Source organism: Rhineura floridana, chromosome 11 (assembly GCF_030035675.1).
Source record: "Rhineura floridana isolate rRhiFlo1 chromosome 11, rRhiFlo1.hap2, whole genome shotgun sequence".
NCBI lineage: Eukaryota > Metazoa > Chordata > Lepidosauria > Squamata > Rhineuridae > Rhineura > Rhineura floridana.
Window position 1 is genome coordinate 35,441,153 of NC_084490.1, and position 72,089 is coordinate 35,513,241.

Consider the following 72,089-nt stretch of genomic DNA (forward strand, 5'->3'; position numbering starts at 1 on the left):
TGGGGTGAGCAGTGAATAGTGAAACACTGGATGGATCTTCATGGTGGTGAGCAAGAGTAAGAGGAATGCAACTGGGTTATATGTGCCTCTTCTTCAAAGGGCACCACCCTCTGAGAATCTAACTTGTGGCAAGGAACTCTCTTTGGCAAATAACGTGTGGAGAGCCATGCTTTATCTCCCACGTGTATCTTAGGGCCAGGGTGGCAGTGTTGGTCAGCAACTCTGTTGTAGGCTGCCTTAGCTCTGGCTAATTGCTCTTGTAACAGTTGTTGCATCACCTGCAATTCTTGCACAAACTTCACCACTACAGGAATGGCCAGGGTAGAGTTGGGAGTGGGGAAAGTGTGAGGGTGATAGCCAAAATTGGCAAAAAAGGGTGTCTGCTGTGTAGACACATGTACAGAGTTATTGTAGGTGAACTCAGCCAGGGGCAATAAAGACACTTAACTATCCTGCTGGTAGTTGATGTAACAGTGGAGATATTGCTGAATTCAGACATTCACTTTCTTTATTTGGTCTGTCTGGAGGTGGTGTGAGGAGAACAGCCATTATTGAATCTATAACAGATGCAACAGGGCATGCCAAACCGGGCAGTGAACTGAGGCCCCAATCTGAGACTAGACTGGTTGGGAGCCCATGCAGCCAGAAAATGTGCTGAACTGATAACTGTGCAATCTCTCTGACTGTTGGTACACTGACACGGGATGAAATGAGCCATTTTACTGAAGGCATCCAGAACAACCAGAACAGTAGTTTTCCCCAGAGCATAGGGCAGGATTGGACATATTTGTTGACATCATGCTTTATCCTCGATCGACAGAGGTCATGCATGAGTGCTTGTAAGGTTTTAAACACTCCAAAATGCCCCACAGTCAGGGAGTCATGACATTGTGGAAGAACTTTGGCTCAGATCTCCCCAAGAATCACCTACAGGGCTACAAAATGGTTGAACATCCCCCCTCTCTGGGAGAATCCCAGAGGGCAGTCCTGCTTCAGCTCCAGCACCTACTCTTGAGTGAACGGGTCCTGCTATTGAATATGGCACACTTCCTTGAAACATGAGTGGGGAGAGGCCACTGCCGCCAGCTTTTCCGGGGCTATGATGTGAAGTAGTGGGAAATGAGGCTGGGCTTCATTATACTCTGGCTTGCAGAACAAGGCATTGGCCCAGCGGTTTTTCCAATGGGGAATGTACTTAATGTGGAAGTGGAACCTAGCAAAGAACTGAGCCCAATACACTTGCCGTTGATTCAACTTGCAGGCTGTCTGGAGAGTCTCAAGGTTCTGATGGTCAGTGTGGACCACCACATCATGTCGAGCCCCTTTCAGGCAGTGCTGCCAGCATTCAAATGCATTGCAGATGGCTAGCAGCACCTCCCAAACAGTGTAGTTTCTCTCCACTGTAGTCAGCTACAGCAAGAAGTACCCCCTCTTTTTTGCTGGCTGTAACAACACTGCTCTGATGGCTACATCTGAGGCATCTTTCTCCACCACAAAAGGCCAGTGGGGGCTCTACATGCTGAAGTATTGGTTCTGAGGAGAACAGCTTTAGTTGCTCAGAAGACTGTTGGACCACATCGGTCCAATGACAGGGGCCAGGTCCTTTTAGGCAGTCTGTTAGTGGGACCGTCATGTTGGAGAAGATGACAATGAAACATTTGCAGCTGTTGGAAAACCCCTGAAATCACTTTATGTCTTTTTTTGGTTTTGAGGGGGGTGCCAAGAGAGCACACAACACACCTGCCCCAGGTCCATCTCTACACCTGTGGGGATAATTCAGTTTCCCAGGAAGTCCAGGGTGGTCAAATCGAATCCACACTTCTCCAGCTTGGCATACAGGTGATGTCTGGTCAGTCTTTGCAGCACAGCTCACACATGCACCTCATGCTGTTTTGGGGAGTTGGAGTAAATAAGGATGTCATCTAAATAGACTATCATGAAGTGATCCAGGTAGTCCCAAAAGATGTCATTCATAGAAGACAGCTGTGGCATTTGAAAGCCCAAATGGCATGACCAGATACTCCAAGTGTCCAAACCAGGTCTTGAAGGCAGTTTTCCACTCATCTCCCTCCCTGATCCTGACAAAGTTGTGGGCTCCATGCAGGTCAAGCTTGGTGTAGATCTTGGTGATTCACAGTCACTCCAGCATATCATTGATGAGGGGTAAGGGGTAGCTGTTGGGGATGGTGATCTTATTCAACTCTCAGTAGTCACAACCGGGGTGTAGCTTCACACTTTTCTTCTTGACAAACAGTAACAGAGCCCCAGCAGGAGACTTGAAAGGTCAGATAAATCCCTGCTGCAGGATAGCGTCCAGGAACTCCCTGAATGCTGCCAACTCTGGCTCGGACAAAGAATATATGCACCCCTAGGGTATACTGGTCCCCGGGAGGAAGTCTATAGCACAATGGTAGGGACGGTGGGGTGGCAACTGGTCAGTGTTTTTCTTATCAAAGACATCCCAATAGTCTTGGTACTTTGAAGGTGGGGGACCTCCTTGGGTGGGAGCACGCCTGCCAGCATTGCTGGGGTGGCTGTGGCTGTGGCTGTGGGCTGCCCGTGCTGCTCACAATAGTCTGATTTTAATGTCACTGATGCTTTTCCCCAGAATATCATAGGATTGTGTTGACCAAGTCATCCCCAGTATCACCCGGCATTGGGATAGGGTGGCTAGATGGAAAGATTTTCTTTCCTCATGCTCCAGTAGCTTCATTCTCCATCCACTCATGGCCTGGTGATGACACCTAACGTCAGGGGCCTCCCACCTATGGTTTCCATGGAGAGGGGAGTCTTGATCTCAGTTATTGGAATGCCATGTCATTTGGCAAATCCAAAGTCATAAAGTTGTTGGATGCCCCGAATCAACCATAGCAGACACCTAAACATCTTGGCCCAATGTCAAGCCTAGACAGACTGGCAAATTTAAGGCAGACTTCAGCAGGAGAGGGCTAACTTGAGATCACTGACTCACAGTGGATCCCAGCTCGTGGACATCTACAAGAGGTGGAGTTTGTAGCTTTCCTGCACCAAAGCCTTTTCTGACTTGGAGGAAATGCCTTTGCATTAGAGGCACAGCCCTGCTTTCCAGTGCTTCTCTTTCTCCACCTCTATCAGGTGGGACCATGCCCCCTATCTGCATGCCCCCCCAGAGTCAAGGTTCACACACTAGGTATGAAGCACATGCGAGGGAGAGGAATGGGTGGCACGGTTCGGGCCATCTCATCTTTGCATTCTAGGCAACAACCTTCCTGTCAGCTGTCTATCAGCAAACACAGCTGGATGAGTTCTGATGAGGTGTCTCGTGGCTGGGTTCACATAAATTCTTCTAGGATCTCGCTGCTGAGGCCATTATGGTAGTGGTACATCAGGGCAGACTCATTCCAGTCCATCTCTTGGGCAAGGAGCTGTAAGGTTTTGGTATAAGTTCCCACAGAGTTTTTGCGCTGCTGCAGAGTTCCCAACTGATAGGCCTAGTGAATGCACCAGGGGATCAGGAGACCTGACCTCCTCTCTGAGATATTGTAGTGCCCTACGAATTTGTCAAAATGCAAACACAATTCGAGTTGGTCTTTCACAGTCCAATCCACTTCCTGTGTAGCTTGGAAGAATTTGGTAATATGTACCTCTGAGCATATGGTGAGTGATGGCAACACCTGCAATTAGGACTACATCTCCAAAGATATCCTACCAAGCTCTTTACTGAGGTTTCTGTCAGGGCTTGGAAAAGTTACTTTTTTGAACTACAACTCCCATCAGCCCAATCCAGTGGCCGTGCTGGCTGGGGCTGATGGGAGTTGTAGTTTAAAAAAGTAACTTTTCCAAGCTCTGGTTTCTGTATAGCCCTCATAGTACCAGATGCATTGGCAACCTTGCCAATAGGGGTTGGAACATAGATACCTCCCAGGACATATGACATTTTCTGCTTAGAGACACATGAAAGGGGCCTTTTTGCCATAGCTGTACTTTTGGATTTGGATTGGTTGAGTGGTGCAGAGACTGATTGGCTAGAGAAGAGGAGATTAACAGAAATGCTTTCCCTGGTCTCTAGAAGTCCATAGAAGCATATAATGTCTGTAGAACAGCAAAGAGTGTGTGGATTTGAGATTACTTTTGTTTTGTTTTGGGGGGGATTCTTTTTTTTAATACTTCACATTATCCTTGGGAAGGCAATATTCCAGTAGCCCTGGTGGGCCAGCCTCTGCTACACATCTTCTCCAACTGTAGTTTCATATGTTATTCCTGATCCAGAGCTTTAACCTTTAAACTACTTTTCCCATCATGCATTTGTATCACCAAGTTGTCAGGCTCACAGCATCCACTGCTGTCCAAAAAGAATGACTGTGAAGTGTGAACAGGAATTGTGGGACACACAGTAAAGAATGGAACCAGAAATTGAGAAACAGCAAGAGAGAAAGGTGGTTTTAAACAACAGCAGAGGTATGAGTGAAACAGGAGATGAGAAATACTGAAAGAAAAATAGTAGCAGGGATTGAGCAACACTCAAAAAATGGTAGTTTTAAATAGTGGCAGAAGTTAGAGAAAAGCAGGAACTGAGAAACACGGAGAAAAAATGGCAGTTTTAAACAATATCAGAAGATTGAGTAGAGTGGGCAGTGGTTTGCGACAAGGGAGTTGGGAAAGGCTCTGTTGTGCTAGCTTTCGTGTTGTATCCATTTCTGCTGTTTCCCTTTTAAAAACTTTTCTTTTTTTTTTTTTTTTTTTTCAATAATTTTTATTCAGATTTTCATAAAACATACAAGACAAAATCATAAAACATTCAAAGACAAAAAACAAAATCAAAAATAGTTAAACAAAAAGAAAAAAAGAAAAAAAAAACAAAAATAAAAAATAAAGAGTAAAATATTGACTTCCCATTTGTCAAAGATCAAATCAGTTATAAGTCTATAATATATAACAATCCTGTCTCTTAAGTCATATTATAAAATCACTTTCCTCCAGTAGTTATCTTACTTAATCATCAAATCTCATAAACATTACTTTATTCTTTCCACAAAAAGTCAAAGAGAGGTTTCAATTCTTTAAGAAATATATCTATCAATTTTTTTTTCCAGATAAGCATATCGATTAATCCATCTCATTACTAATTATGATAATCTTATTGTCATAACCATAGTCAAAATAAACATTTCAATTAATCCATCACATCAGAATCTGTTAGGTTCAATAATTTCAGTAGCCATTGTTCTATTATCTCTATTAGTTCCATTTTCCATCTTCCATCTTCAGTAGTCTTGTTAAGTCCAGTAATTTCAATATCCAATCTTCCATTATCAGTATTCCATAATAATCTTGCTGTCAAAGCCATAGTCATATAGTAAGAGTCTGATGGGGATTACCTCTATCCCAAATATTTTCTTGCCATCCATTCTGAATAGGTTGCTGAAATACTGCTGTAAAATCATATCTCTGTTCTTTTTTTCAAAATACACTGGGTCATCTCTTAAAAGTTTTTCCATTGTCACATGGCTGCAGTTAATTCCATAGATTTTCTCTATATTGGGCTCCATCACATCATTCCAGTCCAGAAGATTATCCATGCCATTGATAACTTTATCTCTAGAATCTTCATTCATTTCTTCAGAGATAACATTGAGTTCCAAACAATAGATTTTATTTCTAAAGTCCATAGACTCCAAATCTTGTTCCTGTTCCACGTTGGTTCCAATCTCCGGGATCTCCTCTCTCACAGGGACCCCTATTCCAGTCTCCAGGGTCACCTCTCTCACAGGGACCCCTGTTCCAATCTCCGGGGTCTCCTCTCTCACAGGGACCCCTTCCAGGGTCACCTCTCTCACAGGGACCCTTATATCTTTAATCTCCTGCTTCATTTTACTCAATTCAATTTTCATTATCTCAATCTCATCCATTATTTTCTGAAACATAGTTATTTCCAGATTTTCAGCCACTTTCTTAATTGCCATTTTAAAAGAAAAATATAGGAAAACCACTTCTTATTTCAGCAACAATTGGGTTAATACTCCAAACTTGGTGATATCACAGTATAAACAGAGCAGACAGCCTTATCTCTCCAATAGTTAAGTAAACAAAATGCAGTTCCCAGGATCGAAACAATTAATGGCAATCGTCAAGAAACAGATTCGTCAAAATAAAATAGACCAAAAAGAGAGTAGTCTCAAAACAGTATAATATTTTTCAAAATAAAAATCTGGAATAGAAATCCCTCTTCTGTGTATATCTTTAGAATGCAAATCCAGGACAGCTTTTTGCAACAAAAACAGAGATAAGCTATTAATTAGTGCGTAGCAGAGAGAAGTTATGGCTCCCCAGTGAGATGTCAAAAACTGATCAATCTGGCAAATCTCTTTTAAACAGCAACAATTTAAGTCAAGTAAAAGAAAAATATAGAAAGAAGGGTGCTTGCCTGTTAGTGCGTTCTCTCTTAGAAGATAAGGTGAACGTTCGCTTTATCAGATAGAGCTTGCTGTTAAAAATCCGTCCCACCTTCGTCGGCTGGACCTCGTCCCATAAATTAATGAGATCTGGTCGTCCCAACAAAAATAGGCTTTGAGGTTAATCTCTTCGTTTCTCCCTACCCGGGAGAAGTTTAATCAGTCAAAAAAAAAAGAAAAAACTGACTGATATATCTGAATAAGCTTCTTTTGAGGCAGGAGCCCGTCTCAAAAGCAGGCACAGGCTAAGTCACCCTTCCCGGAAGTCACGGAGAAAAAATGGCAGTTTTAAACAATGTCAGAAGATTGAGTAGAGTGGGCAGTGGTTTGCAACAAGGGAGTTGGGAAAGGCTCTGTTGTGCTAGCTTTCGTGTTGTATCCATTTCTGCTGTTTTCCCTTTTAAAAACTTTTCTTTTTAAAAAAAATCTCAGTGTTCCTTCCAATCTATTCAGACCTCTCTCAGTGTTTTAAACCACCACTTTTATTCTGTCAGTGTCCCTCCCTTCTCACCACATACTCATCCACACAGCGATTTGGTGTGTGCTTAGTGCTACTTGCACCCCCTTTTAATTTGCATTGTTCACATGAGGTTGCAGGCAAGCAGAAGCTATCACACAGTTTCCCCCTTTAAATCCGTATTAACACAATCCACTTGTAAAGGGAAGGAAAAACTGTCTCAGCTGAGCCTCGCTCTTCTTGTATAGGCAATTTGCTTCAATGTTTTTTAGTGGGTGGGTGAATTGTCACTCTCAGCTGTTCCCCTTTCTCCAACCACTTTAACTTTCCTATTAATTCCATTGAACCAGTGATGGGCTCTGTTTTCACAGTATTTAATCCCCTTTACTTCCCCAGCCTTTTCCCCGGGATGCTTTCATTACAAGAAGGGAAGGGGTCTTGTCAGTTTCATTGTTTCTTGTCAATTACACACTGAGGAACTCTCCCAGCTTCAGCCTTGAAACCCAAACAACTGGAGGGTGTAAACATGTGAAATTAGAGGGTGGGGCCACAAGGAAACAGAGACACTAATTCTTCCCAGAGGATCCTACTTGTGTGAATGGAAGTCAGGGCTTTGGAAGCTACCATTGAGCAAGAAGTGTGGACCTTCAAAAAATCTATTACAATAGTAAAACCATTGTCTTTAGTAGTAAGTTAGGCTCCTGTGTGGATAAGCCCTCCCATGCCAAAAACTCTGCTGTTGTGCAACCTGCCTTCTCTTTTGTTCTCTTACCCTACCTTGACTACATGCAAATCTAGGATTGTGATGAGGGAAAACAATCAAAAATAGTTAATCAAACAATGTTCTACAGTTCCATTCTGATTAATGTGAAGAGATGAATAAGATAATATTTTCATGCAATACTTTGAAAGGTAGATCAGTTTTGAACCATGCAATGCATGTATATGATATATTGTGACTTACAAAGTGCTGCTGTATTAATTAAATATAAGTGATAATGTTCAGAATGCATGAAATAGAAAATGTACCCTTCCACTTCATCTCTGGTAGGCATTTAGAAGAGAAAACCATACAGTTTTAAATACTCAAGACACTGCACAAAATGGGATATCTCAGAACGTTAGTAAGGCAATTCCATTGAAAACATATAATACTGGGTGATATTGATGATTTCTTTAGCATTGTACTAAATAAATCATTGATGTACATAGAGCTTTTTAAAAAGAGAAAAAACTATAAGACAGATATGAATCTTTAAAAGTTTATGATTAGAAATGGACTGCCTTTAAGTCGATCCCAACTTATGGCGACCCTATGAATAGGGTTTTCATGGCATTGGTAATCAGTATTCAGAGGTGGTTTTACCATTGCCTTCCTCTGAGGCTGAGAGGCAGTGACTGGCCCAAGGTCACTCAGTGAGCTTCATAGCTGTGTGGGGATTCAAACTCTGGTCTCCCAGGTCAGAGACTAACACTCTAACCAGTACACCACACTGGCTGCCACTTAAGAGCTTATAGTCCAATAAAATTACACAAGAAAGAGACTGTAGGAAGGTGAGAAAACTGTAGGTACGATCAAAGAGACGAAGACTGTGTTTCAGTTTGAGGTAGTTAGCAACAGAGAACAGCACTGGATTGTTTTTGGGTTTTTAATATTCTAGAGGGATTTGCAGAAAGGTGTGTTTGAAGAAGAATTTGAAGATGTTCTTGGAGTTAGTTCCAAGCCTAAGAGATCACAAAGGAGAAAAAAGCAGAGCAGTTTGATGGAGCAGATCTTCAAATGACTGAAGGTGTTGGAGCTGGAGAAGAAAATGACACATATCCAGATGTGCTGGGATAAAACAGCAGAGCCATAATTTATAGGGCACCATGTTGGCTTCCTTTGCCCTACCCTGGTGCTCAGTAGTGTTTCTCCATACACTCCTTGTGTGTATTTATTTGGCTAGAATGTGCCCTTGAATGGAGAAAATGCATCTTGCTTACCTGGATGAAGGATGGACAGATGTGTATATACTGTATGAGTATGGAAACTTTTGTGTGACTGCAATATAGCCAAGTGTAAAAAAAGATAAGTGTCACTTCTATCGCTCCACCCATGTTTCCCTCTGGTCACTCCCACTCTGCTTCTGGCCATCACTTGAATATGGCCCTTGGAAGTTTGTCTATGAGAGAATTCAGCCTTCAAGCTGTACAAGTTTCCCCATCCTTGTTTTACCCTAATTTTTCTTTTTTTCAATTGGTTTTCTATATTTTGTAAACCACTTAGAAGCCACTGAGAGACGCCTCCTTCCCTACAGACCCTCTTTGAGGTTAAGGTCAAAAAAGGTGACCATCTTTATGGTTCTCCCATCCACTGAATTTGGGGGGGGCAGGAGCAGGCATTCTCTGTGGCAGCCCCTAGGCTGTGAAATTCCCTTCCCACAGAGATGCATCTCACACATTCAAATGACAGCTTTGGCAAATGCTGAAGACTCATCTCTTTACCTTGGCCTTTGTCATATGAAATGTCTTTTGAGACTGTAATTTGTTTGAATGGTTTTTAATACTGATTTGTAAATTATTGTAACCTTGCCCTGAGGCCTGCTTGTGAAGTGTGGGTGGTGGTAGTAGTAGTAGTAGTAAGAAGAAGAAGAAGAAGAAGAAGAAGAAGAAGGGGTGTGTGTGTGTGTATGTGTTGAACAGCATAAACATTGCTTACACATTAACAGATGGTGCTCTTAAAATGGAAATAGAAGTTGGGTATATGAAAATGCACCCAATGTTGAAATAAGCAGTAGAATGAATGCTTATCACCTTCCTGGGGATGTCTCAAAGGTTTTTCTCCCAATAGTCCCATTATTTTATTAAACAGAAAGATTCTAAAAATGCCATGGCTTTATTAAGCAAGTATAAATATCTACAACAGGATAGGAACTAGTTGTCAGCATTGTTCAGACTGATGATCGGCAATTGGCTTTGGAGGTTTCCAGATGCTGAAACAGAAAATAATTCCAGGCTATACAAAGAAAGAAAACAGCTAAGAAAAAAATAAACAGCAGCAGAGAGGAATGAAGGTAAATTGTTAATTTCATCTTATCTGACACAGCTCCAGCAAGATTCTTACACCTGCAAGACAAGGCACCTAGCCTTGTGTTAATGAACTACAATAGAATTGAAATACTGAATTTGAATTATACTTTATTTTAAATTGGGGTGGTGGTGTTGAAAACATGAAGTTCTAAACTCTGTCTCCAAAAAGGATAAATACAAATTGACATTGGAACTTTTTATAGGCTTGTCACTGATGCCAATTAGAAATCAAAATTGCTAGAGATATTTCAGTGATATAATAGATTTTGGGAAGTAACTTAAAAAGCCCGCTAAAATTATCTGTTATAGAAGAAATAATAATGGGTAAGCAGCACCTAACAAGTTAATGGAAAGATGGCATATTTTCATAAATCACTAACATACAAGATAGTTTCAATATTGCAGCACCATTTGTTTCATGACAACTATTTTCACCTATACAATTTCCCCAGCAAATATATGAAACTCACTCAGATGGTATAAATGAAACCTCACTTAGCTTTTTAAAATTATCTTTATCTCTTTCCTTATTGATCTTACTTTTTTCTGTTAGATTTCCCCCCCCCCCCATTTTCTTTGTTTAAATTTATTGTTTGTCTTTAGGGTCATTGCAAGTGATATATGTCAGTTGCAATATCTCTGTGAAAATGTGGATACCAGCTTACGCATTTTTGTTGAAGAATGATATATTATCTGTTTTTTATCATAGTTATGTTTGGATGGCTTGCATATTATGTGCTGACCATTCCTAATCCAGTTATGGAACATAAAATGGCATATTTCAGATTTAATATCAGTAAAAATCCACAGGCCTTGGCTGCCCCTCATGATCAACATAAATTCGATGAACAGATAGGCTAGGATAGTAAGACAGGTTTCTTTCTACTCATCCCGCAGTCACTTGTGTAACCAAAAGGGCTTTCAAGATGGTTGGGCAGCTAAGGGGTAAAATCCAAGTTGTATGTTGAGGGATCCCCCAATCTGCTAGCATCCCCCCTCTCATAGAGTTCAGGAGGATACCTGATACTCCTGGGATGCAGGAGTCTGTAGAGGTCAGACCAATAAAGTTCTCTTCCATGAAGTTCCTTAAATTAACTTGTTTAGGATCCAAGCCATAAAATGTTGGCAGTCAGAAGAAGCATTGATGGTAGATGGGCACATATAGCATTCATCTTTCTACTTTGACTGTGTGTTATTTAGTTTCTAAGGGAGCAGAGAATTATCTATCTATCTATCTATCTATCTATCTATCTATCTATCTATCTATCTATCTATCTATCTATCTATCTATCTATCTATCTATCTATCATCTATCTATCTATCTATCTATCTGAGTGTCTCTTTTTAGTGCTGTGATAGCATTATCCCTGATCCAGTCAGGATTGCTTAATAAATGTTGTGTGTGTATGGGGAGGGGGAGAGAGCAAAGCCTCTTTGATCTGTTTTACTAAAATAGTCTCAATGTTGTGATAGACACTATACCAACATTTAAAGACACCAATTCCTTGGGCTGGATGCAAACTTAAGATAGTTGCATTTACTTCCCATTCAAATCAATGGGACAAATTAGGGATGACTATTTTTCACAATGATTGCAGGGAGACCACCCTTTGCTACCAGCTTATAATATACAAATTATTGCAGCTGTAATGGTTGAAATGACTAAATTGTTGCTGGAGCATCTCCTGGTAAGTTTGTGCATTTTCCAGAGTACAGATTGAAATGCTGCTACAAACACTCACCAAATGTAATCCAAAGCAAGGCTGTACTGGCCAGGGATCTGCTGTATCCCGAGGTTGTCTCAGGGCCAGTGTGTAATGCCATCAACCCCAATCAAGGCCTGACTATTCTGCCTGCACTTCTACTTTGGATGCCAACAATTGCCAAGATGCAGAGGTGGTGGTGTCTCTGCCACACTGTACAGCCCTCCCAAGAGGGGGTGTCCAACTGGATTGTACTCTTGAGGGATTTTTTTTAAAAAAGGAAACAATGATAACCATTTTGTTAACAGTTCCATCTAAACTCTTCTCATTATTATTAATCACTGTATTTTGGAATCAAAAATTCCTAGAATCATGTTGAAAGCTACACATGAAAACAAAACAATAACAAACATGGTGTCTTGGTAGTGTCAGTATTAACCATTATTATTCAGCAGCTCTTTGACTGAAGTGACCCAGTGACCTCAAAGTGCCGATTCAGATTAAGAGTAAATAAAAGTCCCAAGATCAGATGTTGTTGGACCCTTGTCAATGACCACACTAGCTGGAGCAGCTGATGGGACAAGATAATGTCCTTTCATTAAATGAATGAATATGGAAGTTAGAAATAATACAATTAGGGATGTGATATTGCAAATATGGGCTAATATTTAACCATCTCTAGCCACTGAAATCTTTCCATTAATGTCTTTTTTCTTAGAATTTTCAAAAAGCTAGAATATACTAAGTGACTGTAATGTGTGGAAGACAAAGGGTGTAGAAAGAACATATTACGTTTAGCTACTTTTAATGTTATGTTTATGATTGTTGTTACTGCTGGGGGAAATATTAGGGCTCCTACTGGGAGAAAGGACGGGATATAAATCTAATAATTAATTAGATAAATGTTACGATTACCATCATTATTATTCAACTATATCTCCTGCTCTTGAAAGGACATGTTACAAAAAAAATCATTGGAACAGCAGAATAAGTTTAAACAGTATTGCAATCAGAAAAGTCAATATCAGGACACTAGAAACAAGTTGTTAGAAGTAAGATCATATTTTAAAAAAGAATTGTGCTATATTAATTAATTAATTATTTAGATGATGTAGTAACATAACTATGTTGTGTTTCCTTTCTTTTGTTTAAATCACTATTAGAATACATAAATCTAACTGTGATTTGGTTTCAGTCCCTTTGCATTTGATATGAAGATGTTGCTGTTGCTGTGATAATCTATTTCATTAATAAAATGTTAAGAAACTAGTTTAACCAGAAAGCATGGTGAAATTCGCCTGTTTACCGAGAAATGATGTAAGATATCACCTCAAATACTGCAAACCTACACACGTTTTCTTTGAAACAAGTCCCACCATGTTCAATGGAGTTTTCTCCATAGCAAGCTACTGAGAACAAATGATTGTGCACAATGAATTAGCCCTTTAAAGATTTATATCCATATATACATTCAGAGGATCCTTCATCTGATTAGCTTTCCCTGAATAGATTGATATAGCTGCCTATACACATACTGTTTTGTTGGTTTGTTTTAAATACACATATACTATTATTTATTTATTTAATATATTTGTATGCTGCTTTTCATCACCAGGTGACCTCAAAGCGGCTTCCATAGCAAGAACAAAATAATATGATAAAAGCAATAGAAAAACTACAACAGTATCAATAAATAATACCACAAAAATCATAAAACAGGCCGAAATCTCAAATCAATCTAGTCTGCAAAAGAGAGAGAAATAAATTTACAGTAAAGTCCCATCATTGTATAACAGTCCAAAGAATGTATTACATTTTCAGTCAGATGTAGTGAATTAATCAGCTCATACAGAAGCACACAGCGACTTTCTAAAATGGGAAAAAATATCAGTATTTCTCAACAAATGCTCACAAACAACTTCCTACAATAAATATAATATAAACCAGGGTAAACAGTAGATCATTCACTAAAACTATTTGCGATACTCATGCTCATCAAGTAATGGCAATTGTAAGAAAAGATTGATCATAGTGCTCTTTTCATAGGTCCTGGGTCCCTGCTGAAATGGGAACCCCTATGTGGGTTTCCGTGGCCGGGGGAGGGAATCGGCCTGAGTGTCTTGGGCCTGTTTGATGTCAATGGGACTTATTTCTATGGAATTGTATCTCAGTGTCAACATTTTCTAAGATTTCAGCCTGGTTTCCCATAATCTTGTAAATCTTGACTGGGGAAGTCAAACAGATGCCATTTTTTTCCATTGTGCACAGAAATAGAGAAAGGACAAGAAGGAAAGAGAATGAGTGAAAGGTATGAACTATATACAAATTATGATAATTAATTAACTTACAATATAATTTATCTGTTTAGGACATTGGCATCAGATATATTGAAATAAAGAACCAGTCTGCTACGATGGAGTTTACACTGGCTGGTCTCACTAGCTCTGCAAAAGTACAGACACTTCTCTTTGGGATATTCACACTCATCTATGCTACTGCTTTAGCTGCTAACTTCCTCCTCGTCTTTACCATATGTACTTGCAGGAAACTTCACACTCCCATGTACTTCCTCCTCACCAATTTGTCCTTAGTGAATGTGTTTTCCATCTCTGTCACAACTCCAAAATTGCTCCAGACTCTTTGGACCCACAGAAACACCATCTCTTTTTATGGCTGCATTACACAGGTGTATCTCTTCATATGGTGTTTGGGAACAGAACTTTTTCTCCTCTCATTTATGGCTTTTGACCGTTATGCTGCTATTTGCCATCCTTTGCAGTACACATTCATCATGAGGAAGGAAGTGTGTGTTGGCATAGCCAGTGGAGTGTGGGTTACTGGGATAATCGATGGTGCTGTTCATGCTGGACTTATGCTGAAGCTTTCCTTCTGTAACTCTAACATAGTCAACCATTTCTTCTGTGATGTACCACCACTTTTACAGCTTTCATGCTCTGACACCACTTTGAATGAGATGATGGCTTTTGTGGCAGATGTGATCTTTGGGATTTGTAGCTGTGGGTTGACCCTAACATCTTACTTCTTTATCCTGAGAGCTATCTTCAGGATCCGTTCTACTGAAGGGAAGAAGAAAGCTTTCTCCACATGTTCCTCCCATCTCATTATAATCAGTTTTTACTTCTCTTCCGTCATTTACACATATATAAGGCCCAGCTCAAACTACTCTCTAGAGAAAGACAAATTTGTTTCTCTCCTTTATTCAGTGGTAACCCCAGTTGTTAATCCACTCATATATTCTCTGAGAAACAAAGAAGTAAAAGAGGCACTCAAGACAATTATTGGAAGAGGCAAGCTGCTCCGGAGACCTCAAGTCTGAACTGCAAAGACTTTCTATGACAACACTGCTGCCACTGTTGTTAGGGGGAGGAGTTGAACAGGGGAAAAGTTGGCAGAAATAGACTGTTGGATTGTTCATGTGCACGAAAATATGTTCCATATGATTGGGAATCAATTGTGGAACATAAAATCCAGACTTTCTTAGATCTGTATGCATAATACCTTTTCACTGAAAATACATCCAAGTGGATCCTAATATATTCCTCTTCATTACTGGCTGGTATTTTGAAGTGAAAACTGATTGACTCAATAGACCCAGCTGCCAGAGTGGTTTAACAATCAGCACCACTGCTGGAAATTGTAGCTCTGTGAGGGGAATAAGGCATCTCCTAGCAACTCGCAGCACCTTTGACATACACTTCCCAGCATTTTGGGGGGGAAGCCATGACTGTCTAAAGTGAAATAAAGGTCTGGTGTGGATGTGGCCAGTGACTACACTTGTCTGCTGTAGAATAAAAAGGTGGGGAAGACTCTGAAAAACAATGATGTTATTCATAATCTTTTCCTTTTGGAAGGGAAATAGGCTTTCCTTCTGCCAACTGCCAACCCATCTCATCTCTTCCCCTCTCTCTATCCTCCTTCTTCCCTATCCCTACCCTTCCTATCCTTCTCTCTCCCTTCCCCCTCCCTGTCCCTGCCCCAAGTCAGTTTCACCTATCCTAAGCATGACTGCACCGGAGAAAATCCCTTTGAACTCAAAAAGTATGCAAATGATCAAATCTGTATTTCCCTTCTCCCCCTCCCTTCTATACCCTCCCTCTTGCCCCTCCCCTCCCATTTTCCTTGCCCCTCCCCACCCCTCCCCTCCCTCTCCTTCCCTCTTCTCTCCCCTCCCTCACTTTTGCAACTCCCTCATGGTCAGTTTTACCTATCCTTAGTATAATTGCACATGGGTAAATCCCACTGAACTCAATAAGCATGCAAATGATCAAACCTACCCTTCCTTTCACCTATCCCCTCCCTCCTGCTCCTCCCCATCCTTTTTCCCTGCTGCCCCATCAGTTCCTCCCTTTTCATTCCTCTGCCCTCTCCCCTTGCTTCCTGCTTCCCTCTCTTCTTCCCTCCCCCCTTCCCTGGTCAGTTTTACCTATCCTAAGCATGATTACATGGATGTAAATCATATTGAACTTAATAAGCATGCAAATGATCAGTCCTGCCTTTACCCTCCCCCTCTTTCATCTCGTTCCCCTTCTCTTATTCTCTCTCATTCCACTACCCTCTCCTCCCACTCCACTCCTTTCCCTTTCCTGTCCTCTGCTCCTCCCCTCTTCCTCACATTTCCTCTTCCTTCTTCCTCCTCACCTGCCCACTCCAACTGTCCCTGCTTCCCTCGTCTCATCCTCCCATGCTCAGTTTCACCTATGCTAAGCATGATTGCAGAAGAGTAAATCTCATTGAACTCTATAAGCATGCAAATGATCAATCCAGTTGCAGAACACTTGCACATGATCCCATTTTTCTTACCTTCCAGATTAAAAAGCAGAGAAATTCACTAACGGCTTATCCAAATGGGAGCATTTCTATGTAGCTAATACACAGCTTTTACTGTCCTTATAGCTTGCAAGGTCCACACCTCATGTTCAATGGTAGCTTCAGATCCATTGTTCATTCACACAAGTAGGTGTTCTTCTGGGAAGGATTTGTGTTGCTGTTTCCTTGTGGTCCTGCCCTCTGATTTTACATTTTTACTCCCTCCTGTTGCTCATATACTGGGCATGTGCAAATATTTTTGACCTGAGCAATATTTCCACTCCCTCCTGCCCCCCGGCTTCCTGACATTTGGCAGTTGAAAAGTGGGGTCGTCTACCCCCTTTCTCTGATGCCCCTTGCTTCTTCTGAGTTAATTTTTTCCCACTGGAAAAACAAGTCAACATAACATTGATATAAACATTTAAACATCAATATCAATATTTTCCATAAAATATCAATACCAATATTGAAATATTCTTTAAAAATTGATATCAATATTTTTGAGGAGATTTATTTTTTTTTATTTATTTTAGATTTTTGGGGATGAAAGAAAGGAGGGCTTCAGCAAACTGTGAAGGATGGAGAACATAGCAGTCCAAAGTTGCTAGATAAAACACTGGAAACAACATGGAATTCATGGAAGAGTTAGTGTGCAGAGAAGGGGGAATAGCTGAAAGTGATGATTCACCTGCCCACTAAAAACCATTGAAGCAACCATTTTCAACGATGTGTGGCGCAGAGTGGAGCCATATTCTAAACTTTTTGTATTATCAGCGGATTGGGTTATTATGGATTTACAGGGGGAAAACTGCATGATAGCTTCTGTTTTCCAGTAATGTCATGTGAACCATGCAAATTAAAAGGGGATGCAAGTAGCATCAAACACACACTGAACTGCTGTGTAGATAAGCCCTAATAGGCACAAAACCCTTGTGGTTTAAGTACATGCCTATAATGAACTGGTATTTCTATCGAACTTTAAAAAGCAGGGGAATTGGGAAGCTATAGCAAATGAACTAGGGCAGCAGGAGACCTGACCTCCTCTCTGAGATATTGCACTACAAAATGAGAACACAATTTGGGTTGGTCTTTCGCAGTTCAATCCACTTCCTGTGTAGCTTTGAAGAATTCAGTTCATAGAAGTATAAAAGGTACACTGTGTAGAACAGCAAAGAGTGTGTGGCTTTGAGATTACTTTTGTTTTGTTTCATTTGGAGGCATTCTTTTTTTAATGCTTCACATTCTCCTTGGGAAGGATGTATCCTAGTAGCCGTGGTGGCCAGTCTCTCCTACACATCTTCTCCAACTGTATTTTCATATGTTATTCCTGATCCAGAGCTTTAGCTCTTGAACTACTTTTCCCATCATGCATATGTATAACCAAGTTGCAAGTTCACAACATACTTTGCTGCCCCAAAAGAAATATTTGTCCCAGCATGACTATGAAGAGTGAAAAAGGGGTTCGGGGGCATGTCATGAACCACTCCCTGGTTCAGTCCCAGGACTCAAATTCCCAAACTCAGGGCACTTGATCCTGGCAAGGCACAGCTCATGCCTTCCTTACCAGGGCTGAGTAAATGAACAACAACCCTGCAAGGTATGTAGACTGCCACCAACCCTTAATCTGGTCTCCCGCTCTGGGCCAAGGGAAAACGCAAAGTGCCAGAATACACGCGCCAAGGATTCTAACAGCCAAACTACACTCCTTGGTCTTGTAGCCTTAGGCAATATATCCAAATATACTGTAGTCCATGGTTATTCGGCCTAGGTACTGGATTCAAAGCCAAGCTCCTCCTGCAATGAATATACACTGGTAAATAAGAAGTGCCTTTATTTAAAAAATAAATAAGTGCACAATTACAGCAGCAAAATGGTTCCTTAAGACCCACACCCCTGAGCGCTAATTAAAACATGGAGAATTAAGTCACAAAACAAAATTACAAAACTGGCAATCCTAGTCTATACTTATAAAGCGGTAAGCCACAAAACAGCTTCATGGTTCCACATCTCCCCAGAGATGTATAGCCAGGATAATGGATGGAAGATGGAACCCCACCAACGTGGCATCAGCAACCATAGGGAACAGAGGGGAACAAAGACCTGAGGTCTACATCCTATACTTATGTGAAAATGCCTAGCAACAGCCAGGAATTAATTATCCAATCAGGGCTTTTTGATTATGAAATATTTCTGAAGTTTTCATGCCTAACGGTCATGAACTCTCCAACCTTCCCAGGCCTGTGGCCTTGAATACAAGTCTCCACTGATCAGGTGTGCTTGCTTGCAGCCTAATTACCAAGATTGTGAAAACTGCAAACTCTTGCCTCTCAGAGGCTCCATCTCAGACAAGATGTCTTCCCCCATAACCCTTTGCCTCAAAAAATTTAAAAAAAGGGTTTCTTGATGGGACACACACAGAAAAATGGGAGCAGGAACTGAGAAACAGTGAAAGAAAAATAGTAGCATGGATTGAGAAACACAGAAGGAAAAATGGCACTTTTTATAAATGTTATCTCATACGTGATTGAGTTCATAGCTCACACTCTATTCAATCTTCTGACATTGTTTAAGAGTGCAAGCTATGAACTCAATCGCATATAAGAGATAACATTCAGAATGCATAAAATAGAACATGTACCCTTCCTCTTCATCACTGGCAGGCAGTTTGAAGAGAAAACCATACAGTTTAACACATTCAAGAATCTTTCGTAATAAGTGCTATAAAATCTCCTAGATATTATTGCCATGCCTTCTCCCGCCAACATTCCTTCAAATTTCCACTCAGCCCACTTCCTGCTTTGCCTGCCACTGGGCAACATATTAATCTTTCTGATGACATCAGCCAGTGACAGATTTCATCAGTGGGACATCTCAGAACATTAGTGTTTCAATTCCATTGAAAACATATCATAATCCTGGGTGATATTGATGATTTCTTTACTATTGTACTAAATAAATCATTGATGTACACAGAGCTTTTTAAAAAAGAGAGAGAGAAACTATAGGACAGGTCTGTATCTTAAAGGGTTTATAGTCCAATAAAATTACACAAGAAAGAGACTGTAGGAAGGTGAGAAAAGTGTAGGTACGATCAGGCAGACAAAGAGTGTATTTCAGCTTGAGGTAGTTAGGAACAGAGTAGAGCACTGGATTGTTTTTGGGTTTTTTTAATATTCTAGAGGGATTTGCAGAAAGGTGTGTTTGAAGAAGAATTTGAAGATGTTCTTGGAGTTAGTTCCAAGCCTAGGAGATCATAAAGGAGGAAAAAGCAGAGCAGTTTGATGGAGCAGATCTTCAAATGATTGAGGGTGTTGGAGCTGGAAAAAATGACACATATCCAGATGTGCTGGGATAAAACAGCAGAGCCATAATGTATAGGGCACCATGTTGGCTTCCTTTGCCCTACCCTGATGCTCAGTAGTGTTTCTCCATACACTCCCTGAGTGTATTTATTTGGCTAGAATGTGCCCTTGAATAGTGAAAATGCATCTTGATTACCTGGATGAAGGATGGACCGATGTGTATGTACTGTATGAGTATGGAAACTTTTGTGTGGCTGCAACATAGCCAAGTGTAGAAAAAGGTAAGAGTCACTTCTATTGCTCCACCCATGTTTCCCTCTGGTCACTCCCACTCTGCTTCTGGCCATCACTTGAATATGGCCCTTGGAACTTTGTCTATGAGGGCATTCAGCCTTCAAGCTGTACAAGTTTCCCTATCCTTGTTTTACCCTAATTTTTCTTTTTTTCAATTGGTTTTCTATATTTTGTAAACCACTTAGAAGCCACTGAGAGACGCCTCCTTCCCTACAGACCCTCTCTGGGGTTAAGGTCAAAAAAGATGACCATCATTATGGTTCTCCCACTCACAGACATTTGGGAGGGCAGAAGCAGGCATCCTCTGTGGCAGCCCCTAGGTTGTGAAATTCCCTTCCCACAGACATGCATCTTGCACATTCAATTGACAGTATTGGCAAATGCTGAAGACTCATCTCTTTACCTTGGCGTTTGACACCTGAGTTGTGTTTTGAGACTGTAATCTATTTGAGTTGTTCTTTATACTGAATTGTAAATTATTGTAACTCTGCCCTGAGGCCTGCTTGTGAAGTGTGGGTAGCAGTAGTAGTAGGAAGAAGAAGTGTGTGTGTGTGTGTGTGTGTTTGTGTGTGTGTGTGTGTGTGTGTTGAACAGCATAAATATTTCTTACACATTAACATATGGTCCTCTTAATATGGAAACAGAAGTTGGGTATTTGAAAATGCACCCAATGTTGAAATAAGATGTCTCAAAGGTCTTTCTCCCAATAGTCCCATTGTTTTATTAAACAGAAAGATTCCCGAAATGCCATGGCTTTATTAAGCAAGTATAAATATCTACAACAGGATAGGAACTAGTTGTCAGCATTGTTCAGACTGATGATAGGCAAGTGGCTTTGGAGGTTTCCAGATGCTGAAACAGAAAATAATTCAAGGCTATACAAAGAAAGAAAACAGCTAAGAAAAAAAATAAACAGCAGCAGAGAGGAATGAAGGTAAATTGTTAATTTCATCTTATCTGACACAGCTCCAGCAAGATTCTTACAGCAGCAAGACAAGGCACCTAGCCTTGTGTTAATGAACTACAATAGAATTGAAATACTGAATTTGAATTATACTTTATTTTAAATTGGGGTGGTGGCATTGAAACCATGAAGTTCTAAACTCTGTCTCCAAAAAGGATAAATACAAATTGTCATTGGAACTTTTTATAGGCTTGTCACTGATGCCAATTAGAAATCAAAATTGCTAGAGATATTTCAGTGATATAATAGATTTTGGGAAGTAACTTAAAAAATCTGCTAAAATTACCTGTTATAGAAGAAATAATAATGGGTAAGCAGCACCTAACAAGTTAATGGAAAGATGGCATATTTTCATAAATCACTAGCATACAAGATAGTTTCAATATTGCAGCACCATTTGTTTCATGACAACTATTTTCACCTATACAATTTCCCCAGCAAATATATGAAACTCACTCAGATGGTATAAATGAAACCTCACTTAGCTTTTTAAAATTATCTTTATCTCTTTCCTGATTGATCTTACTTTTTTCTGTTAGATTCCCCCCCCCATTTTCTTTGATTAAATTTATTGTTTGTCTTTAGGGTCATTACAAGTAAGATATGTCAGTTGCAATATCTCTGTGAAAATGTAGATACCAGTTTATGCATTTTTGTTGAAGAATGATATATTATCTGTTTTTTATCATAGTTATGTTTGGATGGCTTGCATATTATGTGCTGACCATTCCTAATGCAGTTATGGAACGTAAAATGGTTTGCAGTTGAGGGGCGAAATAAAACACAGAGACATCAGCTTGGGTTGAACAAGGGCCACTTTATTAAATTACAGCAAACAAAACCAAATTCAAAGTGACTTGCAGAGGGAAACCTAGGTGCGGGAACTGACTATAAGCAAGTAGCTTGCCATACAGCTCTCGGGTGACCAATGAGATCTCAATGCTATAGGGCGGTCTAAAAATGTAATTCAATAAATAAAAATTAAATTAACTTGTTTAGGATCCAAGCCATAACATGTTGGTACTCAGAAGAGGTATTGATGGTAGATGGGCACACATAGCATTCATCTTTCTACTATGACTGTGTGTTATTTAGTTTCTAAGACAGTAACCAGAGAATTATCTATCTATCTATCTGTCTATCTATCTATCTATCTATCTATCTATCTATCTATCTATCTATCTATCTATCTATCTATCTATCTATCTATCTATCTATCTATCTATCTATCTATCTATCTATCTATCTATCTATCTATCTATCTGAGTGTCTCTTTTTAGTGCTGTGATAGCATTATCCCTGATCCAGTCAGGATTGCTTAATAAATGTTGTGTATGTATGGGGGAGGGGGAGAGAGCAGAGCCTCTTTGATCTGTTTTACTAAAATAGTCTCAATGTTGTGATAGACACTATACCAACATTTAAAGACACCAATTCCTTGGGCTGGATGCAAACTTAAGATAGTTGCATTTACTTCCCATTCAAATCAATGGGACAAATTAGGGATGACTATTTTTCACAATGATTGCAGGGAGACCACCATTTGCTACCAACTTATAATATACAAATTATTGCAGCTGCAGCTGTAATGGTTGAAATGACTAAATTGTTGCTGGAGCATCTCCTGGTAAGTTTGTGCATTTTCCAGAGTACAGATTGAAATGCTGCTACAAACACTCACCAAATGTAATCCAAAGCAAGGCTGTACTGGCCAGGGATCTGCTGTATCCCGAGGTAGTCTCAGGGCCAGTGTGTAATGCCATCAACCCCAATCAAGGCCTGACTATTCTGCCTGCACTTCTACTTTGGATGCCAACAATTGCCAAGATGCAGAGGTGGTGGTGTCTCCGCCACACTGTACAGCCCTCCCAAGAGGGGGTGTCCAACTGGATTGTACTCTTGAGGGATTTTTTAAAAGAAGGAGACAATGATAACCATTTTGTTAACAGTTCCATCTAAACTCTTCTCACTATTATTAATCACTGTATTTTGGATTCAAACATTCCTAGAATCATGTTGAAAGCTACACATGAAAACAAAACTAAAACAAACATGGTGTCTTGGTAGTGTCAGTATTAACCATTATTATTCAGCAGCTCTTTGACTGAAGTGACCCAGTGGCCTCAAAGTGCCGATTCAGATTAAGAGTAAATAAAAGTCCCAAGATCAGATGTTGTTGGACCCTTGCCATTGACCACACTAGCTGGAGCAGCTGATGGGACAAGATCTGGAGGGCCACAGTTTCCCTGTCCTTGCATTAAATGAATGAATATGGACGTTAGAAATAATACAAATAGGGATGTGATATTGCAAATATGGGCTAATATTTAACCAATTATTACTCACTGGAATTGGGTTTGCTGTCAAAATGAATTTATTGCAGCCCTCAGGATAGGCAGGAAAGTTCAGAGAATCTGAAATTTCAGAGAATTCCCTCTCCATGGTCCTGATAAGGCCTAGGACAATGGGGCATATTTGCAGCCCTGGATTGAAATCCCAGCCACCACTGAATAGGGCAGTTGAGGTAGCCTGGGCCAGCGGGCGTGGGAAAGACTGACCTGATTTAAGCTCATGCCCCCCAGAAGCCTCCCTCTTTGGATAGTGACACCTGTCCCTCCTCCCCTTACTTTGGTGTGTTCAGCAGGTTGTTTCTGGGCCAAGTTGGAATTTTTGCCCTGCTCACCCATGTTGGTGGGCACATTTTTTGCCTACTTCACACTGTGGTACCAGGATATGGGCTGACTTTGGGGCAAACTTACCACATCCACCTGGGGTTGTACGGCCTGAGGGTTGGTGATGTGCAAAGGGCCCTCTACTCTCCCTTGGGTGGGTAGGGGGTAGGGGTAAGCAGAATGGCCACCACTCACCATATGCTCAGAGGCACATGTTACCAAATTCTTGCAGGAAGTGGATTGGACCATGAAAGACCAACCCAAATTGTGTTTTCATTCTGACAAATTTGTAGTGCAGTACAATATCTCAGAGAGGAATTCAGGTCTCCTGCTCCCCTGGTGCATTCACTATAGCTTCCCAATTTCCCTGCTTTTTAAAGTTTGATAGAAATATCTCTCTCTTCAGCACCTTTCAGCCATGACTCGTGGCTGGAGTGGGTGTGACCCCCTGATTAGGCAGGCCCAGCAGCTTTGAGTCTGGCTGTTAGAACTCTGACAGTTGGTTTTTACTTTGCATGCCCAGCATTATCATTGGGTGCCAGCTAAAATTTCTTAAATTAATTAAACATCAGCCAGGCATTTTTTAAACTTTTAAACTGCAGAAGATGAAGGTCAGAGTATGGGGCAAGGTCAGTATAAGGATTACAGGTACTCTGTGAACATGGCTGATTTTTAACAAATTTCAACAGATTATGAGAACTCTCCGAGAAAAAAATCCAAAAGGGCTCTGGGGTTTTTTTCTGTCTTTTTAGACTTTGACCTCTCTATTCTCTCTGACTGTTTCGTGAATCGCCATGAAAATTGACAGTGTTGTTAAGCAAATGTTTCTGAGTTCAGGACTGTAAGTTTTGTAAGGTTTTTTTTTAAAAAATGTGCTTATCGGAAGCATCAGAATGGCATGGGGGTATTTTCAATGTAACATTGCAGAATGTGAAAAATCCACACTGGCTATAGTATACAGACACTCTCGTGGCTGTATAATACATCACTTATAACCTAGCTCCCTCACCTATGTTTTACCTGTGCAGGTTCTTTTAAGGGTTAAGTTTAAAGCTTAATATAGTGGCCCTTAGTTCAACCTAGCCTTGGTGTCTATGTGTTTATTTCAACACTCGGCCACAACTCTTTCTCATTTCTCAAACCTCTCTCTGCAGTGAAGGGACAAATCTATAAAGAAGTTTGGAGCAGCCATTTCAAAATGCAGGGGCAGGGCATTCCAGGCCGGGGGCTGCCAACCCTGCTTTGATATGGATATATTTGCAGAGGATCCCTAGTCAACCCTTCTTAATTTTCAATGAGAGATTTTTTTTTTGAGTGGTATGCTCCAAGCAACTGTGGTTGATGCTTAATGATGTCATTGGGGCACACCCATAAAATCTCAGCGTTTGGCATGCTTCTGACCTGGAAACCCTAGTCTTGATCCAGCCGATGTCAAGCACTTTTTATGTTGCTTAGACTTCAGCAAGGAAGTTAAGCATCTGTCTAAAACAGCAGTGCATACATACAAAGAGATGTTCCTCTGAAAATGGAAAGATAAGTTGGGTATTTGAAAATGCACCCAGTGTTGAAATAGGAAGTAGAATGAATACTTACCACATTCCTTGGGATTCCTCAAAGGTCTTTCTCCCAACAGTCCCATTATTTTATTAAATAGAAGATTCCAAATATGCCATGGCTTTATTACAAAAGTATAAATATCTACAACAGGATAGGAACTAGTTATCAGCATTGTTCAGATTGATGACAGGCAATTGGCTCTGGAGGTTTCCAGATGATGAAACAGAAAATAATTCAATTCTATACGAATAAAGAAAACAGCCAAGAAAAAAATAAACAGCAGCAGAGAGGAATGGAGGTAAGTTTTTAATTTCATCTTATCTGACCCAGCTCCCTCAAGGTTCTTACACCTGCAAGACAAGGCACCTAGCCTTGTGTTAATGAGCTAAAATTGAATTTCAATTCTGAATCTGAATGATACTTTATTTTAAACTGGGGTGGTGGTGAAGAAAACATGAAGTTCCAAACTCTGTTTCCAAAAAGATTAAATACAAATTGACATTGGAACTTTTCATAGGCTTGTCATTAATGCTAATTGGAAATTGAAATCACTAGACATATTTCAATGACATAATAAATTTTGGGAAGTAAAAAAAAACAACCCTAAAATAACCTGTTTTAGAAGAAATAACAATGGGTAAGCCGCACCTAACACATTTATTGAAAGGTGGCATCCTTTTAAAAATCACTAGCATACAAGATGCAGTATGAACCTATTTACACCTATAAAATTTCCCTAGCCAATATATGACACTCCCCTCACTATACAAATGAAATTTCCCTTAGCTATTCTTTATATTTTTCATTATCTTTTATCTTATTCTGCCTAAGTTTTCTGTTGTTGTTTTTTTATTTTCTTTCTTTACATCTATTGTTTAGGATCATCACAAGTAAGATCTGTCTATTATATCATCTCTGTCTGGCTTCTGCATTTTTGTTAAAGAATGATATGTTATTTGTTTTTTTATAGCTACAGTATTTTTTTATAGCTACAGTATATTAAGATGGTGGGCAACATTCTCACCATATTTTCATTAACATTTGGTAGAGGTCTTCAGCACTGGAATATATACGTGTATCTCGGATGGCCTGCGTATTATCTGCTGACCATTCCTAATGCAGTTATGGACCATAAAATGGTATATCTCAGTTTTAATATCAGTAAAAAATCCACAGGCCTTGGCTGACCCTCATGATCAACATACAATTCGATGAACAGATAGGCTAGGATCCTAAGACAGGTTTCTTTCTACTCATCCCGCAACCAAAAAGGCTCTCTATGTGGTCAGGGCAGCTAAGGAAAAAGAAATCCAAGTTCGACTTTGAGAGATTCTCCGCTCTGCTAGCATCTTCTCTCTCATAGCGTTCAGGAGGATCCACTGACCCTCATGGGATGCAGGACTCTGTAGAGGTCGGACCAACACAGTAATCTTCCATGAAGTTCCTTACATTAACCTGTTTAGGTTCCAAGCCATAAAGTGTTGGTAGTCAGAAGAGGCATTGATGGTAGACGGGCACACATAGCATTCATCTTTCTACTTTGACTGTGTGTAATTTAGTTTCTAAGACAGTGAACAGAGAATTGTCTGTCTATCTATCTATCTATCTATCTATCTATCTATCTATCTATCTATCTATCTATCTATCTATCTATCTATCTATCTATCTATCTATCTATCTATCTATCTATCTATCTATCTATCTATCTATCTATCTATCTATCTATCTATCTATCTATCTATCTATCTATGGAGAGTCTCTTTTTTAGTGTTGTGATAGCAGTATCCCTGATCCAGTCAGAACTGTTTAATAAATGTTGTGTGTGTATGGGGGAGAAGGAGAGAATAGAGCCTGTTTGATCTGTTTTATTAAAATAGTCTCAATGTTTTGGTAGACACATTTGAAAGATGCCAAGTGCTTGGGCTGGATGCAGCCTTTAAGACAGTTGCATTTACTTCCCATGGAAATCAATAGGACAAATTAGGGATGACAATGTTTCACATTGATTGCAGTGAGACCAACTGTTTGCTACCAGTTTGTAATATATAATTTATCATTGCAGCTGCAGCTGTAATGGTTGAAATGACTAGACTATTGCTGAAGCATCTCCTGGTAAGTTGGGCATTTTCCAGGGTATCAATCAAAATGCTGCTACAAACACTCACAGAACTTAATATTGGGCTAATAATGCAAAGCAAGGCTGTGCTGTACAGAGATCTGCTGTATCCTGAGGTAGTCTCAGAGCCAGTGTGTAATGCCATCAACCCCAATCAAGGCCTGACATTTCTGCCCCCACTTCTATCATAGATGTCAACAATTGCCAGGCTGCAGAAATGGTGGTGTCTCCGCCACACTGGAACCCCTGCCAACAGGGGTTGTAGGACTGGTTTGTACTCTTGAGGGATTTAAAAAAAACTTTTAAAATTTGTTAACTATTCCGTCTAAACTCTTCACACTATTAATCACTTTATTTTGGATTCAAAAATTCCTAGAATCATGTTCAAAGCTACACAGAAAAACAAAAGAAAAACAAACATTGTGTCTTGGCAGTGATTAATATTAACCATTATTATCCAGCAGCTTGTTGACTGCAGTGACCCAGTGGAATCAAAGTGCCCATTCAGATTTAGAGCAAATAAAGATCCCAAGATCAGATGTTGTTGCACCCTTGCCATTCACCATTCTGGCTGGAGTTGATGGGACAAGACCTGGAGGGCCATAGTTTCCCTGTCCTTGCATTAAATGAATGAATATGGAAATTAGAAATAATGCAATTAGGGATGTGATATTGCAAGTATGGGCCAATATTTAAGCATTACTAGCCCTGCAATCTGTCCATTAATGTCTTTTTTTTAAAAAAATAGTTTTCCGCAAGCTGGAATATACAATGACTGTAATATGTGGAAGAAAAAGGGTATAGAGAGAACATGTTTTGTTATGCTACTTTATTATCATTATCATTAATAAATATCATTAATATTGTTGATCCTACTGGAAACAATATAAGGGCTCCTACTGGGAGGAAGGGCAGGATATCAATCTAATAAATAAATATATAAATAAAATATTACTATTACCATTATTTTTACTTAACTTTATTTCCTGCTTGAGAAGTAACATGTTACCCCAAAAAAAGCTTCTTTGGAACAGAAGAATAAGTTTAAACAGTATTGAAATCAGAAAAGTCAATATCAGAGTCTAGAGATAAGTTGATAGAAGTTGTAGAATAAATTTTAATTAAAAAAAAGAATTTGCCTATATTAATTATAATTACATGATGTAGTAACATAACTTCATTGTGTTTCTTTTCTCTTTTTTAATTACTATTAGATCATGTAAATTAAACTATGATTTCTTTTCAGTCCCTCTGCATTTGATGTGAGGATGTTGCTGTTGCTGTGATAATCTATTTCATTAATAAAATGTTTAGAAACTGGTTTAACCAGAAAGCATAGTGAAATTAGCCTGTTTACAGAGAAATGTGCTCTTGGAAGTCGCTGATTCACAGGGTCGCCATAAGTCGTAGTCAACTTGGAGGCATATAACAACAGAGAAATGATGTAAGGTATCACCTAAAATACTGAAACAAGTCTCACCATGTTCAATGGAGTTTTCTCCATAGCAAACTACTGAGAACAAATGATTGTGCACAATGAATTAGTCCTTTAACAATTTACATCCATATGCACATTCAGAGGATCCTTCACCTGATCAGCTTTCTCTGAGTAGATTGATATAGCTGCCTATACACATGCTGTTTTGTTGGTTTGTTTTAAATCACACACATAGCATTATATTTTCAGTCAGATATAGTGAATTAATCAGCTCATAGAGAAGCACTATAAACACAGACTTTCTAAAATGGAAAAAAATCAGTATTTCTCAACAAATGCTCACAATTGCCTACAGATTATATAAACCAGGTTAACCAGTAGATCATTCACTGAAACAATTTGTGATACTCATGTTCATCAAGCAATGGCAATTGTAGAAAAGATTGATCATGGTGCTCTTTTGACAGGTCCTGGGTCCCTGCTTAAACAGAAACCACAATGAGTCTTTTCTTGGCGGGGGGATTGGCCTGACTTTCTTGGGCATTTGATGTCAATGGGACTTATTTCTAAGTAACTGTGCATGGAATTGTATCTGAGTGTACACATTTTCTGAGATTTCAGACTGGTTTCCCATAATCGTGCAAATGACTGGGGAGGTCAAATAGATGCTGATTTTTTTCCATTTTGCATAGAAACAGAGAAAGGGTGAGAAGGAAAGAGAGTAAAAGAGAAAGGTATGAACTATGTATAAATTATGATAATTAATTTAACTTACAATACAATTTATGTGTTTAGGACACTGGCATCAGAGATACTGAAATAAAGAACCACTCTGTTACTGTGGAGTTTACACTACTCGGTCTAACTACCTCTACAGAATTACAGACACTTCTCTTTGGGGTATTCGCATTCATCTATGCTACTGCTTTAGCTAGTAACTTCCTCCTCATCTTTATCATATGTACTTGTAGGAAACTCCACACTCCCATGTACTTCCTGCTCATCAATTTGTCCTTAGTGAATGTGTTGTCCATCTCAGTTACAATTCCAAAATTGCTCCAGACTCTTTGGACCCACGGAAAAACAATCTCTTTTCATGGCTGCATTACACAGGTGTTTCTATTCGTATGGTGTTTGGGAACAGAGCTTTTTCTCCTCTCATTTATGGCTTTTGACCGTTATGCAGCTATCTGCCATCCTTTCAAGTACACAGTCATCATGAGGAAGGAAGTGTGTGCTGGCATAGCCAGTGGGGTGTGGGTTGCTGGGATAGTCAATTCTGCTGTTAATGTTGGACTTATGCTGAAGCTATCCTTCTGCAGTTCTAACATCATCAATCATTTCTACTGTGATGTTCCCCCACTTTTTAAGCTCTCATGCTCTGACACCAGCCTGAATGAGATGATGATTTTTGTGGCAGATGTGATCTTTGGGATTTGTAGCTGTGGGTTGACCCTAACATCTTACTTCTTTATCCTGAGAGCTATCTTCAAAATCCGTTCCACTGAAGGGAAAAAGAAAGCTTTCTCCACATGTTCCTCTCATCTCATTGTAGTCAGTTTTTACTTCTCTTCATCCATTTACACATATATCAGGCCCAGCTCAGATTACTCTCCAGAGAAAGACAAATTTGTTTCTCTCCTTTATACAGTAGTAACTCCAGTTGTTAATCCACTCGTATATTCTCTGAGAAACAAAGAAGTAAAAGAGGCACTCAAGGCAATTATTGGAAGAGGCAGGCTGCTCCGGAGACCTCAAGTCTGATCTGCAAAGATCTTCTATAACACCACTGCTGCTACTGGTGTTAGGGGGAGTAGCTGAATAGGGGAAAAGTTGGCAGAAGTAAACTGATGGATTGTTCATGGTCAACAAAATATGTTCCATATGTTTGGGAATCAATTGTGGAACATAAAAGCAGAGTTTTCTTATCAGTATGTGTAATAGCTTTTTAGTGAAAATACATCCAACTGGATCCTAAAGTCTTCCTCTTCATTGCTGACTGGTGTTTTGAAATGAAAACTCTGCGACTCAACAGACAAAGGAGTTCTTCATAAGTAATCTCTGTGTTAGCATTGCTGTTGGAGTGTAGGACATCAGAATGGTCAGTTGTGCAGTTCAGACTAGACTTATGCTGCAACTGTTCTTTTGCAAGTTTAACATCATTGATCATTTCATCTGCAATCGTTCCCACTTTTCAAACTCTCATACACTGATGCCAGCTTGAAAGAGGCTATGCTACTTCTTGGATTTTTGTAATTCTTAGACTAACTTAGAAATATACCAACAGTGTGATTTGGGTTCCTTTGGGGGAAAGTGGATCAGTGGATCCCCGGGTGCATTACAAGCCCTGCAGGCTCACACTGGCTAAGACATAAGGTGCTGACCATCCCATCCTGCTGCGCCAGCTCCATGCTAGTCTGGCTAAAGTGTCCAAACCTCAGGATTCTTGGAGGGTCTCCCGAGCTTCAGTTTCCAGCCAGTTCCCAGGCACTTTATCCCTGCAATAAGAAATACCCAGTTTCAAGGCTTTCTGCCTTCCTCTGCTAGTGCAGGAATTTTCAGTGGCAGCTGTCTGCTTGCCTAGGCTCCTCTCTGGTGCCGGTCAGTGAAGTGATGAACCAGTCATGACCTCCCTCTATCCATCATCACTGGCAGGTTAGGATTATGCTCCAAGTCTTTCAAATATGTAAGTTGTAGGCCTTCATCTTACACATACAATATAATGCTACAATGCAAAAACAGTTTTGGAAGCCATTCACCAAAATATTTTAAACTGCTTAGATGATTTGACAATGAATCACTAAAAGTGAAAAATAAAAATAAATGCTTTGGCTTCCTCACAGCACACCTCGTGGTTATTGGTTTGATAATTCACAAATTTATTATCATTATTCATAAATTAAAATGCATTCATTTATTTGTTCCCTCACAGATAAATATTCCTGCCCAAGTAGCTGAGGGTGGCAACTTTGTGGTGTTGTTGATTATGGTTGCATCATCTCACAATTACAATAAATTTATTTTTAGAGCATAGTGTTTTGTTTTGGGGTGCTTGCCAGCTTTCTACCTTGACATTTGTTGCTATTTAATTTGCTTTGAGAACCTATGGGACTTTAGATCTAGAACCATGAGTGGTGGTGTGATCCAGACAATCTTAAGCACTTTTTAGATTCTTTTTACTCCACTGAGAGGATTAATTATGCCTTATATCTGAAAGTTGAATGTATGAATGTTCAGTGGTCCAATCACCACCTCCTTAAATAGGCAAGGACCACCTCTTCTCGCAAGAAGGCATTAATCACCTCCCGGGCCCATCACACTGCCGGCTAGTTTTTATCAGTCATGAGGGGCAAGTGGCAAGATCCCAAGTGGTTGCCCAGACCAAACCAAGCACCTTATTCACATCCTTGAGCTCTACTAACCGAAACATATCCAACACAACACGGCAAGACAGTGTTCTGGATACCTCTTGAGATTCATCCACTACAGCTGTGGAGATAATGGCCTGGCAGACACCAGAGAATTTACCCTCAGAATGCTTTGCAAACAAGTCACATCAAGTGCTATTGTTTCCACCAGTTCCTGTGAGCCAGTGTCAGACCTCGTACATCCCAGAAAAGCTCTGCTGGACTGCATAATGAAGCTGTAGTGGAGGCAGCGAAGTATACCTTCTTTGCCACCCTCATGGCCACTGAGTAGGCCCGATAATGAGCACTCACCAGTGTTCTATTGTATTCTTCTGCTGTTTTTTCCCTCCATTTTCCTGACTAATTTCCTTGAGTGAATCTCTTAGATTCGTTAGCTCTTAAATTCTCACCTTTGGTGTTTTGATTCTGTGGCTATGTATTTATACAGTGTGTATTTCCTTTAATAGCTGGTTGACCATAATAAATATGTTGTTGTTGCTTTGTAGGACTGCCTCAAAACCTCATTTCATGCTCTGGTTCTATCTTTGTAAAGAAAGCAAGTAATGCAAAGACACAATAAGTGTCTAGTGGTCTGTCATTCACAGCAAACTAAATCAAGTAGCACTGATGTTGCCTTATTTTTCTACACTGAGTGGAGAGTGGAGGACACGTATCAGTGCTAAGCAGTGAATAAAAAACTGGAATGTGATAATGACTTCCTAATAATATCTCAAATATCTCTTTCCCACTTTCACAGCCATATTATATAAGGAAGGCTTTCATAGCTGGCATTGTTCAGAATGGGAGTGTGTCTAGAAGAGGATCGATCTTGTTCTCACCCCCATCACACTGATGGCAAGCAATTGACTTTAGTAATCATGGCTTCCCCCAAAGAATCCTGGGAAGTGTCATTTGTGAAGGGTGCTGAGAGTTGTTCGGAGACTCCTATTCCGCTGACAGAGCTCCAGTGGCCAGAGTGGTTTAACAGTCAGCCCCTCTTCTGGTGATTGTAGATCTGTGAGGGGAATAGGGCATCTCCTGGCAACTCTCAGCACCCTTCACAAATAATAACAATAATAATATTTATTGCAGCCAAAGACCAATACAAAGCATCATAAAATTTAAAACCATACATATACAAAATAAAACCATCAGCCAATTTTTGTGTTGGGTTTAACTAGGCTGCATTCTGCATATTATGATAGCAGAGGAACAAAATTTAGCTACAGCATATGAAACCTGTGGATGGTGATCTCGCAATAAGTATCTTGTATAATCTAATGCATCATGGCCAGGTATCAGTTGGATGATACGATTGATGCATTCTGTTCAGATATCTTGGTAGAAAGGGCAATATAATAGAACATGAGATATTGTCTCCATCTCTCCATTTCTGCATGGGCACAACCTTTCTGAACGTGGAATCCCCTGGAACCTACCCTCACGTAAGACTGACGGCATCACATCGAATCTTGCCATGGTGAAAGCTTTCCTGTGCCTGGCAGTAGGCAAGGTGGTGAAATATTGTGCAGGGGTAAAACCCCCAACATAAGAAATAGCATCAGATATAGTGGTTGTCACTGCGATGTGTGCTTGAAGTTCTGTGTCCATTATACGTTGGGGCAGGCTTGACTATGCATTGTCAAATCCTAGTTTAGAGATATTAACCGTCGAAAAACTGAGCAAGGACACTTTCTTGATTATTGACTTATGCCAGGTCGAGATATAGGTGTCGTGTAGAACAAGAGGCGCCAGACCAACAGGTAAGAATTGCAATTTTAGCCATAGCTTTCCAAATACGTACTTCAATTGAAGGGAAGCCTACTTCCATTCTAACCATCGCATTTGGGACACATGGGGGAATCCCAAGGACAGCCCTCAAGAATTTGGTCTGTATAGTTTCAAATGGGGCTGCCTTTAGGAAGGTCAGGATCTGTGCGGCATACAACAATTATGCAATGACCTTCGCCTCAAACACTTGGATGGAGGAAGGAATATGTTGGCCTCCCTTCTTATAGAAAAAGGATAGAAGTGCTTTAATGGTCCTACTCGCGGCCAACATAGTATTCTTTACATGGAAACGCAGGGAGCCTGAGACTTGAAAAATCACCCCCAGGTATCTAAAAGATGGAACCTGTTCAATTTTCCATCCATTCCGTTGCCAATTGTATGTTGTCTTGCTTTTGGAAAACACCAGAACTTTGGTTTTGTCATAATGAATAATTAAGTGGTCCTTGGCACAATGCTCTGTAATCCACTATGCGTTAACGATAGTAGAACCGCATCATCGGCATAGAGTAATATTGAAATCAATCTGTTAGCCAGAGAATGAGGTTGGGATACGATTCGCACCAAGGATCCAACCAGGGAGTTAACATACATATTAAATAGAGAGGGAGCTAACAAACATCCCTGTTTAACTCCCGTATATGAAGGAATTGGTTTGGTCAGACGACCTTTATTATCACATCTGACTTGTATTCTGGTGTTTTTGTGCAATGATCGTATCAATACTAGCAAGCGCCTATCCCTATTAGTTAACTCAAATTTTCCCCACAATTTGTTTCTAGGTATAGACTCAAAAGCACTTTTGTAATTGATGAAGGCCACGTAAAGCAATCTCCCTTCTTTGATGTATATTTCTCCACCAGGTGATGAATAACTAGTAGGTGATCTCTTGTGGAGCATTCTCCTCTAAACCCCGCTTGTTCGTTGGCCAGGATGTTCTCTTGAGCCAACCAAGTCTGGAGTTTATCCAGAAGATGTAGCGCATATAGTTTACTGATTGTATTCAAGTGACTGATTGGCCTGTAGTTAGAGGGTCAGAGCGTGCTCCACGTTTGAATATTGGTACTACGGTAGCCAAGCCCCAGTCTTCCGGAATTTCAGCCGTACGGTCAATAGCCGTAAATAAGGCAGCTAGGACAGGTGACCACCACTCCAAGTATCGCTTGAATATTTCCAGCGGTATGTTATCCGGCCCCGGGGACTTGCCCTCTTTCAATCGTGCTATTAATGAAGTTATTTCCTTTGAGGAAACGGGAGGCCAATCTGGCACATCTTTCAGGTGGGTCCTAGGAGGGGGGTAGCAATCTGGCCCTCTTGTATAGATACTATAGAAGTATGTCTCACATGTTTGCACGGGGATAAGATATTCCGGTATTGGCGTTTTAGTGGCCAATCCTTTATTAGCCATTGTCTAAAGGACACAATCACAAGATCTATTACCGAGGCACCTGGACCCGCAAGGAAGATGAATGTCCCACTCCTATTGCCCACTGTCGAACCCTTCAGGATGGTCAGATTAAGGCTATAGAGCATGCGATGTAAGCATAGGCCAACGAAATTACAGCCTGGATCCTTTGTCTGTCTCTCTGGCAGACTAGCGGCAACATCAAACGAAGGCAGAATTTCACAAAAATGCTCATATAAGGCTTCATCGTTTCTTCCGAGTCTAGCATTAAAATCCCCTGCTAGTATCAATACCGCGTCCGGTCACTCTTGTATCTGTTTATGAATAAAGAGCTCAAGCTTATGTATATTACTTATCACCTGGTGCTTTTGCCGTTGAGGTGGAATGTAAACATTTACAAGAATAAGTCGAACTTGATTTAGTACTAGCAGTAGCGACATTGCAATTTCGGGAAGATAATTTAAAGAGTTCATTGTAACATTTAGTGCAGTCGAAACCAGCACTGTGAGGCCACCTTTAGGTCTTCCACCGGTGGTGCTTGGCGAAACCTTCAACGAGTATGAGGAAAAATCCCTCAGCTCCACAGGCTCTGTGGTCCAGGTTTCTTGCATCAATATAAGGTCCTGTTTACTTATATAATCCAAGAACATCCGATCTTGTAACTTACTCCTCCATCCTGCAATATTCCACAATATAAGTGAAAGTTTGTGTTTGCGGGGGCTCTTATTTTGTCAGAATACACTTTGGTGTGGACGAGCAATACTCCCCTTAATTAATTGGTTGAATACCACGGGATTGTGTAATGGGCTGTTAACAGCTGGTGAATGAATTATTGCCTCGCAGGTGATTGCCGGTCTACTGACATTAGAGATTATCGCCATGGGGAAATGAGGTCTCGCCAGAATTTGTCATTTGGGAGGAGAACCTTCTTCCTTATCCAGATATCTGACATCTGTCCACGATGGAACAGAACATGTATTTAGAATAGTCTTCTGAGGAGGATCATATGACCTTATGTTGTTTACTCGTAAAGCCTCAGTAGAGGGGTGCTGGCAAGAAGGAATTGCCTTTAATATAGCTAAGTTAGTCTGCTGTGCCCGATCTGCTTGTATACGTCCAGAGTCCTTCGGGTCATATTGTGGTCTATCGCTAAGGGTAAAAGAAAAAAAGGGGGGTTCAAAACCCAAAATGACCAAATGGTGTAAAAATGATTTATTTTATCTTCTTAAAAATGCCCAACGCGTTTCGGCTTTACTGCATATGAGCCTTCGTCAGGGGACTTTTCTTTCTAGTTGCTTACAGCGCTTTCTTTACCTTCCTTTCTTGTTTTTCCTTTCTTTGTGTTTTTTATTTGGAAGTTTTTTCTTTTTCTTTTTTCTTTTTCATTTTTTTCTTCTTTTTCTTTTTCTTTTTCATTTTGATTATTGACCACCACTACTCCTCTTTTTCATCCTATCGCTAAGGGTAGTCAGATCCACTTGTATCCTCCTGGCCTGTAAAAATACAACCAGTTTCTGCAGTCGACGAATAATATCCCGTTGTGCAGTCTCTGATAACGCAGTGTATGTAGTAATGAGATTCTCCTCTTCTTCTATATAGAAGCTAAAAGATTCTTTGTTGTTATTTACTTTAGCGCTCTGATCTAACGGAGATGAAGTATAGAGTAGAGGAGAAATGTTAAGGGCAGCATTACTCTGTGGCGGTATGGGCATTTCACAGGCAGAAGGTGCCTTCTTTATTTCCATTTGTGGTGTCGGTATTAGATCTTTATTTATGGTTTTTATCTTTCGTTTGTCTGTCAGATTTGTGGTATAAGATAAAAAAGGAGTGTTGGAAGTGACCACGCCAGTCTCTGTATTATTCTTTAGCGGTATGGAGGCAGCACAAACGGGAGGCACGTTCTTCATTTCCATATGTGCTGTCGGTGTATCTTTATTTAGGATTTTCGTCTTATTTTTATTTGTAGTAGGGAGTTTAGATAGCTGCACCGGACACAGAATCCGTGTTAACCACAGCAAGAGTTGGGGTTCAGCTGTCTTCATGAAATATCTTTGCATCTCAATTCCCATCCCATGTAAGGCCTGTCCATTTGCGCGAAAAATCTTAGCTTTATATGAATTTCTAAAAGTCAAGAGCATCTTAGCTTTTGTGCTGTTACTATATAGGTATTCCACATTATACAGGTCCACACTCTTTACAAGTCCTGGTATAATCGATTGCAGGAGATTAATAATGTAGCATTTCCGGGCCACTTGCGTACTAAGGAACATTACACTAGGGCAGTTTAGTAGCACTACCTTATGTGGCATGAGTTTCAGGTTCCAAAACTGTTCCTTTTTTAATTGCTGGGTCCGGTTGTTCACTTGAATTGATTGTATTTCCTGTTCTTGGGGCTCTTGAATCTCTGTGGAAAAAGGCTATGTAGGGTATTGGCTGGTCTTGTGACCATAATAAAGCTATTCATTCATTCATTCGCTATGTAGGGTAAGCATCCATTGGTAAATTCATTGGTAGGATGCCCTGTTGTTTACTTATCCGTTTCTTTGGGTTAATTTCCTGATTAGAAGAACTAAGAAGAGCTATGCTCCCAGGCATTTTAATGTTTAATGTTTATAATTTCTTAAACTTTTATACTTTGTTTAATATATTATTTTGTTTGTTGCTTGTGTTTATCGTTTGTAATCTGATTTTATTGTGATACTTCTGTATTTTAACCTTTTTGAACACCGCCCAGAGAGCTACTTGCTATGGGCGGTTTATAAATGAAACAAATAAAATAAATAAATAAATATTACCTAAGTTTTCCCTGGTTTTCAATATAGATGTTAATATTTTAGAAAAGGTTATTATAATTCATTTTCTTGGCCTTCTTAGGCTTGAAGTTCTTAATGTTTTTACTCTTTTTCTCATTAGTGTTCTTTTTAGGTCTGCAGATACCACTCCTAGCTTTTGGAATTTGTGCAATGTCTATAGGTTGATTACTTGGACTTGATTTGGTCTCATAAAAAGCACTTATTTTCTTAAATTCCTCGGCTGCTGTTGTCAGCAGTTTGTTTGATTCAGTTAGAATTTTTTAATACAAATAATCTCTCTCGAGATTACACAAAGTCAGGAGTCTATTGAAAATATTTCAAGAAGCTGTTGGCTATCAAAACTGATAGCCTTGTCTGAGAGAGGTTCAGAAGCCTTGACACCTGAGTGGATATATGTATGTGGGCCACCCTGCATCTCTTTAGTCGCATTGACCATGAATACAGAATTATCTGTCATTTTATTTCTCATTTTAGATGTCTGTTGGTTATTCTGATTTTCCACTAGCTCTAGTTCAACAGCAAGGTTATTTTGGGGGAGATCCTCTTCCTCTCTGAAGTAAAGGGTTCCCCTTGTGTAAAACAACCAATCCAGAGTTGCCTCTCTTGGATGCTCGGAACTGACATCAGCTCCTTTTACGCTCCTTTCCTATTTATCTCCTTCCGTCCCTTTTTTTCCCTTCTCCAAATTTGATGGGAAGTAATGGGTAATTTTCAATTGCTTTACTTTATTAGAAGGTGGGGACAACCCCCTTTCAAGGGAGATTCCTTGATCTCTATATCCCTTTCTGATGCAAACCATATTGCTGTATCTGTTCCTTTAAGGGTTGTTTCTGGGTATTAAATTCACAGTTGCCACAGCTACTCATGAGGAGGAAAAACACAATAACTCCTCCTCTTAACTCCGTATCTTTTAGCACCCCAGTTTCCTAGAGTCTAATTTTTAGTTTCAATTTCCTTTGTTTAGAGTGTATTACACAACTGGGGAAGGCAGCGAGGATTACAAATAAAAGGCTTCCTACCTCTCTCTCTCTCTCCGGAGTTCATCAAAAGATTAGCAGTCTCAAGGAATTTTGAGTATCCAAGCTAGAGTCCTTGAAGTCATTAGTGTGGTAAAATCTCTAGTATAGAGTTTGGGGAACTGTTTGGAGGTTGTTTGAAGTCGTTTGGAAGCTGTTGTTTAGATACCCAGAAGCTTTATTAGTTTGCTGATAAAGTTAAAGGATAGAAGTGAGATAGCAGCAGCCATCCCCCTCAGGCAGCCATCTTCCCTCATTCCTTCATAGTTAAATGAAAAGTAAGGAGATGACTTGAACACAACTGGGGGAAAATTGACTGAGCACTTCTGCAGGCAAATGAAATGGCAGCGATGGCAACAGAGAAAATATATTTCTTTTTTCACCATTGTCAGCTGAATTGCATCCTCCTCAACTGTTCTGTTTTGTCCTCCAGAAGATCCTCCAGACAGTGAAGCAATTGCAACTTACTGTGACAATATTAAGAACATAAGAACATAAGAAGAGCCTGCTGGATCAGGCTAGTGGCCCATCTAGTCCAGCATCCTGTTCTCACAGTGGCCAACCAGGTGCCTGGGGGAAGCCCACAAGCAGGACCCGAGTGCAAGAACACTCTCCCCTCCTGAGGCTTCCGGCAACTGGTTTTCAGAATCATGCTGCCTCTGACTAGGGTGGCAGAGCACAGCCATCATGGCTAGTAGCCATTGATAGCCCTGTCCTCCATGAATTTGTCTAATCTTCTTTTAAAGCCATCCAAGCTGGTGGCCATTACTGCATCTTGTGGGAGCAAATTCCATAGTTTAACTATGCCCTGAGTAAAGAAGTACTTCCTTTTGTCTGTCCTGAAACTTCCAACATTCAGCTTCTTTGAATGTCCACGAGTTCTAGTATTATGAGAGAGGGAGAAGAACTTTTCTCTATCCACTTTCTCAATGCCATGCATAATTTTATACACTTCTATCATGTCTCCTCTGACCCGCCTTTTCTCTAAACTAAAAAGCCCCAAATGCTGCAACCTTTCCTCATAAGGGAGTCGCTCCATCCCCTTGATCATTCTGGTTGCACTCTTCTGAACCTTTCCCTACTCTAGAATATCCTTTTTGAGATGAGGCGGCCAGAACTGTACACAGTATTCCAAATGCGGCCGCACCATAGATTTATACAATGGCATTATGATATCGGCTGTTTTATTTTCAATACCTTTCCTAATTATCCCTAGCATGGAATTTGCCTTTTTCACAGCTGCCACACACTGGATCGACTTTTCATCGTGCTGTCCACTGCAACCCCGAGGTCTGTCTCCTGGTCGGAAACCGCCAGTTCAGACCCCATGAGCGTATATGTGAAATTCAGATTTTTTGCTCCTATATGCATAATTTTCCACTTGTTTATATTGAATTGCATTTGCCATTTTTCCACCCATTCACTCAGTTTGGAGAGGTCTTTTTGGAGCTCTTCGCAATCCCTTTTTGTTTTAACAACCCTGAACAATTTAGTGTCATCAGCAAACTTGGCCACTTCACTGCTCACTCCTAATTCTAGGTCATTAATGAACAAGTTGAAAAGTACAGGTCCCAATACCGATCCTTGACGGACTCCACTTTCTACAGCCCTCCATTGGGAGAACTGTCCGTTTATTCTTACTTTCTGCTTCCTGCTTCTTAACCAATTCCTTATCCACAAGAGGGCCTCTCCTCTTATTCCATGACTGCTAAGCTTCCTCAGAAGTCTTTGGTGAGGTACCTTGTCAAACACTGTTTGAAAGTCTAAGTACACTATGTCCACTCGATCACTTCTATGTATATGCTTGTTGACAATCTCAAAGAATTCTAATAGGTTACTGAGACAGGACTTTCCCTTGCAGAAGCCATGCTGGCTCTACTTCAGCAAATCTTGTTCTTCTATGTGCTTAGTTAATCTAGCTTTAATAATACTTTCTACCAGTTTTCCAGGGACAGAAGTTAAGCTAACTGGCCTGTAATTTCTGGGATCCCCTCTGGATCCCTTTTTGAAAATTTGCATTACATTTGCCACTTTCCAGTCCTCAGGCACGGAGGAGGACCAGAGGGACAAGTTACATATTTTAGTTAGCAGATCAGCAATTTCACATTTGAGTTCTTTGAGAACTCTCGGGTGGATGCCATCCGGGCCTGGTGATTTGTCAGTTTTTATATTGTCCATTAAGCCTAGAACTTCCTCTCTCGTTACCACTATCTGTCTCAGTTCCTCAGAATCCCTTCCTGCAAATGTTAGTTCAGGTTCAGGGATCTGCCCTATATCTTCCACTGTGAAGACAGATGCAAAGAATTCATTTAGCTTCTCTGCAATCTCCTTATCGTTCTTTAGTACACCTTTGACTCCCTTATCATCCAAGGGTCCAATCGCCTCCCTGGAAGGTCTCCTGCTTTGAATGTATTTATAGAATTTTTTGTTGTTGGTTTTTATGTTCTTAGCAATGTGCTCCTCAAATTCTTTTTTAGCATCCCTTATTGTCTTCTTGCATTTCTTTTGCCAGAGTTTGTGTTCTTTTTTATTTTCTTCATTCGGACAAGACTTCCATTTTCTGAAGGAAGATTTTTTTGCCTCTAAGAGCTTCCTTGACTTTGCTCGTTAACCATGCTGGCATGGCCCTGCCGGTACCTTTTCTGATCTGCAGTATGCACTCCAGTTGAGCTTCTAATATAGTGTTTTTAAACAACTTCCAAGCATTTTCGAGTGAGGTGACCCTCTGGACTTTGTTTTTCAGCTTCCTTTTTACCAATCCCCTCATTTTTGTGAAGTTTCCTCTTTTGAAGTCAAATGTGACCGTGTTGGATTTTCTTGGCAATTGGCCATTTACATGTATGTTTAATTTAATAACACTATGGTCACTGCTCCAAATCAGTTTGACAACACTCACATCTTGCACCAGGTCCCAGTCCCCACTGAGGATTAAGTCCAGGGTTGCCGTCCCTCTGGTCGGTTCCATGACCAACTGGTCTAGGGAATAGTCATTTAGAATATCTAGAAACTTTGCTTCTTTGTCATGACTGGAACACATATGCGGCCAGTCTATGTCCGGGTAGTTGAAGTCACCCATTACGACCACATTTCCTAGTTTGGATGCTTCCTCAATTTCATATCTCATCTCAAGGTCTCCCTGAGCATTTTGATCAGGGGGACGATAGATCGTTCCCAGTATTAAATCCCTCCTGGGGCATGGTATCACCACCCACAATGATTCTGTGGAGGAGTCCACCTCTTTGGGGGTTTCAAGCTTGCTGGATTCAATGCCTTCTTTCATGTATAGAGCAACTCCACAACCAATACGTCCTTCCCTGTCCTTCCGATATAGTTTATATCCAGGGATAACCATATCCCACTGGTTTTCTCCATTCCACCAGGTCTCCATTATGCTCACTATATCAATGCTCTCCTCTAAGACCAAGCACTCCAGTTCTCCCATCTTGGTTTAGAGGCTCCTAGCATTAGCGTACAGGCACTTGTAAGCAGTGTCTCTCTTCAAGTGTCTTTGGCACTTGTGGTTTGGCCTGTGGTAATTTTGCCCTTCTGAATTGATATCCTGTGCCCCTGCTCTCACAATGCCTACTTCTAGGCCTACCCCTTTTAAAATTTAATCATTTCTTTGGTCTTTATCTTTATGGCATTGAAAACATGAAGGTCTAAACTCTGTCTCCAAAAAGGATAAATACAAATTGACACTGGAAATTTTTATAGGCTTGTCACTGATGCCAATTAGAATCAAAATTACTAGAGATATTTCAGTGATATAATAGATTTTGGGAAGTAACTTAAAAAGCCCCCTAAAATTACCTGTTATAGAAGAAATAATAATGGGTAAGCAGCACCTAACAAGTTAATGGAAAGATGGCATCTTTTCATAAATCACTAACATACAAGATAGTTTCAATATTGCAGCACCGTTTGTTTCATGACAACTATTTTCACCTATACAATTTCCCAAGCAAATATATGAAACTCACTTTTTTCTGTTAGACTTCCCCCCCCCCCATTTTCTTTGTTTAAATTTATTGTTTGTCTTTAGGGTCATTGCAAGTAAGATATGTCAGTTGCAATATCTCTTAGAAAATGTGGATTCCAGCTTATGAAGAATGATATACTATCTGTTTGTTATCATAGTTATGTTTGAATGGCTTGCATATTATGTGTTGACCATTCCTAATGCAGTTATGGAACACAGAATGGTATATCTCAGATTTAATATCAGTAAAAATCCACAGGCGTTGGCTGCCTCTCATGATCAACATACAATTCAATGAACAGATAGGCTAGGATCCTAAGACAGGTTTGTTTCTACTCATCCCACAGTCACTTCTGTAACCAAAAGGGCTTTCAAGATGGTCAGGGGAGCTAAGGCGAAAAACCCAAGTTTGACTTTGAGGGATCCCCCACTCTGCTAGCATCCCCCCTCTCATAGAGTTCAGTAGGATCCCCGATACTCCTGGGATGCAGGAGTCTGTAGAGGTCAGACCAATAAAGTTCTCTTCCATGAAGTTCCTTAAATTAACTTGTTTAGGATCCAAGCTATAAAATGTTGGCAGTCAGAAGAAGCATTGATGGTAGATGGGCACATATAGCATTCATCTTTCTACTTTGACTGTGTGTTATTTAGTTTCTAAGTGAACAGAGAATTATCTATCTATCTATCTATCTATCTATCTATCTATCTATCTATCTATCTATCTATCTATCTATCTATCTATCTATCTATCTATCTATCTATCTATCTATCTATCTATCTATCTATCTATCTATCTATCTATCTATCTATCTATCTATCTATCTATCTATCTGAGTGTCTCTTTTTAGTGCTGTGATAGCATTATCCCTGATCCAGTCGGGATTGCTTAATAAATGTTGTGTGTGTATGGGGAGCGGGAGAGAGCAGAGCCTCTTTGATCTGTTTTACTAAAATAGTCTCAATGTTGTGATAGACACTATACCAACATTTAAAGACACCAATTCCTTGGGCTGGATGCAAACTTAAGATAGTTGCATTTACTTCCCATTCAAATCAATGGGACAAATTAGGGATGACTATTTTTCACAATGATTGCAGTGAGACCAACCCTTTGCTACCAGCTTATAATATACAAATTACTGCAGCTGCAGCTGTAATGGTTGAAATTACTTGACTGTTGCTGGAGCATCTCCTGGTAAGTTTGTGCATTTTCCAGAGTACAGATTGAAATGCTGCTACAAACACTCACCAAATGTAATCCAAAGCAAGGCTGTACTGGCCAGGGATCTGCTGTATCCCGAGGTAGTATCAGGGCCAGTGTGTAATGCCATCAACCCCAATCAAGGCCTGACTATTCTGCCTGCACTTCTACTTTGGATGCCAACAATTGCCAAGATGCAGAGGTGGTGGTGTCTCTGCCACACTGTACAGCCCTCCCAAGAGGGGGTGTCCAACTGGATTGTACTCTTGAGGGATTTTTTAAAAGAAGGAAACAATGATAACCATTTTGTTAACAGTTCCATCTAAACTCTTCTCACTATTATTAATCACTGTATTTTGGATTCAAACATTCCTAGAATCATGTTGAAAGCTACACATGAAAACAAAACAATAACAAACATGGTGTCTTGGTAGTGTCAGTATTAACCATTATTATTCAGCAGCTCTTTGACTGAAGTGACCCAGTGGCCTCAAAGTGCCGATTCAGATTAAGAGTAAATAAAAGTCCCAAGATCAGATGTTGTTGGACCCTTGCCATTGACCACACTAGCTGGAGCAGCTGATGGGACAAGATCTGGAGGGTCACAATTTCCCTGTCCTTGCATTAAATGAATGAATATGGACGTTAGAAATAATACAATTAGGGATGTGGTATTGCAAATATGGGCTAATATTTAACCATCTCTAGCCACTGGAATCTCTCCATTAATGTCTTTTTTCTTTGAATTTTCAAAAAGCTAGAATATACTAAGTGACTGTAATGTGTGGAAGACAAAGGGTGTAGAAAGAACAGATTACATTTTGCTACTTTTAATGTTATGTTTATTATTGTTGTTACTACCGGGAGAAATATTAGGGCTGAGAGATGGTGAGTAGCTCATGGTTACCAAGTAAACATTGTAGCTAATTTTCATTTTAAACAATAATTAAAATGATTTATATACAGGAAAAGTTTATGAAGTAATGGAGATCCAGATAATACATGTAAAGCACATCCAACTTGCATTTAAAGTGCATGACTTCCTCCAAAAATTCTGGGAAGTATAATTTCCCCCTCACAGTTATAGTTCCTACCACCCTTAACAAATGAAAGTTCCCATGATTCTGTGATGGGATTCATGTGCTTCAAATGTGTATTGAATGTGCTTTAAATGCATTGCGTGGATCTGCCCTAGGTATGCTGTGCATTCATTAGTGAATTGAAAAGAAGAATTTTTAAAAGATTTAAACAGTGAAAGGGCTCTAGCTCAATGGAAGGGCATATGTGTTGTATGCAAAGGTCCAAATTCCAATCTCTGGAAAAGACCATGGCCTGGAATACTGGAGAGGCAATGCTAGTCCATATCATCAGCACTGAGCTAGATGGTACCAAATGGCCTGTGTCTGTATAAGGCAACTTTCTTTGTTCCTAAAAGAGGAAAGAGACCCAAGAGACACAGGGACTTTGACATTTATTTATGTATTTTACTTACAACATTTATATACTGTGTTATTTAAAAAATCTCAAAGCAGTTTACAGAAGAAATTAAAACAATAGAATTATTGGCAAAAAGAGTTAAAACAGATATTTAAAAACATTCAAATAATGAAACCAACCATGAGTTAAAAGTAGATAAAAAGCATAATAGCTTCTACATGTCTAGGTTGTCTTGCCAAAACAAAACATGTTTTTAGCAGGTGTCAAAAAGGGTACAATGAAGGTGCCTGTCTATTATCAATTGGCAGAAAGTTCCAAAGTATAGGTGCTGCCACACTATTGATTTCTTACAAGAGCAGAACAAGTACTATGTGGAACCTGTAACATGGAAAGCGCACCGTGAACTTTACGTGGTAGCAAATTGGCAACCAGTTCATATTTCAGAACAGAGGTGTTAGGTGCTGATAGGTTCTTGCTCATGTCATCGGTTGTGCCACAGCATTCTGCACTAACTGCAGACCCTAAGTTAGGTTGTGCTGCATAGGGATTTCTGTGACCTTGGCTGCCTGGCTGCCAGTGTTTTTAGTTTTAGGTTTGGTTCAGGAACATTGCCTGGTTGTGGGATGCTGGATTTTCTGCCTTAAACATAGGAATCTTGTTGTGGTTAGTATGGTATTGCATTTAGGAAATCATCACTGTCTTTGGTTTTCCTTTTTCTATTTGCATTTCATTTACCTCTGACCTCACTCCCTTACATCGATAGAAGCAACAACAGTAGTTCCATGCAGTCAGCCCAACCCCCTAAAACCCACTGATGATGCACCTTGCTGGTTGCATGATGGTTTCTTCTTGCCCAATAGTGGTAAAAGAGACTTCACACACATGGGTAGTGTGGCTTCAATTGCTGTTACTCTTCTTTGTGAAATCATACGAAGCCATATTTTCTCTCTGTCAATTATTACTCACTGGAATTGGGTTTGCTGTGAAAATGAATTTATAGCAGCCCTCGGGATAGGCAGGAAAGTTCAGAGAATCTGGAATTTCAGAGAATTCCCTCTCCATGGTCCTGATAAGGCCTAGGACAATGGGGCGTATTTGCAGCCCTGGATTGAAATCCCAGCTGCCACTGAATAGGGCAGTTGAGGTAGCCTGAGCCAGCGGGCGTGGGAAAGAAAGGGCGACTGACCTGATTTAAGCTCATGCCCCCCAGAAGCCTCCCTCTTTGGATAGTGACACCTGTCCCTCCTCCCCTTACTTTGGTGTGTTCAGCAGGTTGTTTCTGGGCCAAGTTGGAATTTTTGCTCTGGTCACCCATGTTGGTGGGCACATTTTTTGCCTACTCCACACTGTGGTACCAGGATATGGGCTGACTTTGGGGCAAACTTACCACATCCACCTGGGGTTGTACGGCCTGAGGGTTGGTGATGTGCAAAGGGCCCTCTACTCTCCCTTGGGGTGGGTAGGGGGTAGGGGTAAGCAGAATGGCCACCACTCACCATATGCTCAGAGGCACATGTTACCAAATTCTTGCAGGAAGTGGATTGGACTATGAAAGACCAACCCAAATTGTGTTTTCATTCTGACAAATTTGTAGTGCAGTACAATATCTCAGAGAGGAATTCAGGTCTCCTGCTCCCCTGGTGCATTCACTATAGCTTCCCAATTTCCCTGCTTTTTAAAGTTTGATAGAAATATCTCTCGCTTCAGCACCTTTCAGAAACTACAATTCCCAGGATTCTCTGAGGGAAGCCATGACTCGTGACTGGTGTGGGTGTGACCCCCTGATTAGGCAGCCCCAGCAGCTTTGAGTCTGGCTGTTAGAACTCTGACAGTTGGTTTTTACTTTGCATGCCCAGCATTATCATTGGGTGCCAGCTAAAATTTCTTAAATTAATTAAACATCAGCCAGGCATTTTTTAAACTTTTAAACTGCAGAAGATGAAGGTCAGAGTATGGGGCAAGGTCAGTATAAGGATTACAGGTACTCTGTGAACATGGCTGATTTTTAACGAATTTCAACAGATTATGAGAACTCTCCGAGAAAAAAATCCAAAAGGGCTCTGGGGTTTTTTTCTGTCTTTTTAGACTTTGAACTCTCTATTCTCTCTGACTGTTTCGTGAATCGCCATGAAAATTGACAGTGTTGTTAAGCAAATGTTTCTGAGTTCAGGACTGTAAGTTTTGTAAGGTTTTTTTTAAAAAAATATGAGCTTGTCGGAAGCATCAGAATGGCTTGGGGGTATTTTCAATGTAACATTGCAGAATGTGAAAAATCCACACTGGCTATAGTATACAGACACTCTCGTGGCTGTATAATACATCACTTATAACCTAGCTCCCTCACCTATGTTTTACCTGTGCAGGTTCTTTTAAGGGTTAAGTTTAAAGCTTAATATAGTGGCCCTTAGTTCAACCTAGCCTTGGTGTCTATGTGTTTATTTCAACACTCGGCCACAACTCTTTCTCATTTCTCAAACCTCTCTCTGCAGTGAAGGGACAAATCTATAAAGAAGTTTGGAGCAGCCATTTCAAAATGCAGGGCAGGGCATTCCAGGCCGGGGGCTGCCAACCCTGCTTTGATATGGATATATTTGCAGAGGATCCCTAGTCAACCCTTCTTAATTTTCAATCAGAGATTTTTTTTTTGAGTGGTATGCTCCAGGCAACTGTGGTTGATGCTTAATGATGTCATTGGGGCACACCCATAAAATCTCAGCGTTTGGCATGCTTCTGACCTGGAAACCCTAGTCTTGATCCACCCGATGTTAAGCACTTTTTATGTTGCTTAGACTTCAGCAAGGAAGTTAAGCATCTGTCTAAAACAGCAGTGCATACATACAAAGAGATGTTCCTCTGAAAATGGAAAGATAAGTTGGGTATTTGAAAATGCACCCAGTGTTGAAATAGGAAGTAGAATGAATACTTACCACATTCCTTGGGATTCCTCAAAGGTCTTTCTCCCAACAGTCCCATTATTTTATTAAATAGAAGATTCCAAATATGCCATGGCTTTATTACAAAAGTATAAATATCTAAAACAGGATAGGAACTAGTTATCAGCATTGTTCAGATTGATGACAGGCAATTGGCTCTGGAGGTTTCCAGATGATGAAACAGAAAATAATTCAATTCTATACGAATAAAGAAAACAGCCAAGAAAAAAATAAACAGCAGCAGAGAGGAATGGAGGTAAGTTTTTAATTTCATCTTATCTGACCCAGCTCCCTCAAGGTTCTTACACCTGCAAGACAAAGCACCTAGCCTTGTGTTAATGAGCTAAAATTGAATTTCAATTCTGAATCTGAATGATACTTTATTTTAAACTGGGGTGGTGGTGAAGAAAACATGAAGTTCCAAACTCTGTTTCCAAAAAGATTAAATACAAATTGACATTGGAACTTTTCATAGGCTTGTCATTAATGCTAATTGGAAATTGAAATCGCTAGACATATTTCAATGACATAATAAATTTTGGGAAGTAAAAAAAAACAACCCTAAAATAACCTGTTTTAGAAGAAATAACAATGGGTAAGCCGCACCTAACACATTTATTGAAAGGTGGCATCTTTTTAAAAGTCACTAGCATACAAGATGCAGTATGAACCTATTTACACCTATAAAATTTCCCTAGCCAATATATGACACTCACCTACATTATATAAATGAAATTTCCCTTAGCTATTCTTTTTATTTTTCATTATCTTTTATCTTATTCTGCCTAAGTTTTCTGTTGTTTTTTTATTTTCTTTCTTTACATCTATTGTTTAGGATCATTACAAGTAAGATCTGTCTATTATATCATCTCTGTCTGGCTTCTGCATTTTTGTTAAAGAATGATATGTTATTTTTTTTTTATAGCTACAGTATTTTTTTTATAGCTACAGTATATTAAGATGGTGGGCAACATTCTCACCATATTTTCATTAACATTTGGTAGAGGTCTTCAGCACTGGAATAGATACGTGTAATATTGGGTTGGAGTCTCGGATGGCCTGCGTATTATCTGCTGACCATTCCTAATGCAGTTATGGAACATAAAATGGTATATCTCAGTTTTAATATCAGTAAAAATCCACAGGCCTTGGCTGACCCTCATGATCAACATACAATTCGATGAACAGATAGGCTAGGATCCTAAGACAGGTTTCTTTCTACTCATCCCACAACCAAAAAGGCTCTCTACATGGTCAGGGCAGCTAAGGAAAAAGAAATCCAAGTTGGACTTTGAGAGATTCTCCGCTCTGCTAGCATCCCCTCTCTCATAGCGTTCAGGAGGATCCACTGACCCTCATGGGATGCAGGACTCTGTAGAGGTCGGACCAACACAGTAATCTTCCATGAAGTTCCTTATATTAACCTGTTTAGGTTCCAAGCCATAAAGTGTTGGTAGTCAGAAGAGGCATTGATGGTAGATGGGCACACATAGCATTCATCTTTCTACTTTGACTGTGTGTAATTTAGTTTCTAAGACAGTGAACAGAGAATTGTCTATCTATCTATCTATCTATCTATCTATCTATCTATCTATCTATCTATCTATCTATCTATCTATCTATCTATCTATCTATCTATCTATCTATCTATCTATCTATCTATCTATCTATCTATCTATCTATCTATGGAGAGTCTCTTTTTTAGTGTTGTGATAGCATTATCCCTGATCCAGTCAGAACTGTTTAATAAATGTTGTGTGTGTATGGGGGAGAAGGAGAGAATAGAGCCTGTTTGATCTGTTTTATTAAAATAGTCTCAATGTTTTGGTAGACACATTTGAAAGATGCCAAGTGCTTGGGCTGGATGCAGCCTTTAAGACAGTTGCATCTACTTCCCATGGAAATCAATAGGACAAATTAGGGATGACAATGTTTCACATTGATTGCAGTGAGACCAACTGTTTGCTACCAGTTTGTAATATATAATTTATCATTGCAGCTGCAGCTGTAATGGTTGAAATGACTAGACTATTGCTGAAGCATCTCCTGGTAAGTTGGGCATTTTCCAGGGTATCAATCAAAATACTGCTACAAACACTCACAAAACTTAATATTGGGCTAATAATCCAAAGCAAGGCTGTGCTGTACAGAGATCTGCTGTATCCTGAGGTAGTCTCAGAGCCAGTGTGTAATGGCATCAACCCCAATCAAGGCCTGACATTTCTGCCCCCACTTCTACCATAGATGTCAACAATTGCCAGGCTGCAGAAATGGTGGTGTCTCCGCCACACTGGAACCCCTGCCAACAGGGGTTGTAGGACTGGTTTGTACTCTTGAGGGATTTAAAAAAAACGTTAAAAATTTGTTAACTATTCCATCTAAACTCTTCACACTATTAATCACTTTATTTTGGATTCAAAAATTCCTAGAATCATGTTCAAAGCTACACAGAAAAACAAAAGAAAAACAAACATTGTGTCTTGGCAGTGATTAATATTAACCATTATTATCCAGCAGCTTTTTGACTGCATTCACCCAGTGGCATCAAAGTGCCCATTCAGATTTAGAGCAAATAAAGATCCCAAGATCAGATGTTGTTGCACCCTTGCCATTGACCATTCTAGCTGGAGTTGATGGGACAAGACCTGGAGGGCCATAGTTTCCCTGTCCTTGCATTAAATGAATGAATATGGAAATTAGAAATAATGCAATTAGGGATGTGATATTGCAAGTATGGGCCAATATTTAAGCATTACTAGCCCTGCAATCTGTCCATTAATGTCTTTTTTTAAAAAAAATAGTTTTCCGCAAGCTGGAATATACAATGACTGTAATATGTGGAAGAAAAAGGGTATAGAGAGAACATGTTTTGTTATGCTACTTTACTATCATTATCATTAATAAATATCATTAATATTGTTGATCCTACTGGAAACAATATAAGGGCTCCTACTGGGAGGAAGGGCAGGATATCAATCTAATAAATAAATATATAAATAAAATATTACTATTACCATTATTTTTACTTAACTTTATTTCCTGCTTGAGAAGTAACATGGTACCAAAAAAAAGCTTCTTTGGAACAGAAGAATAAGTTTAAACAGTATTGAAATCAGAAAAGTCAATATCAGAGTCTAGAGATAAGTTGATAGAAGTTGTAGAAGAAATTTTAATTAAAAAAAAGAATTGGCCTATATTAATTATAATTACATGATGTAGTAACATAACTTCATTGTGTTTCTTTTCTCTTTTTTAATTACTATTAGATTATGTAAATTAAACTATGATTTCTTTTCAGTCCCTCTGCATTTGATGTGAGGATGTTGCTGTTGCTGTGATAATCTATTTCATTAATAAAATGTTTAGAAACTGGTTTAACCAGAAAGCATAGTGAAATTAGCCTGTTTACAGAGAAATGTGCTCTTGGAGGTCGCTGATTCACAGGGTCGCCATAAGTCGTAGTCAACTTGGAGGCATATAACAACAGAGAAATGATGTAAGGTATCACCTAAAATACTGAAACAAGTCTCACCATGTTCAATGGAGTTTTCTCCATAGCAAACTACTGAGAACAAATGATTGTGCACAATGAATTAGTCCTTTAACAATTTACATCCATATGCACATTCAGAGGATCCTTCACCTGATCAGCTTTCTCTGAGTAGATTGATATAGCTGCCTATACACATGCTGTTTTGTTGGTTTGTTTTAAATCACACACATAGCATTATATTTTCAGTCAGATATAGTGAATTAATCAGCTCATAGAGAAGCACTATAAACACAGACTTTCTAAAATGGAAAAAAATCAGTATTTCTCAACAAATGCTCACAATTACCTACAGATGATATAAACCAGGTTAACCAGTAGATCATTCACTGAAACAATTTGTGATACTCATGTTCATTAAGCAATGGCAATTGTAGAAAAGATTGATCATGGTGCTCTTTTGACAGGTCCTGGGTCCCTGCTTAAACAGAAACCACAATGAGTCTTTTCTTGGCGGGGGGATTGGCCTGACTTTCTTGGGCATTTGATGTCAATGGGACTTATTTCTAAGTAACTGTGCATGGAATTGTATCTGAGTGTACACATTTTCTGAGATTTCAGACTGGTTTCCCATAATCGTGCAAATGACTGGGGAGGTCAAATAGATGCTGATTTTTTTCCATTTTGCATAGAAACAGAGAAAGGGTGAGAAGGAAAGAGAGTAAAAGAGAAAGGTATGAACTATGTATAAATTATGGTAATTAATTTAACTTACAATACAATTTATGTGTTTAGGAAACTGGCATCAGAGATACTGAAATAAAGAACCAGTCTGCTGCTACAGAGTTTACACTGGCCGGTCTCACTAGTTCTACAGAATTACAGACACTTCTCTTTTGGATATTCACATGCATCTATGCTACTGCTTTAACTGGTAACTTCCTACTCATTTTAACGATATGTTCTTCCAGGAAACTCCACACTCCCATGTACTTCCTGCTCATCAATTTGTCCTTAGTGAATGTGTTGTCCATCTCAGTTACAACTCCAAAATTGCTCCAGACCCTTTGGACCCACATAAACACCATCTCTTTTTATGGCTGTATTACACAATTGTATCTGTTTGTATGGGCTTTGGGAACAGAGCTTTTTCTCCTCTCTGTTATGTCTTTTGACCGTTATGCTGCTATCTGCCATCCTTTGAAGTACACAGTCATCATGAGGAAGGAAGTGTGTGTTGGCATAGCCAGTGGGGTGTGGGGTGCTGGGATTGTCAATTCTGCTGTTTATACTGGACTTATGCTGAAGCTTTCCTTCTGCAACTCTAACATAATCAACCATTTCTTCTGTGATATACCCCCACTTTTACAGCTTTCATGCTCTGATACCAGCCTGAATGAGATGATGGCTTTTGTGGCAGATGTGATCTTTGGGATTTGTAGCTGTGGGTTGACCCTAACATCTTACTTTTTTATCCTGAGAGCTATCTTCAGAATCCGTTCCACTGAAGGGAAAAAGAAAGCTTTCTCCACATGTTCCTCTCATCTCATTGTAGTCAGTTTTTTCTTCTCTTCAGTCATTTACACATATATCAGGCCCAGCTCAGATTACTCTCCAGAGAAAGACAAATTTGTTTCTCTCCTTTATTCGGTAGTAACTCCAGTTGTTAATCCACTCATATATTCTCTGAGAAACAAAGAAGTAAAAGAGGCACTCAAGGCAATTATTGGAAGAGGCAGGCTGCTCCGGAGACCTCAAGTCTGATCTGCAAAGATCTTCTATAACACCACTGCTGCTACTGGTGTTAGGAGGAGTAGCTGAATAGGGGAAAAGTTGGCAGAAGTAAACTGATGGATTGTTCATGTTCAACAAAATATGTTCCATATGTTTGGGAATCAATTGTGGAACATAAAAGCAGAGTTTTCTTATCAGTATGTGTAATAGCTTTTTAGTGAAAATACATCCAATTGGATCCTAAAATCTTCCTCTTCATTGCTGACTGGTGTTTTGAAATGAAAACTCTGCGACTCAACAGACAAAGGAGTTCTTCATAAGTAATCTCTGTGTTAGCTTTGCTGTTGGAGTGTAGGACATCAGAATGGTCAGTTGTGCAGTTCAGACTAGACTTATGCTGCAACTGTTCTTTTGCAAGTTTAACAGCATTGATCATTTCATCTGCAATCGTTCCCACTTTTCAAACTCTCATACACTGATGCCAGCTTGAAAGAGGCTATGCTACTTCTTGGATTTTTGTAATTCTTAGACTAACTTAGAAATATACCAACAGTGTGATTTGGGTTCCTTTGGGGGAAAGTGGATCAGTGGATCCACAGGTGCATTACAAGCCCTGCAGGCTCACACTGGCTAAGACATAAGGTGCTGACCATCCCATCCTGCTGCGCCAGCTCCATGCTAGTCTGGCTAAAGTGTCCAAACCTCAGGATTCTTGGAGGGTCTCCCAAGCTTCAGTTCCCAGCCAGTTCCCAGGCACTTTATCCCTGCAATAAGAAATTGCCTAGGCTCCTCTCTGGTGCCGGTCAGTGAAGTGATGAACCAGTCATGACCTCCCTCTATCCATCATCACTGGCAGGTTAGGATTATGCTCCAAGTCTTTCAAATATGTAAGTTGTAGGCCTTCATCTTACACATACAATATAATGCCACAATGCAAAAACAGTTTTGGAAGCCATTCACCAAAATATTTTAAACTGCTTAGATGATTTGACAATGAATCACTAAAAGTGAAAAATAAAAATAAATGCTTTGGCTTCCTCACAGCACACCTCATGGTTATTGGTTTGATAATTCACAAATTTATTATCATTATTCATAAATTAAAATGCATTCATTTATTTGTTCCCTCACAGATAAATATTCCTGCCAAAGGAGCTGAGGGTGGCAACTTTGTGGTGTTGTTGATTATGGTTGCATCATCTCACAATTACAATAAATTTATTTTTAGAGCATAGTGTTTTGTTTTGGGGTGCTTGCCAGCTTTCTACCTTGACATTTGTTGCTATTTAATTTGCTTTGAGAACCTATGAGACTTTAGATCTAGAACCATGAGTGGTGGTGTGATCCAGACAATCTTAAGCACTTTTTAGATTCTTTTTACTCCACTGAGAGGATTAATTATGCCTTATATCTGAAAGTTGAATGTATGAATGTTCAGTGGTCCAATCGCCACCTCCTTAAATAGGCAAGGACCACCTCTTCTCGCAAGAAGGCATTAATCACCTCCCGGGCCCATCACACTGCCGGCTAGTTTTTATCAGTCATGAGGGGCAAGTGGCAAGATCCCAAGTGGTTGCCCAGACCAAACCAAGCACCTTATTCACATCCTTGAGCTCTACTAACTGAAACATATCCAACACAACACGGCAAGACAGTGTTCTGGATACCTCTTGAGACTCATCCACTACAGCTGTGGAGATAATGGCCTGGCAGACACCAGAGAATTTACCCTCAGAATGCTTTGCAAACAAGTCACATCAAGTGCTATTGTTTCCACCAGTTCCTGTAAGCCAGTGTCAGACCTCGTACATCCCAGAAAAGCTCTGCTGGACTGCATAATGAAGCTGTAGTGGAGGCAGCGAAGTATACCTTCTTTGCCACCCTCACGGCCACTGAGTAGGCCCGATAATGAGCACTCACCAGTGTTCTATTGTATTCTTCTGCTGTTTTTTCCCTCCATTTTCCTGACTAATTTCCTTGAGTGAATCTCTTAGATTCGTTAGCTCTTAAATTCTCACCTTTGGTGTTTTGATTCTGTGGCTATGTATTTATACAGTGTGTATTTCCTTTAATAGCTGGTTGACCATAATAAATATGTTGTTGTTGCTCTGTAGGACTGCCTCAAAACCTCATTTCATGCTCTGGTTCTATCTTTGTAAAGAAAGCAAGTAATGCAAAGACACAATAAGTGTCTAGTGGTCTGTCATTCACAGCAAACTAAATCAAGTAGCACTGATGTTGCCTTATTTTTTTTTTATATAGTTTTTATTCAAATTTTTCCAAAAAACAAACAAAACAGAATAAGAAAAAACATAACAATACTACAACAAAAAAATAAAAATAAAATGGTTGACTTCCGATTTGTCACAGATCAGCTATAAGTATATAATATACATCAAACCTGTCCCTTAATATGTACATACAGAATCCCTTTTCTCCATAAGCTGTCTTAATTAATCATCAAATCCCAGTATCATCATTTTATTTTGATCTTTCGACAAAAAGTCTAAGAGAGGCTTCCAATCCTTAAGGAATGTATCTGTCGATTTTTCTCTAAGTAAACACGTCAATTTATCCATTTCTACTAAGTCCATTAATTTCAGTAGCCATTCTTCCATTGTTGGTATTGATTCCATTTTCCACTTTTGTGCATATAATAATCTTGCTGCCGTAATCATATATAATAATATTCTTCCATATTTCTTTTCTATTTGTTTATCCATAAAACCCAGTAAAAAAAATTCTGGTTTTGACTGAATATTTATCTTTAAAATTTTTTGCATCTTCCTACCTATCTGTGCCCAGAATAATTTCGCCTTTTTACATGACCACCACATATGATAAAAAGATCCTTCTTGTTGTTTACATTTCCAACAAACATTAGAGACATTACTATACATTTTTGACAGCTTTTCTGGAGTCATGTACCAACGGTACATCATTTTATAAAAATTTTCTTTAAGATTATAACATAATGTAAATTTCAAGCCTTTTTTCCACATATTTTCCCATTGATCCATTTGTATATTATGACCAAAATTTTTTGCCCACTTTACCATGCACTCTTTTACTTGTTCTTCCTCCATATCCATTTTCAATAAAAGTTTATACATTTTTGCAATTATGTTTTCATCATTTGTATACAAACCTATTTCAAAATCAGATTTACTTATTTCAAACCCATACATTTTCTTGTCCATTTTATATCTTTCTAACAATTGTAAATAGGCAAACCAATGAAAACTATATCCTTCCTTTATCAATTGTTCTCTCTCTTTCATTATATATTCTCCATGTACATTTTCTAATAGTTCTTGATAAGTTAACCATTTCTCTTTTCCAGACATTTCTCTTCTATAAAACGCTTCTTGACTTGAGACACATAATGGTATTTTCGAATAAAACCTTGGTTTGTATCTATTCCATATTTTCAACAGAGAACGTCTTATAAAATGATTGTTGAAGTCTACGTTTACTTTTACTTTGTCATACCATAGATATCCATGCCATCCCCACTTCAGATTGTGGCCCTCCAAATCCAATAGTCTTTTATTCCTCAATAAGATCCATTCCTTTATCCAGACTAAACAGCAGGCAGCAAAATAAAGTCTCAAATTTGGTAATCCCAGTCCTCCTCTTTCTTTAGCGTCTTGAAGTAATTTAAATTTAACTCTTGGTTTTTTTCCTTGCCATACAAATTTAGAAATATCTTTTTGCCATTGTTTAAAAGGTAAATCAGAGGATATTACAGGTATTGTTTGAAACAAAAACATCATTCTCGGTAATACATTCATTTTTATCACAGATATTCTACCCATTAATGACAGTTGTAGTTTATCCCATCTTAGCAAGTCTTTCTTAATCTCTGTCCATAATTTTTCGTAATTATTATGAAACAGCTTTGAGTTTTTATTTGTCATGATGATGCCTAGATATTTCAACTTTTTTTCTATTGTAAAATCTGTCTTGTCCATTAACTCTTTCTGTTCCCTTAAAGTTAAGTTTTTCACCAACATCTTTGTTTTTTGATTGTTGATCTTAAATCCTGCTAACGGTCCAAATTCTTTTAATTTGTCCATCAATATATGAATTCCTTCCAAAGGGTTTTCTAGTACAATTATCAAATCATCAGCAAATGCTCTCAATTTATATTCTTCTTTTTTTATTTTTAATCCCGAAATCCTTTTATCTTGCCTTATATCTCTAAGCAGCACTTCTAAAACCAGAATAAATAAAAGGGGAGATAATGGACATCCCTGTCTTGTACCCTTTTGTATTTCACATGAATCCGTTAAGTCTCCATTAACAATTATCTGGGCCTTCTGTGATGTATAAATCGATCTGATCCATTTTATAAAGTTGTCTCCAAAATCCATTTGCTCCAAAACCTGGAACATAAATTTCCAATTCAAATTATCAAATGCTTTTTCAGCATCTAAAAAAATCAAAGCTGCTTGTTTATCATTTCGTTGTTCTAAATATTCCAACACATTCAAAACATTCCTGACGTTGTCACGTAATTGTCTTTTAGGTAAAAACCCTGATTGATCTTCCTGAATAAATTGTTGCAATATTATTTTCAATCTTTCAGCCAAAATCATTGTAAAAATTTTATAGTCATTATTCAGTAGAGATATTGGCCGATAATTTTTTGTTTTAGTTAAATCTTGGTCCTCTTTAGGTATTAATGTTATATTAGCATTTTTCCAACTATCCGGTATCTTTCCCTCTTGCAAAATAGAATTCATTGTAGACTGTAAGGGTAGCAAGAGTTCTTCCTCCAAACATTTATAATACATTGCAGATAGCCCATCTGGTCCTGGCGCCTTTCCTAATTTAATTTTATTTATAGCTTCAGATATCTCTCTTGACGTAATAGGGCCATTAATAACTTGTCTCTGAAAATCTGTAATTTTCGGCAAATTCTGTTTAGATAAATACTCTTCTATTTTTTCAGATGGAATTTCTTGACACTTATACAATGTTGAGTAATATTGATGAAAAATCTTTTTGATTTTTACATTATCTGTCAGCGTCTCATCTCCTTCTTGTATCTTTAAAATAATATTTTTTGACGTTCTTTTCTTAATTTATATGCTAACCATTTCCCAGGTTTATTTGCAAATTCAAAAGTCCTTTGTTTAGCAAAATTTAATTTCCTTTCAATTTCTCTAACTGTCAACATTGATACTTGCTTCTGTAACATTTTAATTTGATTTACAATAGAAACTTTAGCTGGATTCTTTTTCAATTCTTCCTCTTTTTGTTTTATTTCTTCCAAAATTAATTGCATTTTCTGTTGTTTCTTTTTTTTTAATTCAGAATTACATTTAATAAAGTATCCCCTCATAAATGCCTTACTAGTATCCCAAACAATATTTTCACTTGTTCCTTTATATAAATTATATTCAAAGAACTCCTTTAATTTCTTCTTACATTCTTGTACTACTTTATCATTCTGTAATAAAGATTCATTTAGTCTCCATCTAAATCCAAGATTTTTTTTTTTTAAAGTTAATATCACAGGATTGTGGTCCGAAAAAGTTTTTGGTAATATATCCATTTTAAAAATATCTTTCGCTAAAATTTTTGACATCCAAATCATATCAATCCTCGAAAATGTTTTATGTCTTTCTGAAAAATAAGTAAATTCCTTTGCATTATCATTTATATATCTCCAGGTATCCACCAATTCTAAATGTTCCATGAGTTCAAAACAAATCTTCGGTAATTTACCTTGTGTCTCTTTGATATTTTTTTCAGAAAGCCTATCAATTTTTGGTGAGATTACCCCATTCCAGTCACCCATGACACACCAATGCTCATATGAAAACTCTGACAATTTTCCCATAAGTCCTGTATAAAACCTTGTTTTATCTTCATTGGGGGCATAAATACCCACTATCAAAATGTTTGTACCTTGTAAAGTAATTTCAACCCCCACAAATCTACCACTATCGTCCAATAATACCAATTTAGGAAGCAATTGTGGGTTAATATAGAGAGCAACTCCATTTTTTTTTTTGGTCCAGCTGAAATAAATTCTTCACCCAAATTTTTACAAATCAAATATTTGGAATCTTTCTTCTGAATATGAGTTTCTTGTAAACAAATTATATCCAATTTTAATTTTTTCAAATAATGAAACACTTTCTTTCTCTTCTGCGCCGTGTTGGCTCCATTTATATTCCAAGTTAGGTATTTGTAATCCATCATTAAGCGTGTATTTTAAAATTTGCCTGATGCTCCTTTTGATCCATCATCTTCCTTCCCCTCCTCTGCATATCCTTGTTGACTTTGTTTCCCAGGAACTATATCCATATCTTTGAGTTTATCTTCTTCCATATCTTTTGAAGCTTTTCTCAAGAAGTCCCTTGCTTTTTGAACAGTATTCAGTCTGTATTTCTGTTGTCTGAATGTAAAAATCACTCCTTCTGGAACGTCCCACCTAAATTGAATTTTGCATTGCTTAAGTTTTTCTGTAAGGAAAGCATATTCTTTTCTCTTACGTAAAAGTCTAATAAGAATTTCCTTCATCACCAGTATTTCCTTACCATCAATTTTAAAGGTATATTTAAAGTGTTGCTGTAAAACCATATCTCTGGTCGTCTTCTTTACGAAATGAACAAGCACATCTCTTGGAATTTTTTTCATTGTTGCATATCTGGAGTTAATTCTATAAACTTTGTCTATTTCAAATTCCATCCTATCTTCATTCAAGTCCAGAAATTTTACTAAAGCATTAACAATTTTATCTCTAATGTCTTCACCTGTTTCCTCAGGGATTGCACGGAATCTCAAACAATGCTCTTTATTTCTCATTTCAGTCACAGCTAAATAGTCCAAATTTTTTTCTAGTTCCAGATTTAGTATATCTGTTCTATTCTCCAAGGTTTGTACCTTTTCTTTAGTATTTTTTGCATCTTCCTTTATTTGCCCAATTGTCCCTTTAATCTCATCCACTTGTGTTTTAATATAGTCTTTTATATCTGTCAATTCAGTTTTCATTTCCTGTTTCATTTCCTGTTTTATAGCATTAATCCCTTCCATTATTTTTTGAAACATTTCTGGGGGTATATCCTCTTCCTGTGTATCAATAGAACCTCTTCACCCCTGGGCCTTGGTTGTTTTTTTAGTTGTCATTTTCAAAAAGAGGCCTTTAATTTCTAATATTAATCACTGTTTCAGAACCTAAGGGCAGTCTATTTCTTTTCTTTTTTTTTTTCCCTCCACCAAAAAGAAGAGTTAATATTCCAGGCCTATTATTGAAATCCAGCCAGCACAACACAGTCCTTATCTGCTTCCAAGAATGCAAAACAATTCTGGTTGCCAAGACTAAACAATTAGTAGCATATACGAGCAGCGGATTCATCCAACAAGAAATAGTCCAAAGAGAAAAATAGTCCAAAATATAATAATTACCTCTCATCCGTTTTTAAACTTTAAAAGTCCAAATTCAAGCCAGCTTTTTGTCGTAAAAAAAGTATATAAGTTGTTTATATTTTCTTTCTTCCTTAATTATATTTAAAAGAGAAAAAGTATGACTCACCCAGGTTTCTCAATTGCTGATTCATAAACAAATCCCTTTTATTGCAGTAATTTAAGCCGAATGATAAGGTTTAGGCAGAAGTGGGCTCGCTGGTTAAGAACGTTTTTTTTTTGAGAGAAGAAAAAACGCTTCGCTTTATTCCAGTTCAGCTTGCGTGGAATTCCTGACTCCGTCTTCAGCCGATCGGCTTGCCTTCTTATCTCAGGAATTTCCTGATCAATTCCAGCCGCCGACAGCTCAACGAAGTCTTGTGGAAGATCTGATCGGTTCTCCTATACCTTGGAGAACATTTAAGCCAGTCCAAGATTCCTCTTGGCTGGCTTTTAACCTGAAAAAAGCTTCCTCTGAGGCAGAGCTCCCTCAGAGACAACCACCAGCCAGCACCACTTCCCGGAAGTCCCGATGTTGCCTTATTTTTCTACACTGAGTGGAGAGTGGAGGACACGTATCAGTGCTAAGCAGTGAATAGAAAACTGGAATGTGATAAGGAGTGAATAGAAAACTGGAATGTGATAATGACTACTTCCTAATAATATCTCAAATGTCTCTTTTCCACTTGCACAGCCATATTATATAAGGAAGACTTTCATAGCTGGTATTGTTCAGAATGGGAGTGTGTCTAGAAGAGGATTGATCTTGTTCTCACCCCCATCACACTGATGGCAAGCAATTGACTTTAGTAATCATGGCTTCCCCCAAAGAATCCTGGGAAGTGTCATTTGTGAAGGGTGCTGAGAGTTGTTAGGAGACTCCTATTCCCCTGACAGAGCTCCAGTGGCCAGAGTGGTTTAACAGTCAGCCTCTCTTCTGGCGATTGTAGCTCTGTGATGGGAATAGGGCATCTCATGGCAACTCTCAGCACCCTTCACAAATAATAATAATAATAATATTTATTGCGGCCGAAGGCCAATACAAAGCATCATAAAATTTAAAACTATACGTATACAAAATAAAACCATCAGCCAATTTTTGTGTTGGGTTTAACTAGGCTGCATTCTGCGTATTATGATAGCAGAGGAACAAAATTTAGCTACAGCATATGAAACCTGTGGATGGTGATCTCGCAATAAGTATCTTGTATAATCTAATGCATCATGGCCAGGTATCAGTTGGATGATAGGATTGATGCATACTGTTCGGATATCTTGGTAGAAAGGGCAATATAATACATACATATTTTATTGCATATTTAGCCATAAGCCTTGTGCAAAAGACATACCAACATATATAAATATTTTAAAAGAACTAACATACAAGAGGTGCTGTATCATCAGATCTAAGGCAATGCTTCTAGCCCTTTTGCAAGGGTCTCTCTCAACCTTTGAGCTGCCAAGGCAAAGTTGGCGACCGCTAGGGTCACTGAGTTAAAGTTATCAGTTAAGAGCATAACAACCAATTCGCTTTCTGATAGATAATCTAAAGAAGTTAAAAGGTGGGATAAAAATTTCTGCCTTGGCTCTGTGTATAGTGGGCAATAAAATAAACAGTGGACAATCTCCTCGATTGCCGCACATCCAAAAATACATAGGCGCTGGGTCTTAGGGATGCCACGAAACCGGCCCTCTAAGTAGGCTGTGGGGATTAGTTGAAGCCGAAGAGCTGTGAAAGCTCATCTAATTGGGGTTCTATCAATTACATCTAGGTAATTTGACAACTGATGGTTAAGTTTGATACATGGGTACCAAATTGAAAATGGGGCCGATATTATGGATGCGCGATCCTGGGCTGCATCGCTGTCGAAAATCCATTTACGGAGAGCAGCATTACTTAAATCCTTTACTTCGGTTAGCGTGAGATTGTATTTAGATAAAATCGATTGACCATTCATCGCCCAACCATCCGATTGCAATTGTTCCTGCCAGCATTGTTTTGCTAGGGCTGTGTCATCCATATTGGAGATTCGAAGCCAGTATCATAAGAAAATTAAATCAATGCGAGCCGCCACCATTTTCAACCCAAGCTCGGCTCTAAGATGGGCTGCCGGAGATCCCTTGGGAAGACCAAGGATATACTTCATAAAACCATTCTGTATAGAGTCTAAATTAGATTGCATTAAGACTCCCCATAATTCTGCGCCATACAGCATCTTTGGGAGTATTTTGGCTTTTAGTATTTTAATCATAGGGGGAATAAGTTGGCTCCCACGAGAAAAGTAGAATCTTTTCACTAAATTCAGGGCTCGGGTCCCGGTCAGCGCCGCCGCCTTAATCTTGGGGGTCCAGGAGTGGTTATTTGAAAGATGGATACCAAGATATTTGAAGGTGGAGACCTGTTCTATTGGGACCCCATTAATAGACCAGTTGTTTTTTGCTTTACTAAATTTGCCGCATACCATAATTTTTGATTTGGCTTGATTGATCATTAAATTCTGGTTGTGACAATATTTCTCTAGCTTTTGAATCATCCGCCTAAGTCCGATCTTTGTTAGGGAGCATAAGGCCACATCATCGGCATACCAAAGAATAGAGATCTTATTAGCACCAATTGAGGGGGGGGGGAAAGGAAGGCGGTGATAATGACTCTACTATGTTATTTATAAAGAAATTGAATAAGAAGGGGGCCAGCAGGCATCCCTGCTTGACTCCCCTATGCACTGGAATTTTGGTAGAGAGAGTGCCATTTGTCCCTATTCGTACCTGTATGTAATTTGATTGGTAAAGGGCCCTAATTAGCCAGTACAACCTTTGATCTATGTTTGTTTGTGCCAGTTTTTGCCAGAGGAGATCCCTGTCGACTGAATCAAAAGCCGCAGAGAAATCAATAAAGGCAATATATAAAGATTGAGAGGCTTTGGATCTTGTTTTCTTAATTAAGTGATGGAGCAAAAGGACCTGATCAATTGTGCTCATATTAGATCTAAAGCTGGCCTGTTCTTTACAAATTATTGAATTAGCCTGGTCCCATTCCCTTAATTTATTAAGAAGCAGTCGACTATACAGCTTCGATGCTACATCTAAGAGGCTTATAGGGCGATAGTTTGCCGGTTTCTTTGGATCACCTTTTTTAAAAATTGGAATGACAATACTGGATAGCCAGCCCTGCGGTATGCTGCCAGTATTATTTATATAAGTGAACAGGGCGGCAAAAAGAGGGGCCCACCAGGATAAATCCTGTTTTAAGAAATCGGGGGGGGGATCATGTCCTCTCCAGGAGCTTTTCCTGCTCTCAGATTTGACATCAACTCTTCGACCTCATCAGTAGTGACTGGTGGCCATGGTGGGAGTCCATTCAGCATCTTTGCTATAACTATGGGTTTTGGGGGAGACAAGCTCCCAAAAATCGAACTAAAATGCAATAACCATTCCTCCTGCATAATAGGAGGAATGGGAGTAAAATTTCTTGGATCCAAGTTCCCCTGCAGGAGTCTCCAAAATTCAGTCTCGTTCCCCTCTCGGGTAACTCTTTCCAGAGCCCTCCAATTTGACTGGTAAAAGAGTTGCTTCTTACATTTAATTACCATTTTATAAGCTCTTTTACGTGTTATTAACTGTTAAAAGGTAGCCGGGCAGTTGTTAGCACGAAAAGAATTAATTTGCTTAATCAAAAGATTTTTAGTGATCTTACATTCTTTATCAAACCAGGATTTTGGATGGAGAGGGGCTAATACCACAGTTAAATCCGCAATTTGGGATCTAAGCTCTGTTATTATTAATTCATACGCCTTTAAGCTATCCTGTGGGTCTGTTATGGCCAAATGGCGTAGATTAGGGAGTAGATTTGATGAGAGCAAGCAGTGAGCTTTTGTCCCTATTTCTTGAGACCATTTGCGGCATTTGCGACCTTTACGAGGTGCTTCAGAAGGGTGGAGGCTTCTGTTTGGGATGGCCGAGAAGGTAACCCTTAAGGGGAAATGGTCACTTTCTGGGCGTGAAATGACGTTAAATTCTTTAACTCTATTTATTAGAAGAGAAGAGCCTAAAAAATAATCCACTATACTAGCCCCGGCGCATGTCAGATAAGTAAAGGAACCACAAAAGCAATCCAGAGGGGAGCCATTTAGGCAGATCAAAACAATTTTTTGGATTAGCTGAAAAAGAGCTAAACCATATCTATTTACTGATTGGTCTCTAGCATGTCTGTTCGAAATGGGGAGACCCTCAATTAACTCACTACTAGAATCTATACCATTTGGGAAGCTTGGGCCTATTCTTGTGTTAAAGTCTCCCCCAATGAGAAGCTTATATAATAAAAACTTATCTTGGAGTGCTTCCAAGAATGATTCCAGGAGCGGCCAAGGAAAATCTTGGTGAGTAGAATTTGCAGGGGGAATATAGATATTTACACAATTGAAGGGCGGTAGTCCAGGAATCTTCAGGCCCATAGCTAAGGCAGGACCCGGGGGCTCTATATTAAGATCAATTATTTGGCAGTTTAGGTTAGATGCTACCAATATGGCCAAGCCACCGCTAGCTCTACCTTTAACTGCAATTTTAGTGGCCGGTTTCAGCCAGGATTTATAACCTGTGAGCACCATTGCCTCACTGGCTATTAGCCATGTTTCCTGAAGAAGAATAACATCAAAGGATTGTAGAAACTGCATGAGGGCCAAGTCCTGGAGCTTACATTTCCAGCCAGCTATATTCCAAGAAAGTATAGAAAGGGGAGGGGAGAAGTTCCTTATCAAAGTTGTCCGTATATTGTCTCTTATATCAAGTCTAGCACTGGGCGGAATTGCATCAGAGTTTGCTGTTGATGTTGGCTGCTGTCAAGGACTTGAGGTAATGATATTTACTGATGGAGTAAATGTGCTGACATTGGAGATGACTCGGAAAGTGTGGGTTTCTCGCTCAGAATGATCGGGTTTGGTCTTAAAAAATTATGTCTGGAGAGCCCCATTCCTCAGGATGTAACATTTGCATCTCTAGCCAGGAAGGGCGAGGTGTTGACGTCATTGAACCAGAAGTCATTAGGCTATGTTGGGTTCTGGGCGGGCTCGGTTTTCTATCGTTGAGTGGGGAAGCATTTTTATTACTTAGTGTTGCCAGTTTACGAGGACTGGGAAAGGCCGTTTTTATAAGTGAAGGGTGGGTAGAGTCTAATGCGTTAGATGTGGAGCTTGTCTGACAGACTATGCCATTCTCATTTAAGCTATCCTTTGTTAAAGTTTGAATAAGTTGGACTAGTTTAGTGATTATTTCCTCCTGTTCAGATTTGGGGAGGCGGCCATATGATTCTAAGAGGAGACGGTCTTCCGGGACGAATCCCTCTTGGCTTAGCGACTTTCTCTCTGGGAATGCTTTTGTTTCCCTGTGTTGGCCTTGTGTGTAGAGATCAGAGGCGGATAAATGCACCTGACTTCTTAGGTCATAGAGACATTTCTGGGTCCTTTGCCTTTCAGATTTTAACTGTAGGAGAGAATGGTTGAAGAGCGGGTTAGGTAAGGCCTTATTAACAAAATATCGTTGTAGCATGATACCACAGGTAAACAGTTCATCTCTTCTCTCATAAATCCGCTCCGTGATATGTGTAGAATAAAAAGTGAGAATAGCTCGTCTATCCGGGATCGATGCAAACAAGTTAGTCATGTGCTTAATATGGCTTTCTTGGTAGATATCCAGTAGATGTAACTGAAAGCAAGAATCAAGGTGCTTTTTTAACGAAAAAGTTGATCCAAATTCTGACAACTTAAATATAGTTGTTGCCACCAGTTTATCACTCAGCAGTTGTAATTTCTGGTCCGATTTATTGCTTGAACTAGCTGATGGATATGGTGCCTGATTATGATTAAAAGAAACATGAGCTGGGGGGCCACTACTCCCTTGCATAGGAGGAGATCCAGCTGAAGGCGTATCTCTTCTCGAGATAGTACACAAATGATTCAGGCACAAGGGTCCAGAACTATTAGTTGTTGTTTTTATTTCAGGTGATAATGGTTGATGGATTTTTGGTGGCGCCTCCAATAATTTGAATAAGGGTTTGAAATTCAGCTTCCTTTTTGTGACGAATTTGGGGTTTTTAATATTCTTCATTTGTTTTTAGTTTTTGTTTCCTCTGTGTTGCCGAATGTCTAGTTTTAGTACCCCTGGCTTTTGATTTAGGCATCTGTGACAAATTATCCTGAGTGTTATAAACGCAGATGGGAGTATCTGTGGGATTCAAATTCTCTGTCAGAAGCAATCTCATAGCCTCAATTAGGGTGGTTAATAAGTTGTTCGTTTCGGAAATAAACACTTTTATTTGGCCTAGTTCTTCTGTTACTGCTATGCCCCAGCCTAGGGTCAGCAAGTTGAGGCCAATGGTGTCCGAATAATTTGGAGAATCGTTTATGGTTGGTCTCTCTAAAAGCGGGGCATTTTGTTCCTGTGGCTCGGTAAAGGAATCAAGGGTGATTAATTCCGAGGGGTACTTGTTAGCCCTTGAGCCCATGGAGCAATTGAAGCCTGCATCCTGAAGTTCTTCTGCGACGTTTCTAACTTGCAAGTCATCCTCAGATGGGTTGATTTTTAGTTGATGATCTAATGACCAATCATGGAGGCTTGGATGGTGAGAATTTGCCTTTGGAGCACTTAAAGATGCAGACATAGGTTGAGAGACATCAGATTTCTGAGAAAAGAATTGAGTTATTTTGGCTTGGGTAGTTTCTGGAAAATTTACCTTGTCCCCTGGAGCTATACCCAGCTCTTGGCATTTTTTCCTTGTAAATATCATTGTGGAGCTCTTTGACGAGATAAAAGCTGTCGCCAGTTACAGAGCTCATGGCCTTGTGGGATCAACAGCTGAATTCTAAATATTTCTTTTAGAGGCCTCTTTAGTCTAATTCATTTAGCGTCTGAACTGATTCTGGTCAGGAAAGCCGTTTATTATCTCTTTTAAGCTTTCAAACAGCTTTAAGATAAGATTGGCCTCAGCCTAATGAGCACCAGTTCTTTGAGCTCCAACAGGGAGTGCAAAGCATGTTATGTGCCAATTAGACAAAGTTATAAGAGTTTTAAAAATTAAACAGAAGGAGTATAGGAAAATAGCGTTCTACCGAAACCGGAACCAGAAATCTCTCTGGTAATTGTTGGGCAATATAATAGTACATGAGATATTGTCTCAATCTCTCCATTTCTGCATGGGCACAACCTTTCTGAACGTGGAATCCCTTGGAACCTACCCTCACGTAAGACTGACGGCATCACATCAAATCTTGCCATGGTGAAAGCTTTCCTGTGCCTGGCAGTAGGCAAGGTGGTGAAATATTGTGCAGGGGTAAAACCCCCAACATAAGAAATAGCATCAGATATAGTGGTTGTCACTGCGATGTGTGCTTGAAGTTCTGTGTCCATTATACGTTGGGGCAGGCTTGACCATGCATTGTCAAATCCAAGTTTAGAGATATTAACCGTCGAAAAACTGAGCAAGGACACTTTCTTGATTATTGACTTATGCCAGGTCGAGATATAGGTGTCGTGTAGAACTAGAGGCGCCAGACCAACAGGTAAGAATTGCAATTTTAGCCATAGCTTTAAATTGAGTTTCCAAAGACGTACTTCAATTGAAGGGAAGCCTACTTCCATTCTAACCATCGCATTTGGGACACATGGGGGAATCCCAAGGACAGCCCTCAAGAATTTGGTCTGTATAGTTTCAAATGGGGCTGCCTTTAGGAAGGTCAGGATCTGTGCGGCATACAACAATTATGCAATGACCTTCGCCTCAAACACTTGGATGAAGGAAGGAATATGTTGGCCACCCTTCTTATAGAAAAAGGATACAAGTGCTTTAATGGTCCTACTCGCGGCCAACATAGTATTCTTTACATGGAAACGCAGGGAGCCTGAGACTTGAAAAATCACCCCCAGGTATCTAAAAGATGGAACCTGTTCAATTTTCCATCCATTCCGTTGCCAATTGTATGTTGTCTTGCTTTTGGAAAACACCAGAACTTTGGTTTTGTCATAATGAATAATTAAGTGGTCCTTGGCACAATGCTCTGTAATCCACTATGCGTTAACGATAGTAGAACCGCATCAATTTTAATTAAATTAAATTAATTAAATAAATAAATCATCGGCATAGAGTAATATTGAAATCAATCTGTTAGCCAGAGAATGAGGTTGGGATACGATTCGCACCAAGGATCCAACCAGGGAGTTAACATACATATTAAATAGAGAGGGAGCTAACACACATCCCTGTTTAACTCCCGTATATGAAGGAATTGGTTTGGTCCGACGACCTTTATTATCACATCTGACTTGTATTCTGGTGTTTTTGTGCAATGATCGTATCAATACTAGCAAGCGCCTATCCCTATTCGTTAACTCAAATTTTATCCACAATTTGTTTCTAGGTATAGACTCAAAAGCACTTTTGTAATTGATGAAGGCCACGTAAAGCAATCTTCCCTTCTTTGATGTATATTTCTCCATCAGGTGATGAGTAACTAGTAGGTGATCTATTGTGGAGCGTTCTCCTCTAAACCCCACTTGTTCGTTGGCCAGGATGTTCTCTTGAGCCAACCAAGTCTGGAGTTTATCCAGAAGATGTAGCGCATATAGTTTACTGATTGTATTCAAATGACTGATTGGCCTGTAGTTAGCAGGTCAGAGCGTGCTCCACGTTTGAATATTGGTACTACGGTAGCCAAGCCCCAGTCTTCCAGAATTTCAGCCGTACGGTCAATAGCCGTAAATAAAGCAGCTAGGACAGGTGCCCACCACTCCAAGTATCGCTTGAATATTTCCGGCGGTATGTTATCCGGCCCCGGGGACTTGCCCTCTTTCAATCGTGCTATTAATGAAGTTATTTCCTTTGAGGAAACGGGAGGCCAATCTGGCACATCTTTCAGGTGGGTCCTAGCAGGGGGCTCGTAATCCGGCCCTCTTATATAGATACTATAGAAGTATGTCTCACATGTTTGCACGGGGATAAGATATTCCGGTATTGGCGTTTTAGTGGCCCATCCTTTATTAGCAATTGTCTCAAGTTTAGGAGTCCATTTAGACTGAACACATTTATTTGATGGAAAAATGTCCGGTCCAGGGTGCCATTCCATCTTAAGGCCCTGGTTGCCACAGAAAAAATTACAAGTACAGGGAGATGATAGCTTTCTATGCGATTCTCAACCTGGCACCTGGCCACCGAGCTAAAGGAAAGAGATGACACAATCACAAGATCTATTACCGAGGCACCGGGACCCGCAAGGGAGGTGAATTCCCCACTCCTATTGCCCACTGTCGAACCCTTCAGGATGGTCAGATTAAGGCTATAGAGCATGTGATGTAAGCATAGGCCAACGAAATTACAGCCTAGATCCTTTGACTGTCTCTCTGGCAGACTAGCGGCAACATCAAATGAAGGCATGATTTCACAAAAATGCTCATATAAGGCTTCATCGTTTCTTCCGAGTCTAGCATTAAAATCTCCTGCTAGTATCAATACTGCTTCCGGGCACTCTTGTATCTGTTTATGAATAAAAAGCTCAAGCTTATGTATATTACTTATCACCTTGTGCTTTTGCCGTTGAGGTGGAATGTAAACATTTACAAGAATAAGTCGAACTTGATTTAGTACTAGCAGTAGTGACATTGCAATTTCGGGAAGATAATTTAAAGAGTTCATTGTAACATTTAGTGCAGTCGAAACCAGCACTGTGAGGCCACCTTTAGGTCTTCCACCGGTGGTGCTTGGCGAAACCTTCAACGAGTATGAGGAAAAATCCCTCAGCTCCACAGGCTCTGTGGTCCAGGTTTCTTGCATCAGTATAAGGTCATATTTACTTATATAATCCAAGAACATCCGATCTTGTAACTTACTCCTCCATCCTGCAATATTCCACGATATAAGTGAAAGTTTGTGTTTGCGGGGGCTCTTATTTTGTCAGAATACACTTTGGTGTGGACGAGCAATACTCCCCTTAATTAATTGGTTGAATACCACGGGATTGTGTAATGGGCTGTTAACAGCTGGTGAATGAATTATTGCCTCGCAGGTGATTGCCGGTCTACTGACATTAGAGATTATCGCCATGGGGAAATGAGGTCTCGCCAGAATTTGTCATTTGGGAGGAGAACCTTCTTCTTCCTTATCCAGATATCTGACATCTGTCCACGATGGAACAGAACATGTATTTAGAATAGTCTTCTGAGGAGGATCATATGACCTTATGTTGTTTACTCGTAAAGCCTCAGTAGAGGGGTGCTGGCAAGAAGGAATTGCCTTTAATATAGCTAAGTTAGTCTGCTGTGCCCGATCTGCTTGTATACGTCCAGAGTCCTTCGGGTCATATTGTGGTCTATCGCTAAGGGTAAAAGAAAAAAAGGGGGGTTCAAAACCCAAAATGACCAAATGGTGTAAAAATGATTTATTTTATCTTCTTAAAAATGCCCAACGCGTTTCGGCTTTACTGCATATGAGCCTTCGTCAGGGGACTTTTCTTTCTAGTTGCTTACAGCGCTTTCTTTACCTTCCTTTCTTGTTTTTCCTTTCTTTGTGTTTTTTATTTGGAAGTTTTTTCTTTTTCTTTTTTCTTTTTCATTTTTTTCTTTTTTTTCTTTTTCTTTTTCATTTTGATTATTGACCA

The 72,089-nt window shown here is 39.5% G+C and overlaps 3 protein-coding genes across 3 annotated transcripts; all 3 read left to right on the top strand.

The window, feature by feature from the left end:
* The first annotated feature begins 11,615 nt into the window (after window positions 1-11,615).
* On the top strand, window positions 11,616-14,997 carry LOC133367920 (olfactory receptor 13G1-like). The gene is made up of 2 exons (XM_061592006.1): window positions 11,616-11,645; window positions 14,029-14,997. The coding sequence occupies exons 1-2, from the start codon at window positions 11,616-11,618 to the stop codon at window positions 14,995-14,997; spliced, it is 999 nt and encodes a 332-aa protein (XP_061447990.1).
* A 10,493-nt stretch (window positions 14,998-25,490) lies between these two features.
* LOC133367921 (olfactory receptor 13G1-like) lies at window positions 25,491-30,594 on the top strand. Its single transcript, XM_061592007.1, has 2 exons — window positions 25,491-25,574; window positions 29,626-30,594. The coding sequence occupies exons 1-2, from the start codon at window positions 25,491-25,493 to the stop codon at window positions 30,592-30,594; spliced, it is 1,053 nt and encodes a 350-aa protein (XP_061447991.1).
* Window positions 30,595-48,981: 18,387 nt separating this feature from the next.
* LOC133367922 (olfactory receptor 13G1-like) lies at window positions 48,982-58,949 on the top strand (the record flags this gene model as incomplete). The annotated part of the gene is made up of 3 exons (XM_061592009.1): window positions 48,982-49,065; window positions 53,095-54,024; window positions 58,926-58,949. Coding segments are annotated over exons 1-3 (1,038 nt in total), but the record flags the coding sequence as incomplete, so codon positions are not given.
* Window positions 58,950-72,089: the final 13,140 nt, after the last annotated feature.

Excerpts from the sequence above, each read along its gene's own strand:
- LOC133367920 (XM_061592006.1), top strand. The coding sequence starts at position 11,616 with ATGACTAAATTGTTGCTGGAGCATCTCCTG. Across the intron at positions 11,646-14,028 it reads TGTTGCTGGAGCATCTCCTG|GACATTGGCATCAGATATAT; the intron begins GTAAGTTTGTGC and ends TTATCTGTTTAG.
- LOC133367921 (XM_061592007.1), top strand. The coding sequence starts at position 25,491 with ATGATGAAACAGAAAATAATTCAATTCTATACGAATAAAGAAAACAGC. Across the intron at positions 25,575-29,625 it reads AGCAGCAGAGAGGAATGGAG|GACACTGGCATCAGAGATAC; the intron begins GTAAGTTTTTAA and ends TTATGTGTTTAG.